The sequence below is a fragment of the Pinus tabuliformis genome, chromosome 3_2 (genome assembly GCF_031772625.1).
Source record: "Pinus tabuliformis cultivar Carrire ecotype Pingquan chromosome 3_2, CPIR1, whole genome shotgun sequence".
Taxonomy (NCBI): domain Eukaryota; kingdom Viridiplantae; phylum Streptophyta; class Pinopsida; order Pinales; family Pinaceae; genus Pinus; species Pinus tabuliformis.
This window is the reverse complement of record NC_142302.1, coordinates 544,382,324-544,454,412: the sequence shown is the minus strand read 5'-3', so window position 1 is coordinate 544,454,412 and position 72,089 is coordinate 544,382,324.

The window sequence follows — 72,089 nt, the reverse complement described above, 5'->3', positions numbered from 1 at the left end:
GCATCTCAAAGAATCCGGTTATGCATTCAAAAACCAAGCACATACCAATCAAGTACCATTTTCTCCGGGAACAAGTACTTGAACAGAAGGTCAAGTTGGAGTATGTTCCTTCTAAGGAACAAGTTGCTGATATTTTCACCAAACCATTGCCCAGGGACACTTTTGAATACCTCAGGCAAAAGCTGGGGGTTGTTGATGCATCATCTCACTGTTGATCATCTTCCTATTGATGGTATAGGCTCAGGGGGAGCACATAATGCATTGTTGGCATTATGGAGAAGGAGATCTTGGAAATAGCTGCAATATGTCTCTGTCTCCTTCATGATGGATTTCTGGTTACAGATCTGGAGAAGCATGAGCATAGGGGGAGCATACCCTTTGCCCTTGATGTCAAAGGGGGAGAATGATGAAGCTGAAGATTATGTAAGCTGAAGATTATGTGGTTGCCATCAAGTCCAAAGGGGGAGTTTGTTGGCATTATGATTCAGGTGTTGTCCTTGATGGCAAACTCTTCAGGTGGTAAATCAAGAAGGACGCAGGAAATATGTTCAGCAAGTGCGTCCCCGCAGGTATACCATACAGAACCCGCGTCCAGGGACGCAGGCCAGCCGTTCAGGAGGTGCGTCCGCCCAGTGCACACATTTCAAGGCAGAGAAAAGCACGTGGGGGTTTCTTGTGTGGTATCTAGCGACGGTTTTGTGTTTCTATGGTGTCGGCTCGTGGTATTGTTCCACGCTTTGGGGAGAAGCTTTCCTATATAAAGCAAAGGAGTTCATTTGGATTAAGCATCATCTTGGTTGAACATCTCTTGGTGAGATCTAGTCCAAATCTATAAGGGCAAATCTTCTAATGGACTACGATCTATATGGCGCATGATCAGATCTGTGGATCTGAGTGTTTGGGTTGGTTCTGAAGTCCTCTTATCTTCTATATCTGAAGGGACGCAGATTCAGTGAAGGGAAAGTGCGCCGGGACGCAGTACAGTAAAGACTCAGGTGCGTCTCTGAGGCAAAGGACGCGGCGCGACTGTGGTATTGGGTGCGTCTCTGAAGCGAAAGACGCGGCGCGATAGTGTTTCTGGGAGCGTCGGTCGCAGAAAAGCAAAAAGGAACAGTGCGTCTGCACGCAGAACAGCATAAGGTATACTGCGTCCAGTCGCAGGCCACAGAAAGAAAATATGCGTCCCTGTCTTAAGATGATCTGTTGACTGTATATTTCTGTTCATAAGGTGTTCTGGGTTGTTTATGTAATTACTGATCTGATATCTATAGTAGACTGTATCTGTTGTATACTTGTTGATCATTTGATTCTTCATGAAAAGAAGTAGGGGGTTGTAGCTCCCTTCCAGGAGAAACTGGAAAACGAGAAAGAGTTGTATCTCTTTGCAGGTTGCAGCCTGCGTGCTGGTAAAGGACTGCACCAGTACAAAATCATTGTAAAAAGAATTTCTTGAAAGAAGATAGAGACATATTGCAGCAGGTGGTTTTTCTCCCGCATTGGGTTTCCACCTTACATCTTGTGTTCTTTGGTGTGACTGTCTATTTTCTTTATTCATGCTCATTGTTTTATGGTACTGATATGCAAGAATATTTCAAAAGGAAGATTTGGTAAATTGCTAGATAATACTGATTCACCCCCCCTCTCAGTATTATTTCCAACAGAGCAGTGTGGGACTAGTTGGAGGGGTTTCGCGCCAAGATAGCCACACCAACATAGTGACTCAGGATGAGTCACGATGAATGTGTTGGGGCCTTGTTGGGCATGGAATCCCCCCACAACATGTTTTGGGGCTCAAAGTCCAAGTTTTGGTCAAATGTATTGTATGACTCCGCGAATTACAGGCACAAAGCATGAAGCATAGGTTAGGTCATAGGGTTTTCCACCCTAAAGTATTGCAATGAAATGTAAAGTCATGTCAGCGTATCCATGGTCCACGGACCATGGGATTGTATAAATAGAGCGAGTCTCTAAGTTGTAAAAAGAAGGAATAAGAGAGATGAATACGAATGGTTCGAGCATAGAGTAAGAGTCTAAGTGTATTGGGTCATAGTAGTAGGAAGAGGCTTTGCAGCTGAGTGCGCAGAGGCCTAGTAGAGTTCGCAGCTGAGTGTGTGGATCCCTGCAGCTGAGTGCGTAGGGTGGTGTCGAGTCTGTAATCTTGATCGAAGAATAATAAAGAGAAGTTGATTCCTATTTATGTGTATCTACTTGTGCATTGCCTTCTTTACATATATATTGTTTTATTTATCGTGTGCACTGATATGATTGTTGAATATGTTGTAATAATCATTAGTCTTACACAAATAAGTTAAGTAATCAGTAATAATATATTAAATAGCAAGGAACTTGGGTATTATATGAGTTTCCCCTCGAGTAGGGTTGCGCAGAAGTAGCATCACAGTTTGCGAAGGAATAACAAGTGCGTGTCGCAACGTGTGTGCAAGGTCAAACCGCAGACCTCCAAATTCTCATCAAACGTCCCCAAGGTGTGGAAAACTAGTTCTAGCACCCTCCAATACTACTTCGGGTGAGACCTCAGTCCACGCTTCGCAGACTGTTGCCAAAAGGTCTAGTAGTATCAAGATTTGCTTGGATAAATCACCTTTGAACCTGGGTCAGGCCCATACAATCCAACAAAGAGGAACATGACAATTGTCAGCAACATAAAAAGCATAAGCCAATTATATCAGAGTTCATCGAAGAGGGACTACATCTTCGGGCCCTGATGTCAAGATGGTGTAGGCTGTTGCATTAAGTGTTGTCAATAGTGATGATGTACATAGAGGTGATGTCGCTATTATACAAGGAAAATGCCCTCACGCAGGAGTGGCTCTAAGAGATGTTCCACTACAGGAACTCTCAAGAAAAATACTCCTATCAGTATGACACAAAATCATGCATGATGAGCATCCCACCAACATGGCATAAAAGGGATCTCAATGCAAAACATGACAAATCATCTAACAAGTACATCACATAGATGATTCCGCGTCACATCAAATAGGAATCATGAAAACAAGTAATAAACAAGATCCCTCATCAACATCAAAAAGGGATCTGTGTAGGACAATGCATGAACACTGCATATACCTCACAACCAGGGGCCATTTGAAGAAGCAGATGTCAAACTGATGAAGCCTTTTGTGCCACCAATATCATGGCATCAATCGCATGTAAATGGCTACTTGCACATGAATACTGACACCTGCATTCCACTTAAAAAAGTGGTTGAAGAGTAGAATGAGAAAATTAGAAATATAAACGCACCATCAGATTTTTGGTGTTGAATAGTGAAAAATCGACTCTCAAATTTTTGAATTCTGAGAAATTGAGAATCTGGGGTTCAAGGAATCTTTTAGATTCCCCCTAGATTCCTCAAAGATTCTGCTCCATGGGTGGGCTAGAAATCTGCAACTCAAAAGGTGAATCTGCCCTCGCCATTGCGATGCCTATAGAAAACCATGAAAAATGACTATAAACTTGACTATATTCTGACATGGAGAAAAATTACCTCCTCGGGAAAATTTCAAGGATCATGGTTCCTCTCCCTGTTTCTGCGATAATCATGGTTCCACCTCCATACTGAAAAATGGTCAAAAAATGTAGAACTCTGATGGAGAAATGGACAGCGCCATTGAGTTCATGGCATCAATAAGTGATGAAACCATATAAAATTTGTCAAAATCTGACAAAGTGAAAATTCGGTCGTCTTGCAAAATTCTGCCTCGAACAGTGTGTACCGTCTTCCTCTACCTTGAAATTCGTGCCTGCTCTTGGTTCCTCCATCTTCCCTTGACACACTATGCTAGGCAGAAAGTCCAAAGTGAGCTGCTTGGCGTGATGGTTAAGAACCTGTTTAATAGGGAGGAGGTCTGGTGGTCAAACCTTGCCTCCTTTTTTTACACATAATTTTTTTTAGTTCATGGGTTGGGTTCGACCCGCCTTGGGTGGCCTGCCCCCCGTACCTGCTTCCTGATGTCATCATCATGGTGGTTGGGTGAGGTTGGGTCCATGCCCGAAGGGCCAGCCCACCTCCATATGTGTAATGGTGGTCCGTGAAATAGTTGGTGGTTCTGTTGGAGGGGCCGAGGGTTGTGGCCTGCCACTCCACCAATACATTCAATGTTAAGCGGAGATGAGAGGAGGGGGTGGCAGGGTTGGTGGCCCCCACCCCCCTTTTTTTATTTTTTTTTATTGTTAATGAAACAATAGGCTGTTGGTAAAAAATCTGAATTTAAGGTGAAGGAGTCATTTTAACCAAGCCACAAATTTGCCCTAGAATCCAACCTAGGTTGGTCGGAATTGGTGGTCGGGTTCTATCCAAATTATGGCCCCCTTAAGCTTGGCTAGTTAGAAAAACGTCAACCCAACTTTGACTGCTTCTAACTTCCTCATCCGGACTTGGATTGATGAACTGTTCACACCACCGTGATCAGGACGACAAGATCTACGCTCTGGTCCTGGTTCAAGCATAATCCAAGACTTTTGATTTTTGAGCTTTCCTGAGTCCTCTTTGTCCTGTGTGTGTATCTAGAGCCACTTGGATCAAGTAAGGAGCGAGACCTGGGAGAAAATGAATCAAAGTAATCTTCAAAGGATTGAGCAATTAGCATCAAAGTGAGGCTGGTTTCTCTTTCTCTCTGCATTTGTTAAACATAAGCTAGGAAAGTGTATGTTAGTTTGTTTAGTTTGTTGCTAGACCCACTCATTGGGCTAGAGGGATCGTCTATGTCCAAAGAGGGTATTTACCTTCACAACAAAATGACAACTCTGCTTGGGCAACTATAACATCTTCAATCTCTTTTCTCATTTGATATCTTGATCATTTTGACCAACCACTGATTTCTTAGTTAGTTTGAGTTTGTATAGGTCTACACAATCATTGATTGCTACCTTAGAGTGCTAAGTCTGGAGTGTTTGTGGAAATATTTTTTATTTTTTCCTTATTCCTCGCCCAGCATGTATTTTTCTCTGACAGTTGCACTGCTAGTGCATTTTCTCTTGAAACAGTCAGTTGATCCCTTGTTTAGTGCTAGTTTGGCCATAACAGCTGCGGTGATCTTGCCATAACAGTCACGATGATCTCATAGATTAGAAAAAATTTAGGGTTTTTGATCAAAATCCAGTGTGTTTGAGCCCCTGAGGTCTTGTCTTTTCCTGTTTGATTGGATTTGTTTATGTTTTTTTTCTGATTACTTGATTTGATTACCAAATTCTTTTCTTTTTTAGCTTTCAAGTGTTTAAGTGAAATTGGACTGATTTTAGGGTTTATAGGTCATTTAATTTTAGATCTGAGGCTTTTGTGATCCATATTGTAGATGAAAGTCTTTTGGATTAATCACATCATTAGGATTTGGTCAACATTTCGAGCCAAATAATGTGTATCATCCTTAGGAAAAGGTCATTTCATTGTCAGTTTCCACTTGTAAGTGTCACTAAGTTAGTGATTTGCTGATTGGTTAGATCTAGTTATCTATTAAAATCATTCAAAACATTGTTTTGCATTAGTTTTAGTTTGTGTTTTAAAAAGTTTCTTTTCAATTGTATTAGGTCACCTTACATTTGAGATTCATCTTTATTATTCATCAAGCATAGATTACATTGTTTGGTTTACAAACTAAAAAGAGTGCATTTGTTTATCTATTCAACAGAGAAACGTGAAAGAAATTTTCATTGAGTTATTTTGGATTTGATTTGGTGTTGCTTTGAATGGTGCATTGTTTGCATTAGGAAAATTTTAATAAAAAATATCATGTTTTGCTGTAGTTGAAGCTTAATTACATTAGAGCATCTGAAATCAAAGAGAAAATCATTTAGATATAGTGCATCTTAGTGAAGTAAAAGTCATTTTTTCTTTCGATAGATTGCATATCAGATAATGAAAGTGAAGTTTAGTATTTTTATTTTCCATATTTCATTTGGAAAGAAAAGTTAGCGGAGGCATGTTCTTTGATGCATTCTCTTATTTGATGCATTAATTGATTGACTTCTCTTCCCTTGCTAGTATAGCATTCATTGAAGTGAAAGTTTCCTTTTCTCATATAGTTGCATTTTAGGATTTGGGTGACATCGTTTGAGCCCAAAATTGAAACATAATTCAAGAAAAACATTAAAATTTATTAAATTAACCTAAGGAGAACTTGGATCTTAACACAAACATTTAGAGGTCTAGGCTACAGACGTGTTTCAGTATTTATAAACCTAGCAGTTGTCATTAATTGTCTACATTGTATCCCATGGGTGAAATCTTTTTCCGCTACGGAAGTATATCAGAGGTTCTCTAGTAATCTTGGGTATATCGGAGGCACTCCAATATGGTTAGTATATGGGAACGCTCTTATTGAACGGTTATGCATTAGACAATGCTAACATGAACTTGTACTCCTCATACCGTCGCGTATATATTGGGAGACCCCACTAGGTTGCTATCCTTTAGCCACAGGTAACCGAGTACTCCACCTTGTAGACGTGATACACCAAACACAACATTCATGGAGATCGGACGTCGTACATGAAGTCCTTGGTTTCGACTAAGGTGTTTATTATAGTTCACGAATACTTGTTAAACCCTCTTGCCTAGTACACCATTTTTTATTTATTTCTTGTTTTAAGTTCTAAAATTTAACTGCCCACGATAACATGACTTACCTATGTAGTTATTATTGGCCTCATATTGCCTGATTAATAGTAAATTTTAATTGTGAGCTCAAATCAACCACCTCCTTTTTTAGAGAAGGTCATCGTGGTTGAACCACTGAATTCGCCTTGCGTATCCCCTTCATCATCTAACATTGAAGGGTCACCACAAGGAGTCCATCCTGAGATTTCACAGTTACTTGAAGCCCAATGTCTTGAACTTGGAATTATCCTGAGTATTCAACCCCTTGCTTCTTTTCCTCCACCTCGAGACTCACCATCTTAGGAATCTAACCCAGAAACTCCTAAGAATCTGTAGAGGTATTTATTATTCCATCTAAATCCACTTTTTGATCCATTGGTCATATCTCCTCAACAACCGTATAGTTTGTATGATAATTCGGATGTACCTTTGGAGCTTTCTCCACGATCGTGGCAGATTCCCCCTCGCCAATTGTTTCCACCCATGGCATCAGAAGGTGAGTTTCAAATCTCTCCTCGAGATCCTCCTCTGCATGTATCATCCACTCACACTCCTAGTGTTGGCGATGATTCTGAATATAACTTTCCACCTAAAGGCTTTCTGTATGTGGGAAGTTTTCCACCTCCACCACTGCTTGACAACAATGAACCTTTGTTTCCACCAGGTTACACCTATTTGGCTCAATTTGTTTTAGGTACTCTAAGTGCGTCTTCACTTTATCACAATCCCATTTGGTCATCAGGTGCCATGCCTACTTTTCGTCCCTGTTTTTCAAGTGTGGCCTCTCAAATTCTTGTACAAACTACAATTTCCTCAATTCTTGTACAATCGACATTTATGGTTGGGAAATTTAATGTCCTTGTAGGTTCCTCAGGTCCTCCATTAAGTGGAAAATATGTTCCACCACTTATCCCACCGCATGGGGGGCAACATCCACCTCCTCCATATGTACCCCCTGTTTTGGGTGGAACTTATGTGAGTGGATCTCAAACTCACGCTATTGGAGTTAATCAAAATGTTGGAAGTGTACCTTATCCTAGTGGATCACCCATTCCATATGGCTCAAGTCAAGTCCCGTATCAATAGCCTCTTTCAGCCCAGATACCCTACCAATAACCATACCCTCTTTATGGCTCACAACAGCCACAAAATTCACCTTTTCATCAACAAGCAGGAACCCAAATGTAGCCTGGTTCAAATCCCTCATTTGGGACATTTGGTCAAGTTCAAACTGGATCCTATCAATACCAACCTAGGACTCAACAAATTCCACAAGGAACTTTCCAACAATAGCAGCCTTATGTATAACAAGGACCTTATGTGCAACAAGGGCCTTATTAATAGTGATTGTAGCAACAAAGTTAGGCCTTGTAGCAACAAAACCAACCCTTGCACGAACAAGTCCAAACCTTATAGCAACAAGGTGAACCCCTGTAGCAATAGGGTTAGCAATTTTACCACCAGGGTTAACAGTTGCAACAACAACCTTATACTCCATACGCTTCCCAAGTTTTTTACCCACCGTATGGTTCTCAATGGCCTATGATGGGTTAGTTTCAACCTTACCCTGGTCAAAACCCACCTTTGTGGGGGAAAGATCCACCTTTGTATCACCCAAATGCCTCTTAGTGGGGGAAATATCAAGCTCCTTATGGTCAAAATCTGCCACTTTTGGGGCATAATCCATACCAACAATGTTGGAATCCACAATTTGGGCCTTATCAAAGGCCTCCATGCCTTTCAATCCAAAATTTACATTTCTAGAAACGTTGGAACTACTAGATGTGTCAAGGCTCACAAATAACCCAATACTCCATTCGCTATTGGCCTCTAGTTCCTACTAAGATTCTTGGCGATTGTACGAAATTCAAAGGAAAGTTTGGAGAAGACCCCTAGGCCCACATTATGACTTACAATTTACGGTGTTCATCTAATTCTTGGATGGATGATTCCATTCATCTACGTCTTTTCCAATGAATTTTGATGGGTGTTGCCACAAAATGGTACATCGATTTACCTCGATGTTCCTACCAAGACTTCAACTCTTTAGCAAAGGCCTACCTTACTCACTTCCAGTTACCAGTTCGATATGAAATTGGTACCCATCTACTTACATCCTTGAAACATAATATTTCTACCGATATATTCGATCATATCCATGAATCAATACGTCGGTGTCGCCTTAAATATTTGGATAAAATTAATTATTAAGCAGTCGACCTTCATTATTCCTTAAAACAAAACAGCTCACCTCATAACTATTTAAATCTCTCAATTGAGCTCTTCTACTATCAACATTCAAAATAGCCCTGATGATGGATCCCTGTTGAGATTTGAAATGTTGACGAAAAATGATTTTTATTATGGGTTCTCTAGTTACTAAGTTACAAGTTCGATATACCTGATGAGCTATTAACTAAATGGTTTACCAAATCATTAATTAATAAAATTTCCAAGGACATAGCTATGGGAGGTTGTGTTACTGAAGCTCAAGCCAATGCTCATGCCTAATATTTAGATTTGGTATATTCCCAATCTGTTATGTTATATCTTTCGTTAGGGGAATTTTGAGGTCTAAAATGCGCCTCCTAAGGAAATTATAAAATAATAGTGGAAATAATAAGATAATATTATATTACATCATCAAATTTTAGTGGGAGAAAAGAAAAAAATATTTTTTCAACTCGTATTTTCAACTTATCTCCCTATGGGTTTACTCAATTTTTGAGCGGAAAGACTCGTTGGATACAAAATTTGATTCATCATCCAAGGAGTACCCATGTTGCATACTTTCAATGGACCCTGCTACAAGAAAAATTAGAAATACATGAAAAATGTGATTGCAATCACGTTCTTTTATGTATTTCACATTTTTCTTACAACAGGGTCCATCGAAATAATGCAACATGGGTACTCCTTGGAGGAGGAAGTAAAGTGTGCATCCAAAGAGTACTCCAGCTAAAAATTTGAGTAAGAACTTAGAGAGATAAGTTGAAAATACGAGTTGAAAAAATAGTTTTATTATTTTATTATCTTTTAATGTTTTTACTTTTTTACTCCAAAAATGGTGAATCATCCCCCATGGTTGACATCATCATCTTGAATCCTATTGGTTCTTATAAAGTTTATTTTGGTTGTACATTTTTCTTAGGAGGCCCATTTTAGACCTCAAAATTCCCCTAATGTCTGATGCTTGAAGACCATGTATGGATCCTGCATCTTCCAAACCTCTAAAGGTACCACCCATCGACGGTATTATTGGGTCAGTGACTCAAACCTCTAGTAAATCTTATTTTGCTTCCTCAAAGAAAAAATTTGTTTCAACTACTACATCCAGTTCTCCCTCGAATCCTTCTCAAAATCCTAGTAAAACTTCCGAGTTTAATGTCATTCAATCTACCACGGCAGAAAAAACCTTAAAAGGTAAAAATAAGGGTAAAGGAAAAGCTAAATCTGATACCCTCAAACGGGATCCTCTGAAATGTTCTGCTGATGATGCATCTAAACACAAGCCCAAATATCCTTGCCTCATTTGTGAGGAAATCACTATACCAAGGATTATCCTCGCCGCATTGAAGTTATTCATTTATTAAAAGGCACCCAAGGGACATCGGTTGTACTAAAAGAGCCTTTTCCATCAGAACAAATGCAATTGGTAGAAAAACCAAAAGGGCCTTTTCCATCAGAACAAATGCAATTGGTAGAAAAACCACAATCTTCTACATCTTCGGGTTCTCAGGTGTATATGAGTGGAATGACACCTATTTCTGTTACCACTCGATCAAAAGACTATCTGACTCCTCCCAAACAGATTGTGGAGAAAGAAGTTACTGATACACCTTCCACTTCTACTCCATCCAGTTCTCATCCTATTCATATTGAGATACGTAGTAATGACTCTGTTATCCGACCACCTCCTAAGGGTTTCCGTTGGAAATCATCATACAATATGAATGCGCAAGCTGCGCAACATTACAATATTTTCGAATATTTAGCTCAAGCACCTTCGACGATGTCTGCCTTGGAAGTTCTCCAAAGTTGTCCATCACAGCGGAAAAAAATTACTAGTTTCTAGGAGGAATTGACCCTACTTATTTGATACCTTTGACCTGGAGAATCATGTTCCACGTCTTCCACATCAAATTTGATTTTTAATCCAAGTCATTATCAAGGGGAAGACGATTCATCGAAGTGGTTGATGAGGGTACTTCTACCTGCATCATATCTGTCTCATGCTAGAAAGATATTAGCTCTCCCCCCCTCAACCAGTTTAACACCTTAGAAGCCTTTGATGGTAGAGGATCTCGTCCATACTATATTCTTAAAAACTTTCCCATAATGTTGGAAGGGAAAACTATTAACTTAGAAGTAGAAGTTGTTGATGCCAATTTAAATTATAACCTTCTACTTGGTCGAAGTTGGACCCATGCTATATTTTTTTGTGGTTTATACATTGTTCCGTGTGCTTTGATTTCCTCGTGAGGGGAAATAGTCATTGTTGACCAATTAGCATTTTTCTCTTCTAGCTCTTCAAATGTCAATGTGCCATATGTGGGAAATATTGACATCTCTTATGAGAGTGTTGGGGGGAGTATTTTTAAAGTCTCTAATCTTATGGGAAATTTTTTCCTCTCACCTCCAAATGTTGCTTCCGTCAACATGATCTCCACTTCATACAATCCTTGGGTCGTTCCTCATCTCAATCATGTTGATTCTTTTGGCAATGTCATGCCACTCAGCCTAGCAGAAAAATCCTATCAAGTTGTTGTTTTAGCTTCAGCAGTCACTTCTTAAGTCATGCTAATATTAGTATGCATCTCTATGTGTACTCACAATCGCCTTTTCTTGGTTCTTTGGATTCTCCAAATCCCTTGAATGAGAGATTTCCCACTAACGAGAGTATCACCAAGGTTATGTCTCTTGAAGAAACTCCATGGAATGATGCGCACCATCATTCCCTGTTTCTCCTGAGCCTTGGAGAGATTTCATCATGTTTAGATACCTTTGTTTCCTATGCACCAACTCATCCACTTCAAATGCCTATTCTGGTACATAAAGCTTTACTGAGGGAAACATGGTAATTATTACTACTACGTTGCCAATCGACATTTATATTAAAATGGGAATTGTCAAAAACTTCCATGTTGGGGTTTCTTTTTCTCCATATGAGATCAAGATTTACATTGCCCTTTGTAATGAATTTCTTGTTGTCTTTGCATGGTCCAATGAAGAAATTCCTAACATATATATGAGTATAGTTGTGCACGAAATACCTACTTATCCAAATTTGAAGCTTCTTCATTAGCGTCTTCACCTAGTGCATCCTAGGAAGGAAGCCACTATAAAGGGAGAAGTTGAAAAACTTTTTAAGGTTGTTTTCATTTACCCCATTCCATTTACAGATTGGGTTTCAAATATTGTCCCTATAACTAAAAAACAAGGGATTATTCATGTTTTTGTTGATTACCATGATATCAATTGGGCGAGTCTGAAAGATAATTATCTAACTCCTTTTATAGACAAGATCATTGATGAGTGTGCCATGATTGATATTTTATCTTTTATGGATGGTTTTTCTAGCTACAGCCTGATTAACATTCTTCCTGTCGATCAACATAAAACTGCTTTTTTCTATCTATGGGGAACCTTTACCTACAAAACATGCCATTTTGGTCTGAAAAATGTTGGCACTACCTTCCAACAAGCGATGTCTTATGCTTTTCATGACATTAAACACATCATTCAACTGTATCTTGACGACTTACCAACATATTCTGCTAAGCGTCATGACCATCGTGACCACCTTTGAGTGATTTTTCTTTGGTGTAGACACTACAATATTCATTTAAATATGCATAAGTGTGTCTTTTGCGTCAAATATGGTCATATCCTAGGGCTTGTTGTATCTAAATAAGGCATTTGGATTTACCCCTCAAAGTTGAGGCCATTGTGAATTTACCCCCTCCACCATCTTTACACCAGTTGCAAATCTTGCAAGGGAAAGCTAATTTCCATCATCATTTTGTGCCCAATTATGCTGAAATTACCAAGGGATTTACTCATCTGCTGAAAAATAGATCCCATTTATTTGGGATGAAATCACTCAAAAGATCTTTCGATGCATTAAAGAACACCCTCATTAGTGCTCCTTTACTGCATCCCCCCAATTATCACCGTGATTACTTCTTGTACTTGGCCCTAGTCAATAGTACTATTGCCATGGTACTGGTAAAAGACGATGATGATGGAAAAAACATGTGATTTACTACCTAGACAAAATATTATTGACACTGAGACTCAATATGCCCATGTCGAGAAACTATCGTTAGCAATTGTTCAACACTTTCGACACTATATTCTCTTGCAGAAAACCATTGTGATTTTTGACAACAACCCCGTGGCCTACATTTTGACTCATCAATTGCTGGGGGGAAATTATTATAAGTGGATTGTTATCCTTCAAGAGTTTTATTTGGAATTTTCTACGGCTTAATCAAAGAAATTACTAGTTTTCGCTAAGTTAATTTGTGACCTTCCCTTTGCAACCACGTCTACGACTTTTAATGAGCTCATTCCTGATGAAACTCTCTTTCTCATTAGCACTATTGATCCATGGTATGGGGATATTATTGTTTATCTCCATCTTAGGACCCTACATTGTCCCTTTTTGATCATATATTTTGCTATTATGTCACCCTTTCCAATCCGTATTTAAAGACCATGTTATTACTTTAATCCATTTTTCTAGAGGTATACAATATTTCTTCTCATTACTATATGTTTAATCTATCTTTCATATAATTACATTACCTTTAAGTTAATCGTTGATTGGATAAGTTGCTGAAATAGTTTATCATTGCAGTCTACGTTGCTGAAACAACCTGAAGACTACAGGGTTATCATTATAGTTTATGTTTCCGAAACAATTATCATAGTGCGCAAATCCTGTTGCTAAAATAGCCTGTGATTTGCATTTTAGATTCGGCAGTAGCAAAGGAAGATCATCGAAGGAGCTGTTATATTGGCTGTATCAACTACATTCCAAAGTCAGCATTGTCACAACCATTGTAACAACATTTTGTTAATGGAAGAACTAATTATCCTATTTTGGCATATCGGGTTAAAGATAGGATCCATATTATAAACAATTGTAATAGATGTCTCCTCTTTAAAAGGAGGAGACATCTACATTAGAGGGGGACGGAGAGACTGTGGGAAGGTCTAGCTGAAAGTGAAGAACTGAAATCTTTTGTAATATGATACATTGACAGATGAATAAAATATTATTCTAAGCATTCCTTTCTAGTTCTTCTTTCTGGGGAATCTTGTGAGAAGGAAAGGGCCCACCTTCATCACAAGATTCACCCATTAAATTCCTGTAGTGTGTTAAGTATATTTTCTATCCATGCCTTGTTAAGTTCTGTTTATTGAATATTGCTGAAACTCTGTTTTTCAATTGATTGTTGCATTACTTTACCGAATTTATTCACAGTTAATGAGTGAGTGCTTTAATTGGTAATTGAGATTACAAAGTGAGTTGTGAAGCATAGGAATCAGAAACAGGTGCTGAAGATTCCTACCTAGGGAATAGGGTCCTGTTCTCTGTTGCAACATAATTAGTCTCTTCCTTTGCAGATTGATTTCTTTTCCTAGATTGTTCTTTTTAATGTAATCAAGGATTCTTTGATAATTGTCTGCAATAGATTGTTTTTGCTATAACTTAGAGTAGAGCTTCAGTTTGCTTAAGGCAAGGTGTGATTACTATATTTATTACTACAACTTTTTATTTCTTTTGAGATTGAGCATATACAATGTGTAGTTGCCTTTGAAATAAACAGACTTCCCTGGGTTGACAATTCATGTAGCACTTAGTTGTTTGAATTAAGAAGCAATTAAAGTGACCAACATTTTGGCGCCATTGCCGGGGAAGGCAATCATAGATTTCAAAAGCATTAATGTTTTTCTTTTAGATGTGTAGAATGTATGAGAGGACGCAAGAAAACTAACCCTACAGGTGGCAAGGGAAAAAGAAGAGGAAGAAAGACCTTTATTGATGAGATTATATCAAAAGCTGAAACTTCTCAGAGACTAAGTTCTCGAAAGTCAAGGAATCAACATTCTCTTCAAACAAACTACGAAACAGAGGAAGTTGTGGGCCCTGAAAAGGTTGAGGAAATAGTAGAAGATATTGAGGAACCAGTAGAAGAAATTTAGGAACCAATTAAAGACATTGAGGAGCCAACAGAAAACATTGAAGACCGGGCAAGTGTAGTAGGAGGACAAGCAATGGAAGGGAACAATGAAGGACTTTTTGGTGGAGGACTGGGAGGATGAGAAGGAAGAGATGAGAATTACCTCTCTACCTTGGGATTTCCTATTGGTGATCTTCTTAGAGGGGAAACTCCCATGAAGAATATCCCACTTTCAGCCTTACCTAACTTCCATGGTTTATCTTCTGAAGATCCTGATGAATTTATTTTTGAGTTTGATATAATATGCAGAAGTTATGATTATGTTACTAATGCTCAGAAATTGAAGCTATTTCTAGCAACACTAAAAGGAAATGCACTAAGATGGTTCATGAGTCTGGGAGGTCATGTAATCACAACATGGGAACAAATGAAGCAGAAGTTTTTGACCAAATATCAAGATTACAACTGAACGAGAGAAAAAAGGGAGGAACTATTTAAGATGGTACAAAAGGAGGATGAAAATCTGGAGGACTTTGTGGACAGGCTACAATATAATTTGCAGAGATCCAATCATCCCAATGTAAGTAAAGATATTCTTAAAACAATATTATTGAAAGGGGTAAGGGATTATTGTTTAGACATGCTAAATATGCTTGGTAAAGGGGACTATCTAAAGAATCATATGATGAAATTGTTAACCTCGGCAAAAGATGTTCAAGAGGAGCTGCAAGGAATAGATCAAACAACAAGGATAATACATATTCGAGAGTTCAAAAATCAGCCAGTGGAGGAGCAACAAGAGCTGAAATAGGTACTTTACTTGAGGAATTCAAAACTGAAATGTTAAGCTCTTTTGCTTCACTGATTGATACCTTGTAGGTTAAGAAGAAAAAAGCAGAAGCAGAAGCTGCTTTGGTTATCTTCTGTCCCAAATGTAGAGATAAACATCCACTAAGAGAATGCCCATTGGACAAAGTGCCAATTTGCACCATTTGTGAGAAGGATCATGAAACGCAACAATGCCCTTCTTTACCAGGAATAAAAGTAGCATTGCAGCCAACTGAAGAAGAAGTTGAAGCAGTCTATTTTCTGACACATAGAAGGCAATGGAAACCACGAGGACAAGGTATGAACACTAATATGCCATTTAAATCTTCTAATTGTTGGAATAATTATTCTTCTTTTAATCAAGAAAATTACCTGCCCTTTAACCAGATGCAATACCTGCCCTTCAATCAAATGATTTACCCACCCATGCAGCAAACAAACCCTCCCTTTGTATACCCAACAATGTGGACTCCTTGGCCTCCACAACAACAATCTAATTTTAATCAATGGAATCCAAACTGGAGAGGTCAAAAAATCTCGTTTCCAAATCAATTTTCTCAGTTTCAACAACCACTCCCTCTACCATTAGGTGCTCCACCAAATAATCAAATGATGAGACCCCATCTGCCTGTACAACCAAAACCTAACCCCAATAATAAAGCTGTGCAAGTCATTGATATTTAGAACCAACCTATATCTCATGTTTTCCCTGTGCAGTGTAATGATATTCATTTACGATCTGGGAAAATAGTTGAGCCTATTATTGATGATATTACCTCTTCTGATTATGATAAAGAAGAAACTGAGAGAAATAATTTACCTAAGGAGGTACAACCACCTACTAATAAGGGTGCTGAAACAGCAGAGCCACCATTCCCTAAACGTTTAGCGTTGACTAAGGCACCTGAACCGCTTGCTTTTAATATTCTAGGGGAATTAAAAAATCTTTATGTTAAAATTCCACTCTTACAAGCACTTGGAGATGTACCAATTTATGCTAGAACTGTGAGAGATATTTGTACTAAGAAACCTGGTAGGAAAGCTAAATATCCCCTTACAGTTCATGTGATGGGTGATCTATCTACTTTGATGTCTAGAAAAATCCCTCCTGTTAAATATGGTTACCCCGGTCATCCTACGGTTATAGTAAAAATTGGAAAAACTATTATTTCACGAGTTCTAGTAGATTTAGGTGCTGCTATAAATATTATGACTCTTGAAACTTCACAACTATTACAGCTGAAGAATGTGATCAGAGAGACACCAACCATTCTAGAATTAGCTGAACATTCTACAATCAAACCAGAAGGAGTCATTGAAGACCTAATCATTTAAGTTGAATCCTATAATTACCCAGCTGACTTTGTGGTATTGCAGACTAAAACAAAGTTGGGGGGATATCCCCTACTTTTGGGAAGGCCCTAGTTGGATACAGCTGATGCCTTTATCAGCTGCAGATCTAGTTCAATGACATTTTCTAATGGATGTGAAACCAAGCAGCTTACTCTCTATCCTCATGCCACACCCATGATTAATAATGATAATTATGTATGGTTGGACTATGATGACAATGCTACTCAACCTATTTTGACTATCAGACAAGCTTTAACTCTTAAAGATACCACAGAGGATGAAGTAATTAGTAATTTTATTTGTGAACCCTCCTCGGTCACTTCTGAAACATATAATCAGTTGACTACAATTTTGGAATCTGAAACCCAGGAAAAGCTTAAATTTGAAGATCTACCCCAAACATCAACTACCATCTTCTCTAAAAGTATAATAGTAGAAATCGAACCTAGTAAAAAATTGAATATAAACCCTAATTTAACAGAAGCTAAAACACAACAACTAATGAAGTTACTTCATGAAAATAAGGAAGCATTCGCATGGGACTATACAGATATGAAGGGAATCTCTCCCGAATTATGTACTCACTACATTTATATCAAGGAAGGTTGCTGACCAATCTGTCAACCCCAGCGACGAATGAACCCCAATTTGAGAGAAATTGTTAAAGAAGAACTTCAAAAATTGCTTAATGCAGGGTTTATATACCCCATATCTGATAGTGAATGGGTTTCCCCATTGGTGATAGTACCTAAGAAAAATGGGAAATGGAGAGTGTTTGTAGATTATAGAGCCTTAAATAAAGCCACTCAAAAGGATCACTTTCCCTTGTCATTCATTGATCAGGTGTTAGATAGTTTGTCAGGGAAGAGATTCTTCTCCTTTTTAGATGGTTTTAGTGGATATAATCAGATCAAAATTGCACCCTAAGACCAAGATAAGACCACTTTTACTAGTCCCTGGGGAAATTTTGCCTATAGAGTTCTCCCATTTGGATTATGTAATGCTCCAACAACCTTTCAAAGGGCAGTAATAGGAATCTTCTCTGATATGCTTAATGACTGTATGGAGATATTTATGGATGATTTTACCCCTTATGGTGTGCTTTTGAGGATGCATTACAGAACCTTGAAAAAGTACTTAAACGTTGTGTACAAGCTCACCTTTCCCTAAGTACTGAAAAATGTCATATGATAATGAATGAAGGAATCATACTTGGAAACTTTATTCATTCCAAAGAATTCAGGTAGATCCATCCAAAATACAGGTAATTGAGAACCTTCCTATTCCTAGAACACAAACTGATGTGAGAAGTTTTCTAGGACATGATGGATACTTTAGAAGATTTATCAAATTTTTTTCTAAAATAGCTTCTCCTTTGTTTGTGTTACTTATGAAAAATGATGAATTCAAGTGGAGTGATCTTTGCCAGAAAGCATCTGATGAACTCAAGCATCAGTTATCTACAACTCCAATTCTAAGGGGACCTGATTGGGCACTTCCCTTCCATATATCCTCTAATGCTTCAGATACTACAATTGGAGCTATCTTGGGACAAGAGGAAACTCATCTTCCTTATGCTATCTATTTCATTAGTAAGAATACGACTCCTGCTGAGCTTAATTACACAGTTATTGAGAAGGAATTTTTAGCAGTCATTTATGCTATTAATAAATTTCGACATTACATTATTGGTTACCCTACTTTTGTCCATACTGACCACTCGATTATTAAGTATTTAATGAACAAATCTGTCACAAATGCTTGAGTCACTAGGTGGTTATTGTTATTACAAGAGTTTGATATTACAATTGTAGATCGACCAAGTAAAGAAAATGTAGTTGTTGATTTCCTTTCTCAGTTAAAAGCTGATGATAATACTCTAGTAGATTATTCCTTTCCTGATGAATATTTATTTGCAGTATCTACTCACTCACCTTGGTATGCAGACATTGCCAATTATCTAGTTGCAGGGAAGTTACCATCACACCTATCACATCAAGAGAAAAGAAAAATCATTCAACAAATTGCTCAATATAGCTGGATAATTGGGTGTCTTTTCCATACAAGACTTGATCATGAAATCCGAAGATGCATTAGAGAAGATGAGGTTTATGATATACTGAAGGCTTGTCATGATGGCCCTTGTGGAGGGAATTTTGCTGATAAAATAACAACACATAAAATTCTCAAGATGGGTTATTATTTTCCCTCACTCTTCAAGGATGCAAAGAAATATGTTCAGGCCTATGATAGCTTTTAGAGAATGGGTCAACCTAATCATAGAGATGAAATGCCATTGAATCCCTAGGGAATACTTGAACCCTTTGAAAGATGGGCTCCAGACTTTGTGGGGCCCATTAACCCTCCATCCAATCAAAGAGTTTATATATTGGTTTGTATAGATTATATGAATAAATGAGTGGAGGCTAAGGCACTCATTAGAGGTAATGAAGAATCTGTTTTAGCCTTTTTATTTGAAGAAATCTTTGTTAGATTTGGAGTGCCTAGAGAGCTAGTTACAGATGGGGGACCTCCTTTCAATTCTCATGGTTTTAAAACCACCCTTCAAAAATACCATATTCATCATAGAATGACTACACCATACCACCCCCAAGACAATGGATAGGTGGAGAGCACAAACAAAGTTATAGAAGCCATTCTAACAAAAACAGTGAAGGAAAATAGGAAGGATTGGTCTCAAAGGCTCCCCGAAGCACTATGGGCTTACAGAACTACCTGGAGCAACACTACAAGATTTTCTCCCTATGAATTGGTTTATGGTAAAAGTGTTGATTTTCCAATTTGAAATTAAAACTTTAAGAACTACTTTAGCTTTTAACCTTGATTTGACTGATGCAGAGACAACCAGGTTGCAGCAGATTTAGGAATTGGATGAAAGGAGAATAGATGCCATACATCAAACAACTATGGTCCAACAACAAAGAACCAGGTGGCATGATAAAACCATCAAGCATAAGCAGTTACAAAAAGGTAATTGGGCTTTATTGTAGGATTCTCGATTTGAAAATTTTCAAGGGAAATTGCGAACAAGATGGCTGGAACCTTACGAAATAGATATTGTTTTTCCCAATGGAACAGTAAGGCTCCGAACAATTGATGATTCTAGAACACCATTATTAGTAAATGGGTATCGTCTCCGTCTGTACCAACAACCCATTTCCAAGGAGGATTTTAAGGCCACCTGCATGGCAGATTCACATTATATCTTTTGGGGGAGCTTGTTGCCCCTAACTGCATTTAATTTCTGCATTGTATTTCTAGCATTAGATTAAATTTCTTAACTAATAATCCCTATCAAGGGTTGGCATGTTATAATTGATTATTTTGCAGATTCCAGATGTAAGAAGGGCTGACTGGAAAGGAAAATTTCATTACAGGCAGATCTAAGCTTCATCTTGTGAAGCACTGTCATCTCATTTCAATCCATAGTTCATCCCTCCATTTTCCATAACATTCCCATCATTTTCCCCTTCTTTCTCCTACTCATGTTCCTCATTATTTTCAGCAACATTTTTCTTGTTTTTATCATTAATGAAATAGTATTCTTCAGCAACATTTCCCCTATTTTTTCCAATAACAATACTTTTCAGCAACATTTTTTCTTATCTTCCCCGTTGCTGAAACACCATTCTCCACCCATTTTCCTGTTGCTGAAACACCATCCTTTATCTATTTTCCCATTTCTTAAACACCATTTCTTTTCAAAGAAAAACGTTACCATACACTACTTTCCATTGTAAAAATTACTTCTTCCATCATTTTTATAACTGTCCTTTCACTGCCTTCTCCTACGATTATACAAGCCTTTCATACAACCACCCTCATGTTTCAAAACTCTCTTCCATAACTATTGATGATCTATGATCAACATGCACTATATTTTTGGAATATCTATCAAAGGTAAACACGAGGTATATAATTATTATGTGTAAATACTATTAAACTATAGTTAAATGAGAAAATTATGTCATTATTACCATGATCCCTGTACATTCAAAGTCATTATTTCCGCCATATTTGGGGGGGAATACCAAGATTATATGCCATCATTTCACATCAAGCTAATCACCATCGTTTTTTACCCACAACCATGTCTTATCACCCCACCTCTGTGTTGTTACTCCATGCTCTCATTTGCAAAATTTACTCTGTCTAAAGTGTAGTGACTCGTTTTTTGACTGTGCATTTTACTGAAGCTGATTAACTATGGGAGGACCTGCTATTCGACATGAGCCCGACTCGATAGCTCTACTAGAATTACACCCAGAGGTATATCAAATTTTTCAGTGGGCAGGCTGGGTAGACTATTTTCAGAGGCTTCAGGGATTTGATCCACAACAAGTCCTTGAATTTGCACGTAATTTACGAGATGGCTACTCTACTATCCAGGGAGTTCGAATTCCAGTCTCAGAGTATGACATAGCACAGGTTTCAGGCCTACCGGCCACTGGAACTCAATGGTTTAGTCGTAAGCATATCATTCTGAATGCACAGCAGGACTTTCTTCTGCCAGGAGAGCAGGTTGAGCCCAAAGGCCGGGGTGTCGGACTTCATTCATTACCACCTCCATGGCCGACGGTTGCTGAATTCGTCAAGCATTATCTCACCTGTGAAGGTCACTACCAGGTAGTCTATCAGCATGATTTTGTCTTGTTAAATCATTTGAGACATGGTTGACTATTGAATATGCCGTATTATTTACTTGGGTGTCTAAAGAATATGTCACATTATTGTAGACAGGAAAAATTCCCACTCCTTTCCCTCACCCACCACTGTCTTTTCCAACTACTAATTCAGAGAGGTTTTGCTCGACAGAACCCCCCTCATAATAACCCACCCCTAGACCTAGAGAAAGTAGTTGAAATTCCTGAAATTCCTCAACAAGTCCCTGAAATTCCTCAACAAGCTCCTGAAATTCCTCAACAAGCTCCTAAAATCTCTCAACAAGCTGCTGAGAATCCTCAAGAAATTCTTGAAAATCCTTCCGAACAACAATCAGGGAGCATTCCTGACCCCCCAAAAATTCCACTAGCAGACCCTCCCACCACATCAACTCTATCCCATAATTTAGCAGAATCATTTAATCCTACTGTCCACATTCCTAGGGATGATTCTGAAGATAACCTTCCCCTCACTATGCTAAAAAGAAAAAGGCAAAATAAGACTGTTTTCCTACCAAAAAGAAAAACGAGGGCCTCAACCAAAGAAGCCATTATCTCTTATAGCCCTCCCCCTTAGAAAAAACCCACTCATAAAAGGAAAACTACTGCTCTCCCTGCCTTTTTACCTCGAAGACGAATGAGGATGTCTACTGAAGCAGCAACTGTTGCTACCATCCCAAATTCCCCACCTATTAGCCTAAAACCCCATACCCCACCGCAGTCCCAAGTCCCAAAATCTTTACCTCTCTCACTCTCGAGCATTGAAACACAAGAACCAGATGCCCAAGGTTTTGTGACACCATTTCTTTCAGAACAACTAGCTGCCACACAAGAACCAGCTACTCATTCAGCAGCTGCCACATAAGAACCAACCGCTGATCCGCAAAATTTAGAGACCCAAGATGTTACTCATTTAGCAGCTGCCACACAAGAACCAACAACTAATCCACAAAATTCAGACGGCTAGGATGTTACTCATTCAGCAGCTGCCACACAAGAACCAGATGCTGATCCACAAAATTCAGATGACCAGGATGCTACTCATTCAACAACTGCCACACAAGAACTAGCTACTGATCCACAAAATTTAGATACCCAGGATGTTGCAGAACAAGTAGCTGCCACACAAGAACCACCTGTTGATATACAGAACACAGATGACCAAGATGTTGCACAAAATGTAGCTGCTACACAAGAACCAACTACTGATTCAACAACTGTCACATAAGAACCACCTGCTGATATGCAAAATCTGGATGCTCAGGATGCTGCAAACTATGTAGCTGCTACAAAACAAGAAGCTACTCATCCAGTAGCTGCCACATGAGAACTAGCTACTGAGACTGTGACTGCTACACAGACTTCAGTCACCCTGGCTTCCCTTCTACAGGAAAACGAGTTTCTAACATTAGAACTTGAAGCTTATAAGCAGGCATTAATAACAGCAAGGGAAGCCTATGATAGAGAACTTAATTTGTATACTTTAGCCCATGCAACATCCACAGCTGAGAAAAGTGTAGAAAAAGACCGGTATAAGGAATATATGTGTAGCCAATGCGGTATCATTTATCAGCAAGCCGGGTATAAAGTAGTTGAAGTCCCATTGCCTGGAGCCTCCTCTACATCCACTTCTCTTGAAATAAAAAAGGAACACCCTACTGTCACACAAGAACCAGCAGGGGCTGCAAATTTTTTTGAAAAAGAGGTTAAACCACAAATACCTCGGCTTCCTTTGATTGTTAAAATTGAAGTCCTATACCTCGGCTTTCTGTGACTATTAAGACTGAAAATCTTGAACCACGACCTACAAAGACTGTTTTTACTCAAACTAGCAGCACTCAAGCACAAATTGATGAATGGAAGAAAGGGTATGTTATGTCACAAAATAGGATCTTTCAGGAGCATAAATCACTGTGGCAAAATCATATATATTCAAACTGGGAAGCTTTGGAGCAGCTACTCCAACATTCTCGTGCCAAGAAGAAGGAGAATAAATAGCTAAAGACTGGACTGCTCCTCATCTTTGATTTGGTTCAGAGATTATTAGCTACTAGGAAACCATCCTCTAATTACTCTCTTTTTCTTGCAGAATTCTTAGTGTTCTTTCAAATAAAGGCAATTAGAGATGGTAGACCTCATGAGGTATCTAGACCTGAACAATTTGTGAAAACTTTCATAGAAGCATCTTTTAATGAACAAAATTTACTCTGTGAATTGTATCTCCATAATGAAGCTATCCCTGAGCATAGGAAGCTAAATCTGAAACCTTTGGTTGGTGATGTTCAAATTAGGGCCTTTGTCTCTTTTCTTGCTAACCAGCTCACATGGAAGAATGCCTTTCTTTCATCAAGGCATAATGAAGACAATCATCTTCTGTGGATTCGATCCGAGCCACAAAATTCTTCCATTTTTGTTTATGAATATCGTCAATTTTTAAAGGAACCAGGAATGGGTGAACACATCAGGCAGCTACAAGAAGCAGTGTTAGAAGACTACCAGCATTTTGTTTAAGCTAAGGGAGCTCTTGCCTTAAAAGCAAATAATTTATTCTGGCAACACTCTTCTAAGGAAAGGCAGGAGTATCATCCCTTCAGTCCTCTCAATGCTGAAGCAACAATTTCAAGGGTACCTGACTATGTCAAATGTGTTTAGCAATGTGCTGAAAAATGGGTAGGATATCATTTTCATTTCCCTCTTCTATGGATGCCAGCACAAGAGTATAGGGCTCATTACAGGTTGTCCAAAAAGGAAGAATTAGCAGCATGGCAGAAGTTACAAAATGTTCATGGCTTCAGAGATCTAGTTGACAGTACCTTTTATAGTTACTGCATAAGTAACTTTCACTCCAAGGCCCAGTACTCAGACTCAGATTCAGAGTAAAGTTGCATGAGGACATGCAATCCTTTCAGTTGGGGGGATGTTAGGACCCTACATTGTCCTTTTTTGATAATATATTTTGCTATTATGTCACCCTTTCCAATCCGTATTTAAAGCCCATGTTATTACTTTAATCCATTTTTCCGAAGGTATACAATATTTCTTCTCATTACTATACGTTCAATCTATTTTGCATATAATTACATTACCTTTAAGTTAATCGTTGATTGGATAAGTTGCTGAAACAGTTTATCATTGCAGTCTACGTTGCTGAAACAACCTAAAGGCTGTAGGTTTATTATTATAGTTTATGTTGTTGAAACAATTATCACAGTATGCAAATCTCATTGCTGAAACAGCGTGTGATTTGCATTTTAGATTTGGTAGCAACAAAGGAAGATCATCGAAGGAGCTGTTACATTGGCCATATCAACTACATTCCAAAGTCGGCATTGTCACAGCCATTGTAACAACATTTTGTTAATGGAAGAACTAATTATCCTATTTTGGCATATCGGGTTAAAGATAGGACCCACAATGTAAACAATTGTAATAGATTTCTCCTCTTTAAAAAGAGGAGACATCTACATTAGAGGGGGACAGACAGACTGCGGGAAGGTCTAGCTGAAAGTGAAGAATTGAAATCTTTTGTAATATGATACATTGATAGATGAATAAAATATTATTCTGAGCATTCCTTTCTAGTTCTTCTTTTTGGGGAATCTTGTGAGAAGGAAAGGGCCCACCTTCATCACAAGATTCACCCATTAAATTCCTGTAGTGTGTTAAGTATATTTTCTATCCATGCCTTGTTTTTCAATTGATTGTTGCATTACTTTCCCGAATTTATTCACAGTTAATGAGTGAGTGCTTTAATTGGTAATTGAGATTACAGAGTGAGTTGTGAAGCATAGGAATCAAAAACAGGTGCTAAAGATTCCTTCCTGGGGAATAGGGTCTTGTTCTCTGTTGCAGCATAATTAGTCTCTTCCTTTGCAGATTGATTTCTTTTCCTAGATTGTTCTTTTTAATGTAATCAAGGATTCTTTGATCGTTGTCTGCAATAGATTGTTTTTGCTGTAACTCAAAGTAGAGCTTCAATTTTCTTAAGGCAAGGTGTGATTAGTATATTTATTACTACAACTTTTTATTGCTTTTGAGATTGAGCATATACAATGTGTAGGTGCCTTTGAAATAAATAGACTTCCCTGGGTTGACAATTCATGTAGCACTTAGTTGTTTGAATTAAGAAGCAATTAAAGTGACCAACACTCCAAACCCAAACTTTTTGATCAGATTTGACCAATTTTGAACGTCTTCGCATTCGACATCAGTCACAACCCTATCGAATCATTGGTGATACTTTATACCATGTTGGTGTCAATTTTATCCTTTGTATATGTTTGACACTTAAAGAAGATGAGAGAGTCCTAAATGTTTGTCACTATGGCGCCTGTGGTGGTCATATGTCAGGATATGCTACTTCTCATAAAATCCTTTACACCGGTTATTTCTAGCCTTCTATCTTCAAAGATTACATTTTAGCAATCCAAAAATGTCGCACCTGCCAGATTTACAACCATAAACAGCACACCCCACCTGCACTCTTACACCCCGTTGTTATCATTGTCCCCTTTGCTAAATGGGGTATTGATTTCATGACATGTAACCCTCACTCAGATGGGGGGGGGGCATGGTTATATCATCATCGTCATTGATTATTTCACTAAATGGGCCAAGGTGATGCCCACATGTGCTACTTACAGTAAAATTGTTGCTCAATTTGCTCAATTTCTTTTCAACCATGTCATAGCTCGATTTGGTGTCTCTCAAGACATCGTTACTGATCATGTATTTCATTTTTGACATTACATGATGGAAGAGCTCACTACATGATTGGTTTTTGCATCACGACAACTCAACTCCTTATTATGCATAGGCCAATGGCCAAGTTGAGGTAGTCAACAAAGTCTTGGTTACCATGCTTCAATGCAGCATTGGGATGCATAAATCAAATTGGAATCTCATGTTATTTTCAGCTCTTTGGGCTTACTGAATCACACCCAATACTGCCATTGGATTCATACCCTTTCAGTTCGTGTATGGTCTAGAGGCAACTCTTTTGATTGAGTGTGAAATTCCTTCACTGAAACTAGTTGTCGAATTACTCCCTGATACTTCACCTAAGGAGGAATGTTTACTTTACCTCGAAAGGCTTGATGAAACTCATTGTATTGCATCATTAGTAATTGAAGCCAAGAAGAAACAAGTTAAGGCTAAATATGATAGAATTTTTTCTCCCCACGTTTTTGTTGAGGGTGACTTGGTCTTTCTATATGATCAAACCAATGACAAATTGGGAGCTTGGAATTTCGAACCAATGTGGCATGGGCCTTACATTATTAAACGATTTTTACAAAAGGGTGCCTATGGATTAGTATATTATGGAGGAAATTACTTGGTTGAGCCCCAAAATGGGCTTTCCCTTAAGAAGTATTACGCGTTAATTTTCGTTTAAATACTTGTGTACATTAGTGTGTTTTCATTAGTGTGTAGTGTGGTTTTAGTGTGTTAGTTTTCTTTTGAAAAAAAAATTCTCTTGTTACCTGGTGCTATACTTGGTTTACAGATGTCATCCAACTATTACATCACCTTTATTGATGGTGCTTGTCCTAGTACACAAAATCTATCTTCCGTTGCATGGGCAATCTATGATCCTAATATCGAATTACTGAATGTACGACTATTAACATTGCCAAATATAGTGCAGTTGTTGAGATTTTTTCAGAAGCTATCTCTCTTGGCATTAAAGAATTAATCATGAAACTTGATTCATATTTCATTGCACTACAGCTTAATGGACAATATTTAGTTAGAAACACTCAAATTTTGACAATGTGTTTGTTATTTCGTCTCTTCAAACAAGACTTTGGTTTTATTACTTATCATCACATTCGAAGATGAATGAATACATTAACAGATGCATTGGCTAACTATGTGTTAGATAGACATTTGTGAAACATGTCTATCATAAAACACCACATAAAATACATGGTGAATAGAAAAACATGTATATATAGAGAGAGAGTGTTTGCAAAAGACTTTTCTACATCAAAATGGAAAAATCTATGTTCTGAGACACATGGCTTCATAAGCTTACATCAATGTAGAAAGTAAACTAGAGTTGGCTATTTACCCACATGGTGCTAATGATAGCACGGAATAGCCCTAATGAATCAGTCCAATAGCCAATGTGGTTTGGCAGAAACTACTATAGTGTGTCTCTGGTACTGCAATGGCACCTCATATATCGAGGCATACTTTGGAATACCCTTGGTTAAAGCCTTTAGGTTACGCTCTACGTTGACAATAGGATATGCTCATTCCTCATAAGGGGCCTCCTCAATCTGACATGCCACTCGTTTGGCTATCGGAGAAATCCCTGGAGGTCTCTCTAGTCCCACATTTGAAAATCATCATAAGTTAAATCTCAGTACACATACAAAAAATAATAAAAACTTCAAAAACTTTAAAAATAGTTCTTACCTTCATCGGTCCACAAAAATCCTGAAGAACATGAACAACCTGCATTCTCATAAGGCATCAATACAATCTTGGTCTTGAGCTACTTGATAGGCTTTGGCTTCATGTCCCCTTTCTTTCCATTGAACCACCATTTTGGACTGATTATCCTGTGGAAAATTAATTAAACAACATTTCATGAGCTTAGATGGAGAAAAAAATCAAGAAAAACCATTCAACATGGAGGATTTCACACAAAAATTTTACTCGGTGCCAACAAGACTGTGTGTGAATTTTCACACGTTGCCAGCATGATGGCCTAGTTGAGCATAGTGTGAGAAGCGTAGGTCCAATGGGTAAGACCTGTGTTGATCACCCTCGACAGAAAATTTGTGAAAATCCTCTTTGCAACCTAATCTATGGATGAAAATTCATGAAATGAGTACCAAAATGAAGGGAAGGGACAGATCTCTTACTTGTAGAAAACGGATCAACGAATGGTGTCCAGGATTGGTTGTAATCCTTGCATAAAAATAAAGGTAAAATGAGGTAAAATACTCTCAGATTTGCAATTTTTTTTGAAATGGTAAAAATGATTTACTTTTTGGGGTTTTTATAAGTTTTAAATAATAATTTTTACTAAATTAGGGCATATGTACTCATTATTTTATTAATATTTTTTCCTTGAAATTGATAGTGTGTGTTTCCTTGTGCAGCGCAAGGTCATGCATTCTTGCTGACAATGATTTATTTTGATTGATTCAACGAGTTTTATTTTATCACTTTTTCAGACTTGTAAAAAATAAATGAAAAAGTGACCCCCTAAAGTCATCTTTAAAGCTCCTTTCTGACTCTCGAAAAATGAAACAATTGTCGATCACTTGTCATTTTGAACTCATTAAAGTAAATGAAATGATGTCTAGTCAATATAAGTTTAACCCTTTTTCAGAATGAGATAGATTATTGTATGAAAAAGGAATACCTTAGTCAAACATGGCTAAGAGGTTCTCTTGGATATTTTTTTCTACCTTTTCGGTGTCAAGAGACGATTTACAAAAAGGTACTTTTGGAGTTTTCTTTTCCATTTCTTTTTCAAACTCTCTAAACATGAAAAAGGTGTCGAGTGTCCCCTTCGTTGGACTCGTAAATAAAAAACGGCACATGACTTGTCACCATGACGAGACCGAGTTTCTCCTTCCTAGGTCTCATAAAACTTACTAGGATGGATTTATCTGAGGGACTAACTTATATGGTAAGCATATGTTATCCCCTTCAAGCTTTCATTTTAAAAATAATGGGGTACTCACTAGAAAGGGTGGGGGAAAAAGAGAAAATGATCATCTCTTGTATTTTGTAAGGGAAACATGTCTCTCTTGAACATGACACTCATATTTTGCTTGATTAGGGTTTGGGACATCCACACTTAGTCACTTTCCTTCCTGGGTTTGGGAAATCCATTTTTTCTCTCATCTGATTATACCACTTTGTCATCATGATATTTGATCCTATGTTGAGTCAAATTCTACAAAACTCTAGAGTCATGTCACCAATATGTTCAAGAGAATCCTATCTGCAGTTATTTACTGCTTATACATTGTCTGACTTTCTGCCATAGTCCTAGATCACACATATCTACTCTAATACATCCTTTATGTCATGTATTTTGGGGCCTTTGTTTTGATTTTGAAAAGATTTTTATTATTTTGGCTTGTCATGGAACGAAGAGGAAAAGGGTGGCAACAACAATGGTCAGGTTGCGGGGAGGATAGCTGGAGAGGAAAGAAAGAACAAGAAGCTGCAAGGTGGTTGCTTCAAAGTCTTAGTAGAAGACAGAGGCAGCCAAGTGGACAACAAGGAGTGGAAGCCAAGGGAAATAACAACTAAGTGAGAACTAGTAGTCCAGGCAGCAAGGGAAATACAAAAGGAGAGATCCGTAAGGGAGATGGGTTGGTTGTTGTTGGTGTTGTGGATGGGATAGTTGGTTGCGGCTGGATGGAACCAGAATGCAAGGATATGGCCAATTAAGACCCCAGAGTTAAAGAAAGAGCCTGTGAATCTGTAATTGGGTATTCCTTGTAATCATATGTGGCGAATGCTGATATGTTACATAATAGTCTTCTGTTGAACTAATATGAAGTAAAGTCAGGACTGGTTTCTTAGCATGATGCATATGGTTTTTTATGATGTGTTGACCCATTTAAAATTTTAAATATCCTATAAGATTCCTGTAGGTAGTAGTTTCTTAGTATTGGATGGTATGTTGGTATCTTGATTATGTATGTGATGTTGTTTATATATTATTGGTTGATGGATCCTTGATTCCATGATGAATCCTTCTTAGTTTTGGTCGCGACATGCCTCGGGTGAGACTCCTTACCCCTTGGGTAAGGTGAAAATGTCGGTGTTGTCCTAGACTACAACGATCCATTGTTGGCTCTTTGTGCTTGAACCCATTGTCTTCTTCCCTGATGACTCTTTTGTGCCAACAAATGGTTCTGTTGTTGGGACCTGAAGCTACAAGAACTAGTTTGGAACATGGTGTTGAGGATATTCAAGATAGAGATTAGGGATTGGTGGGATCACATAATAGATCAATTTATATAAGAGTAAGCTATCGAAAGGAATTAACCGACTGGCAAAGTTAGTGAAGAAATTTTATACACCAAGTGCGCTAATGACTAGTATGAGATCTTCTGGTGCAAGTTCCCAGAAGACTTATATAATTGGTTAAAAAGACTGAACGTGCAGAATTGGTCAGGGGGGTCAACATCAGCTTGCTGCAACTAGAATTCCTCAGGTCCCATATCCCTCCATCAATTAGACAATGATCTAACCAAGCAATCCATTTTTGGGTAAAGACTACATTGGAAGGGTATATAGTTGAGTTTTCTGCCCAAAGCTATCACTCTTTCCCAAAGTCAGAAGTGGTGTTCGTGTTTGGGTTAAGAGGAAGGTTGATGAGCGAAGTATCATTGTGGATTAAAATGTTCATGGTAGAAGAAGACTACTGCCCTCACCCACCACAAGGATGGTTGCTTAAAACCCTAGTACCGAGGGAAGGACCTAAGGGGAGAATGCTACCGGTTGGGGAATAGGGATGTTGCTGAAGGAATGGATGTAGAAGGGTTGCAAAAAGCTAGAGACATTAGGGCATAGAGGAGAGCATTGTTAGCTAACAAGTGGAAAGTGAGAGTGGTTTAGACTCTAAAGAAGAGAAATATGGGACCCCACCAAGTAGGAGCATTGTCAGGGAAACCCCAAGAGGAAGAGGAAAGAAAAGAGGACGCAGGACAATGCAAGATTGGAAATTGGAGAAATAGGAGCCAGGATGATGAAGAAGATCCTTCCTTACAGGTTGCGGGAAGGATAGTGTAGGAAAAAATGTCGAGTAGTTACGAAGAGGAAAGAGAAGAGGACATGGGTAGAATCATGAGAAGATTATTTACTTAAGGAGAAGCATCCACTAGGAGTCAGCAACAATACTCCCAAGGTATAGGTAGTATTCCTCCCAACCTTCCCCTAGTACCTTACCATAATCCAGAGAAATTTGTTATTAAATTATCTAAGGCAATACGGGTACACAGTGTGTCCGAGAAATATAAGGCCAGTTTTAATATAGGAAATAACAAAGGAACTAGTGGTATTAGTAACTTGGTATTTCAAGGATCACAACAACCCGGGAATGAAGGGTTCGTGTTATTAGCACGTACCCAAGTAAGCATGGCAGGATCTTTTATCGATATCCAATGTTTGCGGGGAGGGGAACAAAGACGTGGAACAACACTGGTATCTCTGTGAAGCTTTTTGGAGATCATGACAAACTCTAGACAACGTCAAAATAGTTGGGTTCTATACAATGTTGAGGGAGAGAGATATGTGTTGGTTTATAAAATGGGCGGAACAAAACCAGAATCCCACGATAGATGAAATCAAGAGAGGATTCATACAGGAATTCAAAGTACCTCAGATTGAGCAACAAGGGATCTCGGAGTTATGGGAAATCAAGTAGAGGGAGGTCGAAACTGCTTGGTAACTCATGCAAATGTTTAAGGATGCCATTGCTAAGTTGAGTTACACTCTAGATCCAAATCACCAGTGAGATTGGTTCATCAAGGCACTCCTGTACCTCACCAGAATGCCACTGACGCAACATGAGATCAGGACTCTCCAATATGCTTTGGAGCAAGTTTCACACATAGAGGCCATGGCTGGATATCGTCATGGATATTGGGGAGGGACGAGTTTGCAGGATCCATCAATTGTGGGCCTTAGTGCGGTTAGCAAGACCCAACGTATGGTGAAAGCACTGCATGGTAGAAGGGCATGTTGTGACAGAATGCCCAAGGTTACAGGGAATTAATCACTCATGGGGGGGTGGGGGGGGAGGGGGGGGGAGGGTTTTGGTATCATCCAGGACCCCACTTACCGCAAGATTTGTGGTAGTACGAGTGCAAGGAGTTTTTCTCGGATGAAACAACTAGGAATATTGTGAGGTCTGTAGAATGTATGGACATCTACCACAGATGTTCCCGATACAGCAGAAGTACTCTAATGTTCCTAATAACAACTACTGTGAGTTTTGCACATCCACAACACATCACACTGACCAGTGCTGAGCACTGAATGCTCTAGCAGAATGGTTGGACAGGTCAACGTTCAGGATTAATGAGTCCAACCGGGGAGGAAGAGGAGGAAGAACAGGAGGAAGAGGCCCTGTAAGGTGTTATAATTATGACCAAGAGGGACATGTCACTAGGGAATTCACACTCCCTAGGAGACTATGGAGTTCAAAATGCAGAATTAATACTCATGCCATGGAGGTTTTCCCAGAACTCATTGCAAAGTGGGAAGAAAGGACTAGACAGAGGGGGCCTAACCTAGTTAAAACTGAACCTCATATCGACGATGGTCTTCTGCAACCAATATCAATATAGTTACAAGAGGGGGAAAGAATATGAGGGAGGATCGTAGTATGGTGGATCCACCCTTGATCATTAAGGCAACATCCCCAAAGAAATCATATTAGACTGAGCAACAAAAACAATATTATCATGAAGTAGCTAAGCTATTCGAGGGGATGACCGAGATGAAGGAAGATTAGAGACAGAATGGCCATGCACTCAATAGTAATCATACGATTGAAGAGTGGTTTAAATTATTCCTGTAGAATGTCGAAGATGAATACATGATAAAGGAGTTGCAAAATAGTTTGAAGGTAGCATTAGCAGTGGAGGAAGGGGAAGTGGAATGATCATTTGCCAACCTACCAGAAAAGCATGCCATAAGAGTGAAGCAGAAATGAATTCTGAATTAATGCTCAGGTTGCAGGATTCCAAATTAGGGACACAATGCTGGACCTAGGATCGGATGTAAACATCTTACCCAGGAAAACATGGGAGGCAATGGGGAAGCCACAACTGAAATACTCGTTGATAATGGAAAATTAGTACTATATTTTACCCATTGGAAGGTTAGAAAATGTATATGTAGATGAAGTGGGGGTGAAGACGCACACTGAATTCAAAGTGATCGACATAATGGGAGATAAAGACCCATACCCAACACTCCTTAGGATCGACTGGGCCTATGAAAATTATTCTGTCATCGACCTAAAGAAATAATTGATGATTTTCGAAGTAGAAGGAATGAGAGTGATCCAACCCTTGGACCCTTATCAAGGACCCAGGTTCACATAATCTGTAGATGACAGGGATGAGACAGGAATGCTAGACTAGTTATACACATTAACAATGGGAGAAAGGGAAGATTACATAAATCCTACTGCATGAGGATCTGTCATCTAGAGGAGTATTCAAAGCTCGGAGACTGATTGAGAAGCTACATGGGATGCATGGTAGTAAGGCAGATATGAACTAAACATAGAAGTTATGTAATGATAGGTCAGGTCAGTTGGATAGGAGTAGAGGTAAGAAACTATCCCAAGTTCCATGGCATTAAACTAGTGGACATCTTCTTGAACAAAGTAGACAAAGAAATGAGGGAAGATCAAAAGATTCCATTTCTTGATATCGTGCTCCTTGCCACATTGAAAAGATGGTGGAGAACACACCACAACACACTGCGAGATTGGGAAGCCATAAAGAAATCCATGAGGGAAAGGTTTGGCTAGGAGGAATACCGATCACAAGATAATATGAAATATAGAGGGAATTAAAGTCCTGAGAGGCACGTAGAGGTCTGCATAAAAGGTTGGAGAAGACAGGGGATCTCGAAGGACCTATGGGTACATATATTCATAAAAACCCTAGGTACCGTTCCCCAAGCTTGGGACGTGCAAGAGGAACTCTGTAGGAAAACAGTAGATTGGGATGTTTTGGAGGCACAGTTCGTTAGCAGCTTCTCATTCAGAGGTGATGATGCATGCATGACTGAGACACTCCATATGATTAAAAGGGTTTTTTTCACCCCAGGATAGTTAGTTGAAGGTTGTCCTGATGAAAATTTCCTACTGTGTCTGTACGACATGGATTCTCTAGAATATGCGACTTGCGACAAGGTGGATGCAGAGCTAGACGAAGATGGGATAGACAGATTGAGACACTTTACCTTTGAGGAAATAGAAGGAGAAAGAGACATCTGGGAGAGTCCCTCAAGAGAAGGTGCTCACCTTCTAATGATTAAGCTAAGGAAACAAAATGTTGGGACAGAGGATAAACCCAAAATGGCATCTATGGGAGGTTTTTGGGATGAACAAATGAAAAAAGAAATTTTTGACTTGTTGCAGGAGTATCATGACTTGTTTCTAGCATCAGTAGTAGAGTTGAAAGGGATAAAAGGAGATATAGGGGAGATGAAGATTGTTCTAAGACCAGATGCCCACCTAGTAAAGAACTTTCCATATAGACTAAACCCTAGGGTGAAGGAAAAGGTGAAGAAGGAGATCGACAAAATGTTGGAGGCAGGGATTATATTTTCGATAGATGAAGTAGAGTGGATAAGTCCAATAGTTATACAAAACAAGAAGGATACGATAGAAATCAGGGTCTATGTTGATTACAGAAGTCCCAATAATGCATGTGTGCATGATCCATTCCCGACACCTTTTGGTGATGAAGTCCTCGACAATGTAGCAGGTAATGAAGCATATTCATTTACAGATGGATTCGTGAGCTACCATCTAGTTTAGATAGCCAAGGAAGACAAATGGAAGACAACATTCACTACTTAATGGGGGTCATATGCATACAACATGATGTCGTTTGGATTAAAGAATGCACCAACGGTCGTCTCGAGGATTGTCATAGTTGCATTCTGAGGCTACATTCATAGGTTTCTAGAGGTTTACATGGATGACTGGACAGTATATAGCCTACTGAGGAAACACAAAAGCTTACTAAGGGTCATGTTTGAAAGGTGCCAACAATTGAAAATTTCCTTAAACCTTAAGAAGTGAATTTTCGTGGTCCCATTTGGAACACTTCTAGGCCACATTGTCTATAAAGATCAAGTATGCATAGCCCCAATGAAGGTTGCGGAAATTGTCAACATGTAGCTGCCGCACAACGTGAAGAACTGATGTCCAATCTAGGCCATACAGGGTATTCTTGGTGCTTCATCGGGAATTATGCATCAAACACAACCCTAATGGAGAAATTACTAAAAAGGAGGGAAGTGTTTGTTTGGATTGAGGACTGTCAAGTAGCATTGAATAAATTGAAATAAAAACTGGTAAGTGCTCCAATCTTTGTCTATCCAGATTGGAACAAAACGTTTCATGTGCATATTGATGCATCAGGGATAGCGCTAGGAGTAGTCTTAGTGAATCCAGGGGAAAGAAATATGAATCACCTAGTGTATTACACAAGTAGAAAGTTTTTAACTGTAGAAAGGAATTATACAACAACAGAAAGGGAGACCTTGGCCATGGTTTATTCTCTGCAAAAGTTCATGCATTACTTATTGGGGGCACCATTCAAGTTTTTCACAGACAATTCCACACTGAAGTACTTAGTAAACAAACCAGTATTAGAAGGTAGGATATGCCGATGGTTATTACTATTCTAGGAATTCACGTTCGAGGTGGTTATAAAACCCGACAGATTGAATGTCGGGCTAGATCATTTGTCACGAATGGAGACTAGAGAGAATGAAGGAGCACTGGATGATCATTTACCCGATGCTAACTTGTTCAGGATAGAGGTAGTCCCAGATCACTTAGAAGAGATTGTTGTGCTACTCACAATAGGGCAATGCTGAGAAGGGTATACAGTAACAAAGACGTGACACTTAATAGTAAGGGCTGTAGATTACCAACTAATCATAGGAAACCTCTATAAGATGGGCCTAGACCAAGTACTAAGACACTACATACTTCAGCATGAAAGAGAAGATGTGTTATGGGAATGTCACATAGGGATCGTAGGAGGCCATGTGGGAGGAAAAGCCATCACAAGGAAGATATTTCATGTAGGACTATGGTGGCCAACCATTCACAAAGATTCTAAGGAATATGCTAAGAGTTGTGATGTCTGTTAGAGGGTTGGGAAACCTTCCTGACGGGATGGAATATCTTTAAATCTAGTTCACATAGTGAAAATATTCGAGAAATGGGAAATATATTTCATTGGACCCATTACACCACCAGTAAGGCATTCACGCACGAGATACAAAATAATGCTATGAAGTATCTCACCATATTGGTAGAAGCAGCACCCATCAGAGACTGTACAACTAACACTATTGTAAAGTTTATTTTTGATAACATAATTTTGAGATTTGGATGCCTGAAAAACCTCACAAGTGACCAAGGAACACATTTTATAAATGAAACCATTGAGGTTCTCCTAAATAATTTCATGATTCATCATAATAAAAGTAGTCCATATCATCCACTGGCCAATGGGGCTATTGAAGCATTCAAAAAAATCTTAGAGAAGGGCCTAACAAAGATAATATCAGTAAACAGGGATGACTGGGATGGAAGAGTACCAGCAACTCTATGGGCCTGAACAACGGTGAAAAGATTTCACAAACAAACACAGTTTCAGCTAGTATATGGAAAAGAAGAAGTTGTGCTAGTAGAGTTCATAATAACAAGAATGTTCATCTCGGAAGAAATAAGAATGACAAACAATGTGGCATTAAGATAAATACTAATTCAACTAATGAAACTTGATGAATCTCAGTTCTTGGCGAAGCTTCACCAGTCAGTGGAGTAGAGAAGGAAAAAATATTGGCACAACATGCATATCAGGAAGAAGACATTTGAAGTTGGGGATCATGTATTACTATATGACAGCAAGTTATAGAAATTCCCAGGAAAATTGCAGATGCACTGGTTGGGCCCGTTCATAGTTGCGGAAATCAGAGATTCTGGAGCGATAAGATTGGTGCAATTGGACGGAATCATGCTGCAAGGATGGGTAAATGGAGCACACCTAAAGCCCTTCCACAGGTCATCAAACATAAACTCAAGTTAGAGGAGGGTCTCAGAAATGAGCCCAGAATTAGGTAGGAAGTAATAAACATTGACCAGTCAATTGAAGTTAAGGTTTTTTAATTTTTTAATTTTACATTTTCTTCACATAAATAAGAAAAAGTGTCAATAAGGTTGCGATGAAATGTTCATCATGCCACAACCCATTTGTGGTTGGGGGTGGGGGGAGTGGAGTTAGTAGTCACTCATATGTATATGATTTCATAGCCCCAAGTTAGATGTAGGATGATTTTTCAATCCTTATGGTCACATGTTGTATTTGTCCTTTCCACTGTACCAGTAGTCATTTCCATAATAAGTAACCAATAATGAAACTGTTAAGTAGGAGCTGTAAAATCTTTTCCCATTACGAATGGGTTTAGTTAATAAATCATCCCCATCATGGCAAAATTAATAAGCCATGTGGCCAACATTGTCCTTCCCAAGTCCACGTCATGAATGTCAGGTCCATGTTAGCTGAGAGTTGCAAATTAGGGATATGATACATGGGGAAAGTTGCCAGAGTAAATAGTTGCCAAAGTCTAGTAAGGAAATGTCATGTCAAGCCTGACGACTTAACTTGTAGGATAATGAAGGAAACTACATAGTTTTAATTGCAGATAGTAGAAGAAATCCAAGCCTGCTCTGAAGAACAGTTGTCGAGACGCAGAAGTATGAAGCCTTAGGTGACAATTGTTTACCAGAAATGCAGAGAGATGGTGAAGGGAATTATCTCAATTCCAAAAGATAATTTGGATGAATGAATTGAGCTGGTAGAGAATTTGTATGGGAAATGTGATAAATCTATATTGATCGACAATGAACTTATTTCTTCCAGTTCCCGACTTTGAAGAGAAATGTATACATAGAAGAAATCCAGAAGGAAGATGGCACCATAACCACTAGAGTCAGGGAACAATTCAGGAGATTACGGAGGTCAACATTAATTAACCTGAGAAGTTTACCAATTTTTGGCACTCAGTTCACTACCATGCAAAGTACAAAACTACTGGCCAGAAGAATGCATGGGGGGTCCCTGTGGATTGAAAAAGAATACCTAATTCATGTAGATGATATTCATCGTCTAACAAGGCTGTCAGCCAGTAGGAACACAATAACCACAACATTCTAGGTAGGTGCTAAAAGAGCCAAGAAGTAGGGCAAAGAGAACTAATATGCGAAATATGGAATAGAAAGAGGTGGAAGAGGGGCAAAGATTGACATGATAAACAAAGTTGACATCAGATTTTCCTGCTACATCATAGTAGGAAAAACCATGAGATAATTCTCCATAAATGAATGCACCCTGGACACAATTTTGGTTGTGGAGCACTGCTGTAATGGGGAGGTACTCAACTAGTCTACTTTTGTTCTCAATGAACTATTTGAAGCATGCGAAGATGTTTATAGGCGAAGTACCAATTTTCTGTTTGGGTACATTCTAATGTCTCTAGCAATGTGGAAATGGAGGCTACCAAGAGGGAGAGAATTGATGCCTAAAGTATAAGGACAGTTGTTGGCACTTTGGTATGAACTTTGGAGAGCATCGAAGGATCTGAGCACAAGGAATTAAATGAAGCAGCTTTCAGAGAATGGTATGATATGATACTAATTGTAGTAAGGTCGACGCAGAGGATACTCAAAAATCTGCTAGATGAGTTTTCTGGAGAAGTTTGGTTCAAAGCCTCACATGGGCACACCTACCTTAGATCATGGTGCGTCCATCTGGAAGCATTCAAGATGAGGCCATAAAAATTTGTTCTGACTGAGGCGACACTAAATAGTGAGCTAGGATCATGGTTGGGGGTGGCCTGTGAGATTACTCATGGGAAGTAAAAATATATGTTTGGGGCCTTAAAGCCACAGGGGCAAGAGGGAGATGTAGTGGAAAGCAACAAAAAGAGACCATCCAAGGATGACCTTCAACCGATGGTGCTACAAATGGAGGAGAAAATGTTCATGTTGAGGTAGACAATTGCAAGTTTCAAAGGTCAATCAGGTGAGAGTAACCATCCCTTTCAATTTCAAGGTTCCACTATGTTTTCACCCATGATTACAACTCCATTGGTTGTGAAACTTCCCTATGGATTTTCTCGCACTCCATCCCATCCAACAATCCCCAAGTTGAGGAAGAAAAGAGTTGTTCACAACCCAGCTGTTAAAAATCCGAGAACTACTTCTCCAATTCCGATTGTCCACCTTACTGATGAGGTTGGACACTCAGTTTCTACATCCCCAATAGTCAAAGAAATTCCCCCCACCACCTCCGCTACCCTACATCAGTCACGAGAATCTTCCCCACACATGGACTCCACTTCTGTGACCCTGTCAGAAACCCTCTTGTCTAGCCGACGATGAAAAACTGTAGAAATGGAAGTTGAGTCAGCAGAGCAAGATAAGGGCACCACCTCTACCAGCGGCACCCAACAAACATCACTGGCATCACTAATTTTTGTGTCAGACCCACCACAAGGGAAAAACCCAAGCATAACTATTCCACAGGAGGAAATGGATGAACCATACCAAATACTTTTTCCTATAAATTTCCTGGTGGACTTGAACCCTATCATTATTCCCCCTACTCCCCAGTTCACCCCACAATCACAGCCTATTCATTTTCCCACCTCCCACTCTGAGAAATCCATAGCCAATGGCCTACCCGTACAACAACATTTTCTAGAACCCAGCACAATGCAAGTCAACACACTTCAACACTGGTCATCAGTGTAGCTATTTTCATTCATAAAACAAGACGAACATAGGACCAAGAAGATCCATGATGATCTAGCCAAAGACAAAGAGCACCAAAGGCAATAACTGCAGGAGGTGACGGAAGAGCGGGATCACTTGTGACGAGAAAATATAGATTTACAAGCATAGATTGACTAGGTCATGCAGAGATTTTGATCATTTTGGCCAATTATCATTGAAGCGAGCACGGTAGCCCAAGAGGATATTACAGCCTGCACACTGGTGAGCTGTTGCGACCATATCCAAGTCGCATGCTCGAATCTAGTAGCCACAAATGCTGATATGAGAAAGAAACTGGAGACATAAGATCAGCGCTGCTGGACCCAGTCAATATATACGCGAGGAAAGTCAAGGGAAAGATCAGTGAAGTAGAAGCAAAGAAACAAGCACTCGTGGATGCACTTGCGGATGGCTATGCCCTGATGGACAAAGTCCATGACTGGACAGGAAGCATGGTGTTAAAAAGTCATCTGGTGTATCGCATGGTGCATGGATTTTGTCCACCTTTAGCTGATTTTTGAACTGATCGCTGCATTCCAAGGGTAGGGTGATCAAATCGAGGAAGAGTCAGCAAGAACTAAGAGGGTGATGAGAGACCTGCGCCCACTAATTCGTCTACAAGTTCTAGCACTAAAGGAGGTTTCAAACATAAGCGGAGAACACTAGGACAATCTACAAAGTTAACGTCCAACTGAGTTAACATCTAATACAGCTAAGGAATTCACTCAATGGGCTGACACAATCCTTGCCAGATGGGCAACTTCCCTCCAGAAGTACAGAGAATTCCGGTAGCAAACCACGACAATTGTTCTGACGTTGGAGCCTTCATTTAAAATGAGGGGGCAAAAGAAGGAGGAAAGTGCAAGGGGAGAAGACACCACACCACAAGTATTGGCCGAAACAAAAGAAGCACAAGCCCATCAGTCAATAGAGTCAGCACAACCAATAACACAGCCACCAACAAGAGCACCCACGGGAACACCAACAAGACCGGCTAAGATCGAAATGGATTGACTCGGGGATGAGTCAAAGAATTATGATTGGGGCCTCTTTGGGCCTTCATTTTGATTTTGAAAAGATTTTGATTATTCTTGCTTGCCATGGAACAAGGAGGAAAATGGTGGTGGCAACAATGGTCAGGCTGTGGGGAGGACAATTGGAGAAAAGCAAGAACAAGTAGATGTGGGGTGCTTGTGGCAAACTGTCGGTAGAAGACATAGGCAACTGAGCGGACAAGAAGGAGGAGTGGCAACCAAAGGAAAGAACAACCAAGCGGGAACTAGCAGTCCTGGCGGTAAGGGAAATACGAAAGGAGAGACCCATAAGGGAGATGGGTTGGTTTTTGTTGGTGTTGCAGAAGAGATAGTTGGTTGTGCCAGGACAGAACCACAATGCAAGGATATGGACAAGAAGGACCCCAGAGTTAAAGAAGAGCCTGTGAATCTATAAATGGGTATTCCTTGTAATCATCTATGGCAAATTCTGATATGTTATGTAATAGTATTTTGTTGAACTAATATGAAGTAAATTTAGGACTGGTTTCTTAGCATGATGTGTATGGTTGTTTATGATGTGTTGACCCATTTAAAATTTTAAATATCCTATAAGATTCTTGCAGGTAGTATTTTCTTAGTATCGGATGGTATGTTGTTATCTCGATTATGTATGTGATGTTGTTTATATATTATCAGTTGATGCATCCATGATTCCATGATGAACCCTTCTTAGATATGGTCACGACATGCCTCAGGTGAGACTCCTTACCCCTTGGGTAAGGTGAAAATGCTGATGTTGGCCTAGACTACAACGATCCATTGTTGGCTCTCCACGCTTGAGCCCAGGGTCTTCTCCCCTGATGACTCTTTTGTGCCAACAATGTCGATGATGTGGGATTCATTATGTCCCTCCTTTGATGAATTTCTTCATGTAGACTTCATCTCATTATCTAGGAAGATGATCTAGAAACTCCCTTCTAGTACCTTAGAGCTTGCATGCCTCAATGGCAAGTTCTTCGCATTTGATGACATGTTTACATCATTTACCCTCGATCAGATGATTCCACGGGTGTTTGACTTCAACTTCAATATTCACATTTATGAATTGTGTTGATTGTACCTTGAGAGCCATTGTCATTATTGGTGGTTTCTCTTGCGCCTATTAACGGTTTACATTGTTGACCAGTAATTAGGTGGTTTTCTATTATGTTTGACTTTGACACATCTATTCACATATTAGAATTCATACATTAATGGGGTCAAGATGGAGCTCAACACCTTGGATTCTTTCTGATAAAATTGAGGTTGTGCAAAGTTATGAATTATTCATGATTGTACACATGTTTCATCTAGACGAATGGTTGCAACCATACAGTGGGTCCATATTCATGATCCTTTCTATTCGGATGGCTATGTCCATACTGTGGATTCATGTATTGTTAGATGAATGTTCATGTATCATTAGGCATGATCATCAAAAATTTCATATATGTATATGTATTTGCTTGATTTGTAGTTATCCTGATGGTGTTGTTATAGTCCTTGAACTGACTTGTAAAGCATCTCAGCCATCACTCCCTGTTCCACCTTCATGATTTAGAGGGCATCTGTTACATAGTATTTTTTTCACACCTCCTATTTACTTCCTGTTCCATATCATGAAGTGCCAAAACATTGACAACTACGCAGCATATCCATCATGATATACCGACCAAAACCTCCCTGAAGAATGAAAGGAAACTTCCCTGAGTCAATTCTAAAGAAGGTTCACTAAAAACCTAACATTTAGGGCCAACATATTTTGCTACACTGCCTTCCCATGCTGATGGCAGGTTGCACTGTTCTTCCCCAGTGCTACCAGCACATGTTTTGATATGAAAACCCATGTTGAACCTCTTCTCATAGTTTTTCCCAAACTGGAGGAGAAGCTTCATGCACTATAACCTTCGAGAACAGTAAGTTGGATATTGGTTGTTGTTGATATGGTTAAGCTCTTCCATTTGGATCTCTTGATCTTATCATCATGGGATTTTCCCTTAAGATATGGACCTCCCTCCCTCTTTTGTGGATCCCTAACTCCCTCTCCCTTCCTATTAATCAACTACTTTCCATCCCCAAATGGTTGGTCATTATTGTTGCATTCCTATACTAATATTATGATTACATGCTACCCATTATAACTTGGAGAAGTAATGCTTGAATATTCTTTTCTTGGACTTGGACATCCACCAAAAGGAGGTCTCCAACATCAAGGCATAGGTTGTATGATTCCATTTTTACTTATTAATATATACGTCTGATGTTTAGTTTCCATAATTGTGTAAATGTTTATGGTTTTCATTTAATACTCCTTGATCTATTAAGTATTTTATGTTTGATGTATGCCATATATGCTCTTGTATCTTGCATAGCTCTTTGATCTTCCTCGCGGGTACTCGGACGTGAAGAACAAGTAAGGGGCGAGGCCTACGAGAAAATGAATCAAAGTCATCTTCAAAGGATTGAGAGATTAGCATCAGAGTGAGGTAGGTTACTCCTTCTCTCTACATTTGTTAAACATAAGCTCAAAAAGTGTATGTTAGTTTGTTTAGTTTGTTGCTAGATCCACTCATTGGGCTAAAGGGATTGTCTCTGTCCGTACTGGGGATTCACCTTCACAACAATTGTGTTGTACTCTATGTACATATATGTATTGTGTTGTAATCAGTGTACGTTTATGTATTGTGTTGTACGTCAGGTCTAGGTGTATGCATTGTGTTGTGGTGTACACTAGATGTAGGTGTATGTATTGTGTTGTGTTGTACACTGGGTGTAGGTGTATGCATTGTATGTCAGGTATAGGTGCATATATTGCATGGTTTTGTATGTCGTGTGTGGTATTATGTGTGTGATGCACACTATGTATATGTGCACATGATTGAGGAAAAGGCATTGGGTGTTTGTTGGGTGTGGATACCGATGCGATGTGCGTACGGAATAAAGAAAAAGGTAGAAGCTAAGGATTGATTAAAGGATAAGTATCAATATTTTATTTTAGTTTTATTATGCATGTGATTTATGATTCTAGCCTATGATGATTACATTTTATCTATGATTCTGGTTTATGATGGTTACATGTGGTTTATGATTTTAATCTATGAGGGTTGTGTTTTGAGCGAACTTGATGTGATACATGACGATTTGGTCAAATATGCTAGTTTCACTTGTTGTGAGAGGAAGTAAATAGGATTGCAAGTGTACCTTATTGATGAGATACAATTGAGGTATGATGTGAACTTATTTTAATTTATTTTGAATCTAATGGTAGTTATGTGCTTGGTATAGGAAAGCATGGGAAATTCCCAGTTGGGTGGTTGAAACCGAATGCAAGAATTAGCAGCAACAATAAAAGGAATTGGAACATGTAGTATGTTAGTAAAGCACTTCAGGGGTAGGGCCATTGTGGTACATTGGTACCCAATAGTGTCCTTTGATTTCCATGAGCATGTTATGACCGGTATGATGGTTTTGAGGTAGGTAAATGCCTTGTTTGTTTGACCTTCCGATGCAAGGAAACCTTTCCAAGGGATGGATTTCCCAGGATAAGGTATGTTAGGGAACTTGGAAGGTAAGTGACAACACAGAAAAGGTGACTAGATTGCCCGAGGTTCTATGTAGAAACGAAGGGAAGGCCGGGGACCTATTTGTTTTGGTCATTAGCATTTCTATATGGAATCAGATGCACATTGGGAGTGTGCCTTGGAACAATGAGTTGGTAATTGTTCACTGAGAGGACAAGTGGCATAGGATTGTAGTGCTAGAAATTGGATCCAGTTTGACTTTGATAGTGGATTCTAGACTTCCTCGGAAGGAAGTGAATCCTTACACTACTTTTGAGGGTGGAGGTGTGAGCCTCTAGATTCCCTTGTTGATTGATACATGCATTTTATCCTTTTATTTGTTGGTTGAACACATGTGCTTATGTGTATATGTGTGTATTATTGTAAATATTGTATCGAGTTGGATTTATACAACTCTATACACAGTATGGTTATTTGTTTGGAGAAGAAAATGTGTATGTGTGGGTATTTTTGTAAATACCGTAATGAGTTGCGTTATAAAGCTCCAACAAATGGTATGATTGTCATGTTTCAACAGTGGTCATTGTAAATACTGCAATGCGCTGTGTTATAAAGCTCCATGGGTAGTATCTTTTGTTTTCAGTAGTCTTCTTGGTTATAGGTGTCAATGAACATCAAGGACAGTGTTTTCCCAAGGGGGAGGGTTCTGTAACAACCTTGGTTAAAAATTCATGTAAAAATATAAGACCATGGATGATGGGACAAGTATTCCAATATGAATGGTGGGGAAAAATCCTAGTGGGTGTTCATTTTCTTTATTATGGCTAAGGAAATTGGAAAAGGCAAAGGCAAAATGGAATTTTTGGCACATTTATTTATGAAAATAATGGAAATTAGGAGAAAAGGAAGGTGAAAGGTCATAGGTTCCATGTGAGGAGGAAAATGAAGGAAAATAATGGAAAATAAATAAATAGGGGCCTAATTGATAAAAAGGCTTCTGAGGATCAGTTTGTAACCTTTTGCCAGTTCAATTTTGGAGTAGAAGAAGAAAGGGAATTGACAAAGGAACAGAGATTGGAATTACCCAAATAAAGTGCAGTAGCAGCTACCGACCGAGCCCTGGTAAGAGGTGGTGAGGGAGGCCAGATTTGAGAGGTGCCACGCTTCTTCTCTTGCGCCTTTGCAGGAGACAAGGGAACAAAGCCCATAGGAGAGTGATTGACTTATGCACCCAAGCATTCTCCTATTCTTCAATCTGATACATAGATGCAGATGAATTATTAACCAAGGGGCATTCCCTAAAACAATGCCCAACTTTGTGGCAGCGTCGACACCGAAAGGGTACCCCTTTGTAATCTAGAATCTGAATGTGAGTGAAGTGTTTCTAGTAGAGGGTAATAGGCTCCTCCAACCCTTCCCACGTGTCTAGGTGAACCAAGATATGAGACAAAGACATATTTCCAGAAGAAATATAAGATTTATCATGGTCTAAATAGGTGCCCAGCGCATTATCAATATGCTTGAAAATGTCATCAGACCATAAATGCAAAGGTAGGCCAGGAAGTCTCACCCAAAGGGGTCCATCTCCCAATTTCTCCCACTCTAGATCAAACATAGGGCTCCATCTCTTTAACAAGACCAGAGTGAGTTCAATATGCTAGTACTTGGAGAGCACACACGATGTGTAATCTTCTCGTTGAAAGTGTAGATAAAACCAACCTCGCGCAAGGGTAGTAATAGTCTGTAACTTTGATAGTATGTGCCCCCAAATCTCAGAGATCCATTGTTGAAGTTTGGAAGATGAATAGGTATGCCCCTAAACATGCCCAACCAGAACCTAGTCCGCAGTATCCACGACTTCCCCCATCTATATTCCTTCCCCGAAACAGAGAGATACATCTTGATTCTTAGCCTTTACACACTTTGATTTCTTCCCTTGCTTCACTTGATTTTCGACTCGAGCACCCAAGGAGGGATCGGGAGGAAGTTCCTGCTCTTCCACCCACTGTTGGAATTCTTGTTCCACTGAGAATCTCAAAGTCCCTTCAAAATACCCCAAAGAGGGAGGGCCAGATACAAGGTTAATCAGATGATCAGACGATGGCCTAGAGGGTATAACTGGAGGGTTGGATACTAGCACGGAGGATGAGGGGAGGGATGAAACTCCGATGGGGGGAGAAATGGGATAAACCGATGGGTAAAATAGGGAAGCTAGGTCTATGCAAGATGCCAGGAAGTGCATGGAGGATGGGTAATAGAATCCAGCCAGGGGAGGGAGACATCGGGTAGTGGATCCACCAGACACAAGGGGCCAGGGTCTGAAAGATATGGCATAAAAACCACCTAGGGTTAACCATCAAAGGGTGTATGAGGCAAGGGAAAAGACACATATGATATTGGGGGGTGTGGTCATCTAGATGAGGACTGATGCGAAGGGATCTTCCAAGTAATCCACTCAATTTGTCTCCATACTTTTGATAGTTGAAAAACTGTGAGGAAATCGTGCCAGTTGTCAGGTCAGTAAACAGTGTAGAATGAACTCCTCGAAGAGACTATGGAAACAGTACCAGTGTCATCAGAATGCAAGAAATAAAGTGTGACTAGAGTTGTCATTATCTAGTAAACCTAAGAGAAAACCCTAACTTGCCTCGATGTAGGTTTGAGTCTTACGCAGCCACTCCATCTTATCTCTAATGGCACATCTGCCTATCATATCATCTCCCTCAGTTTGCTGTCAATTTTTCTTCATAAATGAAACTTTCCGCTTCTTTTAACGTTAATTTTCCCTTTTAACAATCATATTTTTTTGGCAAACTTCAACGCATCCTATAGTGTAGCAAACAACTCCTCTTACATCACAGATCCTATGAATTTTGACATAATCCCAACTATAGCAAAGTAACCTCCTACGTCAAAGCTATTTGTAGCATAGTTTATAGTCTAATGCCCACTTTCAACCGCAGGTGGCACTAAGAATTTTCTCCTTTATTCTTTAGAGTGAAGTTGTATGGGTAGGGTTGTTCTTGTATAGCTTAAACCTGCTGCCATTTACTCTTCCATCAATCATTTCACCATTTAACTTCACTAATTGAACTGCACCTCCATTAGTAATATGCTTGATAATATATGGGTCCAACCAATGCATCTTGAATTTTCCTGGAACTTTCACAAAATTACTATCATAGATGAGAAAAAGGTCTCCTACTTGGAACTTCTTCTTCTTAATATATTTTTCATGCCAAGATTCTTCTCTTACTTTATGTACCTTCTGATGGAATCCTTCTATAAATTTTTCTTCCTCCATAGAAAGAAACTATATCATTATTTCCTCCATTATATTAGGGTCTTCCATACCTATAAAAGTTGTAATCCTCAATCTAGGAATGATGTACTCCATGGGAATCACATCTTCTTGCCCATAAACTAACCTGAAGGGTGTCTGACCTGTGAAATTTTTACATGTGGTCCTGGAAGCCCATAAAACTACTGGAATTCTAAGGTCCCAGTCATCTCTAATCACATTGCATATATTAGTAAGTGCATTCTCAAAAATATTATTAAATTCTCCTATTGTTCCATTGCCCTAGGGGTGATAAGGGGTACTCTTCTAATGATAAACTTGGAACTCCTCAGTCAATGCTTTAATAGTCTTATTCAGGAAGTGTGAACCTTGGTCACTCATCAAAATCTTTGGACATCCAAATCTAGAGAATATGTACTCAAAATTAAACTTCGCAACAGTCTTTGCATTATCATCCCTTACTGGTTGTGCTTTGGCCCATCTTGTCAGATAAGTAGTTGATGTAATTATGTACCTCACATCATTCCTCCTTCTAGGTGGGCTGATGGGTTCAACAAAATCAATAGCCTATTTTTCACAGGCATGTTGTGTAACTCGTGGTACCAATGGAATTTCATCTATTCTTGAAGGCTTTCTTGTTCTTTGACACAAATCACATGATCATAAGTATTCCTTTGCATCTTTTGTAGTGTAGGTCACCACAATCTTTCTCTCAAAATATTCTATGCAATAGCTTTTCCTGCATAGTGTCCACTAGCTGTGCCTCCATGAGCCTCTTCTAGAATAATTTGTCTTTCATTTTCGAGAACATATCTGCACAGTATCTCATCTGGTCCCATCTTATATAAATTTCCTACTATTAATGAAAAGTCAGCTTTCTTAACCACTAGATTTTTCTTTTGCTGCATAGTATATTCTGAAGAAGCCATTCCTGTGGTCAAAAACTGAATGATATATGTAGAAATTCCCACTCTAGATCAACAGATTATGCAATATACTAAAGAAAAATACAGGATCTACTTCTACAACAAACTTTGTGGAAGCTTAATCAAAATGAGCAAGATCAATGAGAACACATATAACTGAGAATGAGAAATCAATCACACATAACACAAAAGAAATAACCCGGGGAAAGCCTAAGCCTAAAACCCCAATCTCTGAATTATCATACAAGTGGAAATATGTTCGAGTTACAAAAAGAATTAGCTCACAAGCTATCCTTCTTTCTCTGCAATCAAATAATATTGCTCATAGATAGTCAAAGGCTCTCACAACCTTCTCTTATGCCCTCCAAGCCTCTTATTTCCTTGTGCAGTTTTTCTTGGGGTCCAGTGCTTCCACTTGTGTGAATTCCCACCTCACACTGCTCACTTGGCTAAGAAATAACTGCACAAACCTGAAGGAGATGATTCCTTCTACATGGATGAGTTTCCTTTATAGCAAAAATCCTCCAACTGATAGTACATTGTCCCATCCTCTGATCTCAACTGGGTCTCTGACTGAACTGACATGCATGAGTTATTTATGAGAAAATATTCAGTTATCTGAAGTGCAACAGTTACATGCATGCAAGCATTAACTAAGTGAACTCACAATTAATTCAACAAACTGTTTGAATTAATCTAACTGGACTTGACTCAGTTAACTGAGCCATCTAATTACAACTCATCCTTATCTCTTTAACTAAGGGATAAATTCCTCAATCAATGGGATAACTGTTGCATGTCCCCACATAGACTTCAGGTTTGATTTTCTACAACTAATTAACTCAAGATGAATTAATTAATTATTTTACAAACAACTACTAAGATCAAATTCGAATTTTTACTTCTCAATTTTAGTTCAGGGACTAACTAAAATTGGAATCTATCATGAAATACTATTTATAGCAATGTTGTTTTTATCACTTCCATTTTTCATCCTTTGTTGCTATGTCTAGCATTGGTACTCGAACTGTTATTTATAGTAGTGCTATTTTTAGCATTTCTTGTTGCTACTTTCAATACTCCCTCTCAAAAGGAAAGGCATTCAATTTGAACCCGATCCTGAACCTTCGGAATGTTTTGCATGCAACACTTCTACCAAGTGTTATTGCTCCAGCAACTCTAGAAACAAAAAACTCCCAACTGACCTTCCTGTTGGGCTAGAAACATCCTCTGATGCTGAAGCTCCATCTGCCACTGACAAGTGCTCCCTCTCTGACCTCTAAGCTTCTGCAACACTCCATGCATCTCGCATAGTTGCACACCTCTCTGTGCCATCTTGCACTGGTGCAACACTCCTGTGCCTCTCGCATTATTGCAGCCTACTAGCTCTGTAGTCTTGGGATTCTTGCATTGTAGCTCTCTCTGCCGCTCCATCCGAATCTGCCTCTACCCACTCAGCCAATCCTACTACTCCTCGTCGGGGCTCCCGTAGCAAGGTCTAATCAAAGAGGTTGGGTACCTCAATGATCCTGCCCCTATTCTAGCCTCCTTGGGACTGTCACTCCACATCGCCCCACCTCCTACTTGGAGGTATGGATGCATGTGATCCCTCTACCCACTTGGCTCGAAATTTACCTCTACTAAAGGTCTCTGCATGAGTAGATGTCTCTACTCGATATCCTCTTAGCTTCTCTAGTGTTGGCTGCTCCACAACCTCTTGAAGTTACTTCACCAATTGTGGCTCCTCCACAATCATCTGAGACTTCTCCTGTGGCTACCTGCTGAGAAGTAATGTATTCTCCCTCTCAACCACCAAGTCTCCAACAGTTTCCTTTCTCCTCAAGGCTTTGCATGCATCTTGAATCTCAAGAGCATACAAGTTCTTAACTCATGAAGCAATCTTCTTCACCTGTCTCGTGGTGATGTGTCGAAGGAAAACCTTTCCCTTACTGAAGACTACATCATAGCCCTTGTCTTCTAGAATGGTGATCGACACCAAATTTTTCCTCGGTCCTGGTACATACTTGACATCGGTCAAGGTAATGCGAGCTCCATTCTCCCTTTGAAAAACAACTGTGCCTACACCTGAGACACCATATTTTTCATCATTACCGATCACTATGAGTATCTGGAGACCTTTCTCCTCCAAGTTACTGAACAAACTCTTGTCGCCGGTCATGTGGAAAGAAGCTCCACTGTCAAGAAACCAACCACTTCCCACCATGGATGAAACCACACATGCGAAAAGTGTGAAATCCAACTTGAACTGTGAGGCTAGTGCCTCACCTTCTGATCCTTCCACGAATCTCTTCTTGGATTTCCTCAGTGGACAATTTGTAACAAAATGGCCCACTTCATTACAACGAAAGCATCGCACTTTCAATTTGTCAAACTTCTTCCCACCATGGGAAGAACTCGATTTGGGATGAGAATCCTTCTCCTTCCCTTTCTTTTCCTTACTCACTAAGGCACAATTTTCTTCATCCTCCTTGGATGAAGAACCATCTCTGGTGCTTCTTCTTATCTCCTCCTGCATCAGATCCAACCAAAGTCTTTCCTAATCTGGTAGTTTTTCTCTTCCATTTACCGAGTCTTGGTAGCTATGCTAGCTCTTAGGAAGACCAAGGAGTGCAAGACTCACCATGTCATCATCAACGGTCGTAATCCCTACACTTCCAAGCTCATCCCTGCAGGTGGTCAGCTTGTTCAGATATGTAGAGATCATGTCGCCCTTTTCACACTTGATCTTCTGAAGCATGTCTTTCAGTGCCAGCTTCCTCTAATCATTTCTATTCTGATATAGATCTTTCAATGTTTTCCACATCGAAAATGGTGTCTCCTTCCCATGGAGACTCAAGACAATGTGGTCTCGAACTCCCTCCAGGAGGATTCTCCTTGCTCTAGCCACACATTTCTTCCATTCCGCCAATTCAGTAGCATCAGTCGGCTTGGGGACTTCTTGATCAATGAAGTTCTTTAGACCATTATCCTCTAATACTACTTCCATGCGATCCTTCCATGCTATATAATTCGAACTGCCATCAAGAGCATATTCGAGTCTTAAACCATTGAACGCCATTGGTGAAACTGATATGTGATAAGAAATCGATTTCTATATTCAAGAACCTCAAACTTCAAACTTATTCCTTCTTGTATACTTTTCTTCGCGTCGATCACCTTTGCTCTGATACCATGTAGAAATTCCCAATGTAGATCAATAGATTATGCAATATACTAAAGAAAAATAAAAGATCTACTTCTACAACAAACTTTGCGGAAGCTTAATCGAATTGAGCAAGATCAATGAGAAAACATATAACTAAGAATGAGAAATCAATCACACATAACACAGAAGAAATAACATGGGGAAAGCCTCAACCTAAAACCCCAATCTCTGTACTATCATACAAGTGGAAATATGTTCAGATTACAAAAAGAATCAGCTCACAAGCTATCCTGCTCTCTCTGCAATCAAACAATACTGCTCATAGATAGTCAAAGGCTCTCACAACCTCCTCCTCTGCCGTCCAAGCCTCCTATTTCCTTGTGCATATTTTCCTGGGGTTAAGTGCTTCCATTTGTGCAAATTCCCACCTCACACTGCTCACTTGGCTCAAAAATAATTGCACAAACCTAAAGGAGATGATTCCTTCTGCATGGATGAGTTTCCTTTATAGGAAAAATCCTCCAACTAATAGTACATTGTCCCATCCTCTAATCTCAACTGGGTCTCTGACTGAACTGACATGCATGAGTTATTTATGAGAGAATATTCAGTTATCTGAAGTGCAACAGTTACATGCATGCAAGAATTAACTAACTGAACTCACAATTAATTCAACAAACTGTTTGAATTAATCTAACTGGACTTGACTCAGTTAACTGAGCCAACTAATTACAACTCATCCTTATCTCTTTAACTAAGGAACGAATTCCGCAATCAATGGGATAACTGTTGCATGTCCCCACATAGACTTCATGTTTGATTTTCTACAACTAATTAACTCAATATGAATTAATTAATTATTTTACAAACAACTGCTAAGACCAAATTCAAATTTTTTACTTCTCAATTTTAGTTCAGGGACTAACTAAAATTGGAATCTATCCCGAAAAACTATTTATAGCAATGTTGTTTTTAGCACTTCCATTTTTCATTCCTTGTTGCTATGTCCAACACTAGTCCCCGAACTTCTATTTATAGCAATGCTATTTTTAGCACTTCTATTTTTATCATTTCTTGTTGCTATTTTCAATAATATCTGTGAAATGGTCATCTTCAACTTTGATTGAAAATAACTATGCATCAGGGAGATTATCCTCTATGTTGGTTGGTTCTTCCCTTGTTTCTAGTCTTGAAAAATGGTCAAGTCCTACATTTAGTCTCAATGGTTTAACAATGATCTCAAATTCATATTCCTAAAATAACAATAACCATCTACAAATCTTCCCTCCTAAGATAGGCTTATTGACCAAATACTTCAGTGTAGAATGATATGTAAACATTTAAAGTGTGATCCCAGAAAATAGTGTCTAAACTTCTGCAAATCATATACCATATCCATTCCTTCCATTACTGTGGTGGTGTAATTATTTTATGCTTTAGATAAATTTCTCCTTGCAAAATCTATAAGATGATCAATCTCTCCTACATCAGGTTGTGCTAGTACTACTCCAAAAGCAATACAACAGGCATCCACATGGACATGGAATTCCTTATTCCAATTAGGGAACACTAGTATAGGTGCAGTTATCATTTTTTCTTTCAATATGTCGAGGCTCTTTTGACATTATTCATCCCAATGAAAATTTATATCCTTTTTTCAACCATTTCTCCATATGCACAGTAATTTGAGCATACCCCTTAATGAACTTCCTATAATACCCATTATGTCCCAACATAGTGCAAAGTTGTCTTACTGTCTTAGGTGGAGGCAAGTACACAATGATAGTAATCTTAGTAGGGTCCACAATTACCCCTATCTTATAGATAATATGTCCAAACAATATGCCAAAAGGTACACAAAATATACACTTCTTTAGGTTCAAAGACATCTAATATTGTCTACATGTGTCAAGCATAAGTCTTAAACTTCCAACACGTTTTATCAACAATCCAAATATCGTCCAACCATCAAAATATACCTATAAAAACTTGTGAATGTATTTCTTAAAAGCTACAACCACCACCCTAGAAAATATAGCAGGGGAATTTTTCAATCCAAAAGGAATTATTGTGTATTGATATGAGCCCCATTCTGTAGCAATTGTGGTCTTATGCTCATCTTCAGGTGCAATCCTAATTTGATGATAAAATGAGAATCCATCTATAAATGAGTAAGCTACTTGGCCTCCTTCATTGTCTAGCACTTCATCTGTGAAAGTGGTAGGGAAGGGATCATGTAAACATGTATCATTCAACTTTATCAGGTAAACACCGATCGTAATTTCTCCTTGAGTCTTCTTCTCTTGCACCACCGTAGGACTCACCCATTTTGATTCTTCTACTCTATCTCTAATTGCTCCTTATACTTCGGGTTCAGCCTATAAGGTCTTTGTTTAATTGGCTTCACATCAATCTTAAGGGGAATCTTCATGACCCCTAGATCTCTTATTATACCCTTCATTTCTGAAAACTTTGTGGGAGATAATTCCTGATATTCATGAAGTAACTTTGTAACTTTACTTACTGTCTCTTCATCCTAGTAGCCTCCTATTGTTGCAAATTTTGGTTTTGTTGTAGCTGCTACAACAATACCCAAAATCTTAGGCATTTTCAAAATTTTGGGTCCCCCTCCACTCACCTCAATCCATTAGGGTTTTGATCATGATCCGGACTAGTTACTCTTCCCATGAACCTTCCTAAAAAACCCTTGCTAAAGTGCTCACTCACGTGTTTTACATTGCATCTACACATCATGCTTCATCCAATATATAGACCTTAGGACCGCATTATGATTTTGAAGGTTAATGGCTTCATTGATGCATTAAGAGTCTCCCATGATTGCAAAGTTCATCTTTGCATGATATGCATCACGATCTGTAGATTCACTATATTCGTACAAGCATGCTTTCAATATGGCTTTCCTTACGATTGAAAATATTAGATTTTGGGAGAAACCCTTGATTGTCAAAAGAGTGATCCCCTCCCTGTTGTTACCTAATTTGCATGCCTCAATGGGCACACTCTCATCAACATCACATGGGATCATCATGAGAGTCATTGCAAAATATTTTCCCCAGGCTCTTGGCAGATCCTTCACATCAACATGTGCATTAGGGTTTGTGAGAATTATATATTTCCCTTGCATCCTTATAACCTTGGAATATGTGATTGAAGGTCCAACCTTATTTTGAATTACTCCTCATTCTCTAAGATGCATGTTAACAAATAATTCCATGCATTTATCCTATAAGTATGACATCACCTTCGGCCTCATATAATAGCATGATCACTTGCAATTAGTAGGCATGTTAAGGTGCTTGAATGCTAAGTCGATTTCCAAATTTAGGCATGATTCACTCAACCATATAATGTATAACACCTTAATTTTGAATACTTGAGATTCATGTTCCTTTAATGATTTATTTCCATTATTTGTTTAAGTTCCATTATTTCACGTACAAAATATATACATGTGTATGTCATTTAGGTAAACTAATTGGTTTTGTTTCACCTTCTCTGCAAGGGATCAAGGGAAGGTGGATATGACACATATCAAACAAGGCAACTTTATCAAAAACTAATGTCAAATGTGAACTTGAAGGGTTTGACAATGAGCATACATAAGAATGGAAGATATATATATATATATATATATATACACACACACACACAACAACCAATGTTATTCCCTATATATATATATATATATATATATATATATATATATATATATATTGTAGAAATTCTCACTGTAGATCAACAGATTATGCAATATACTAAAGCAAAATACAAGATCTACTTCTACAACAAACTTTGTGGAAGCTTAATCGAATATGAGCAAGATCAAATAGAACACATATAACTGAGAATGAGAAATCAATCACACATGAACATAGAAGAATAACCCAGGGAAAGCCTCAGCCTAAAACCCCAATCTCTGTATTATCATACAAGTGGAAATATGTTCAGATTACAAAAAGAATCAGCTCACAAGCTATCCTGCTCTCTCTGCAATCCCTCTGCTGCTCATAGATAGTCAAAGGCTTCTCACAAACCTTATCCTCTACCCTCCAAGCCTCCTATTTCCTTGCGCAGTTTTTCTTGGGGTCCAGTGCTTCCACTTGTGTGAATTCCCACCTCACACTGCTCACTTGGCTTAGTAGTAACTGCGCAATCCTGAAGGAGATAATTCCTTCTGCATGGATGAGTTTCCTATATAGGAAAAATCCTCCAATTGATAGTACATTGTCCCTTCCTCTGATCTCAACTAGGTCTCTGACTGAACTGACATGCATGAGTTATTTATGAGAGAATATTCAGTTATCTGAAGAGCAGCAGTTACATGCATGCAAGCATTAACTAATTGAACTCACAATTAATTCTACAAACTGTTAGAACTAATCTAACTGGACTTAACTCAGTTAATTGAGCTAAATAATTACAACTCATCTTGATCTCCTTTAATCAAGGGATAAATTCCTCAATCAATGGAGAAATTGTTGCATGTCTTCACATAGACTTCATGTTTGATTTTCTACAACTAATTAACTCAAGATGAATTAATTAATTATTTTCAAACAGTTGCTAAGATCAAATTCGAATTTTACTTCTCAATTTTAGTTCAGGGACTAACTAAAATTGGAATCTATCCCAAAATGCTATTTATAGCAAAGCTGTTTTTAGCACTTCCATTTTTTCATTCCGTGTTGCGATATCCAACATTGGTACCTGAGATTCTATTTATAGCATTTCTTGTTGCCATTTTCAACACTCCCTCTCAACAAGAAAGGCATTCAACTCGAACCTGATCCTAAAACTTTTGGAATGTTCTGCTTGCAACGCTTCTCCCAAGTGTTATTGCTCCAACAATTCTAGAAACAAAGAAAACTCCTAGCTGACCTCCTTGTTGGGCTAGAAACACTCTCTGATGTTGAAACTCCCTCTGCCGCTAACAAGTGCTCCCTCTCTAACCTCTACACTACTACAACAACTCCCTACATCTCGCACCATTGCACACCTTTCTATGCCATCCTGCACTGGTGCAACACTCTTGTGCCTCTCGCATTGCTGTAGCCTGCTAGCTTTGCACTGTTTTGGGACTCCTACACTATAGCTCTCTTTGCCGTTCCATCCGCATCTGTCTCTATCCACTCAGCTAGTCCTGCTACTCCTCGTTGGGGCTCCCGTAGTAAGGTCTAATCAAAGAGGTTGGGTACATCAAGGATCATGCCCCTATTTCAGCCTTCTTGAGACTATCACTCCACATCGCCCCACCTCCTACCTAGAGGTATGGATGCATGTGATCCCTCTGCCCACTTGAATCCAAATTTCCCCCTACTAGAGGTCTCTGCATGAGTATATGTCTCTACTCGATCTCCTATCGGCTTCTCTAGTTGTGGATGCTCCACAACCTCCCGAAGCTACTTCACCAATTGTGGCTCCTCCACAATCGTCTGAGACTTCTTCTGGCACTGCATGTTGAGAGATAATGTACTCTCCCTCTCAATCACCAAGTCTCCATCAGTTTCCTTGCTCCTAAATGCTTTTCATGCATCTTTAATTTCAAGAGCATACAGGTTCTTGACTCATCAACCGATCTACTTCACCTGTCTAGTGGTGATGTGTCAAAGGAAAACCTTTCCTTTACTGAAGACTACATCATAGCCTTTGTCTTCCAGCATTACGATCAACACCAAATTTCTCCTCAGTCTTGCGAGATCCATGATCCCTCTGAAAACAACCGTGCCTACACCTGAGACACTATACTTTTCATCATTACCCATCACTATTAGTATCTGGAGATCTTTCTCCTCCAAGGTACTGAACAAACTCTTGTCACCGGTCATGTGGAATGAAGCTCCAATGTCAAGAAACCAACCACATCCCACCATGGATCAAACCATGCATGCGAAGAGGGTGAAATCCAACTCGAACTGTGAGGCTAATGCCTCACCTTTAGATCCTTCCTTGGATCCCATATTGGATTTCTTCAGTGGACAATTTGTAGCAAAATCGCCCACCTCATGACAACGAAAGCATCGCACTTTTGATTTGTCAAACTTCTTCCCACCATAGGAAGAACTCAATTTGGAATGAGAATCCTTATCCTTCCCTTTCTTGCCTTATTCGCTAAGGCATAGTTTTCTTCATCCTCCTTGGATGAAGAACCATCTCTGGTGCTTCTTCTTATCTCCTCCTGCATCAGATCCAACCAAAGTCATTCCTAATATCGTAGTTTCTCTCTTCCATTAACCGAGTCTTGGTAGTTATGCCAGCTCGTAGGAAGATCAAGGAGTGCAAGACTCACCATGTCATCATCGGCTATCGTGATCCCTACACTTCCAAGCTCATCCCTGCAGGTGGTGAGCTTGTTCAGATATGTAGAGATCGTGTCGCCCTTTTCACACTTGATTTTCCGAAGCTTGTCTTTCAGTGCCAGCTTCCTCTGATTGCTGCTATTCTGATAGAAATATTTCAATGTTTTCCACATCGAAAATGGTGTCTCCTTCCCAAGGAGGCTTGAGACAATGTGGTCTCGAACTCCCTCCAGGAGGATTCTACTTGATCTAGCCACACATTTCTTCCATTCTACTAATTATGTAGCATTAGCTGCTGCGGGCTTGGGGACTTCTTGATCAATGAAGTCCTTTAGACCATTATCCTCTAATACTGCTTCCATTTTATCCTTCCAGGCTATATAATTCAAGATGCCACCAAGGGCATAGTCGAGTCTTAAATGATTGAACACCATTGGTGAAATTGAGATGTGATAAGAACTCGATTTCTATATTCAGGAACCTCAAACTTCGAACTTCTCCCTTATTGTATAATGTTCTCTCCTTTGATCACCTTTGCTCCGATACCATGTAGAAATTCTCATTGTAGATCAACAGATTATGCAATATACTAAAGCAAAATACAAGATCTACTTCTACAAAAAACTTTGCGGAAGCTTAATCGAATATGAGCAAGATCAAATAGAACACATATAACTGAGAACGAGAAATCAATCACACATGAGCACAAAAGAATAACCCGGGGAAAGCCTCAACCTAAAACCCCAATCTCTGTATTATCATACAAGTGGAAATATGTTCAGATTACAAAAAGAATCAGCTCACAAGCTATCCTGCTCTCTCTGCAATCCCTCTGCTACTCATAGACAATCAAAGTGTTGGCATTATGATTCTGGTATGGCTCTATGTTACAGATGTTGTACTTGATGGCAACACCCTCAAGTGGCAATGCTCTGATCAGGCCCTCAAAATGTTGAAAATTAAGAAGTACGCAGGAGAACAGTTCAGAAGATGCGTACACGCAGGTACACCGTGAAGGAACTACGGCCACCCACGCAGGTCACCCGTTTAGAGGGTGCGTACCCCCAGTTTCACTTACTTCAAGGCAGAGAAGCGCGTTCACGTGGGGTTTCCTATGTTTGGCCCGTGGTATTTAGCCCGCCGCTCTTGATTCTATGGTTTTGGCCTGTGGTATTGTTTTATATTATTATTATTATTGAGCCCCATGTTTTTGGGCCCTTGGTATTGGTTATCTATGGTATTGATCCATGATTTTAGGAGGAGCTTGCCTATATAAAGCAAAGGAGATCACTTGGCTAAGTATCTTTTGAAAATTGAATATCTTAAGATCTGAAATATTGGGTTATTGTTTTTAAAAGCTTGATCTATTTGAAAGTGAAGTTAAAAGCGAATCTGTGAAGGGTGATCTCTCGAGCGCATGATCAGATCTGGGCATCCGACTAACTGTAGCACACTGGTGAACTGCCAATTTGGCCCTAATCAGAAGTACGCAGGTGATTAACGGTGCAAGTGTGTGGGTACGCAGAGCAGAAACAGGAGATCCGCATGTGTACGCAGAGCAGAAGAAGGGGAACTACGTGGGTACGCAGATCAGAAGAAGGAGAACTGCGTGGGTACGCAGCGCGTCAGAGGCTCAGGTGCGTACGCACAACAAAAGTACGCGGCGCGATAGTATCTATGAGTGCGTGGTTTCAGTAGCAGTACGCGGTGCGATAGTGTCTCTAGGTGCGTACCTGCAGTAATAGTACGCAGCGCGATTGAATAAGCGGTGCGTGGGTACGCGGTGCAACAGAAAGCTCTCTACAGGTATACGCAGGGAAGTAGAAGGTTAAGTGCGTAGCGACGCAGGCCAAAGAAAGAAAAACTGCGTATCTGTCTTAAGATCTTCTGTTGACTGAATTTTTCTGTTGATAAGGTGTTCTGGGTTTAGTTCTGTTATTGTTGATCTGGTTACTGCAGTTGACTGTGTAAATTACATGTACTTGATGATCATTTGATGTTCATGGATCCAGTTTGAAAATTTATGAAAAGTGATCCTTGTAAGAAAAGAAGTAGGGGGTTGTAGCTCCCCTCCAAAAGAGACTGGAAAACGAGAGAGAGTTGTAGCTCTCTGCAGGTTGCAGCCTGTGTACTGGTAAAGGACTGCACCAATACAAAATCATTTTCTAATTTGAAAGAAGATAGAGACATATTGCAGCAGGTGGTTTTCACCCACATTGGGTTTCCACCTTATATCCGGTGTTCTTTGGTGTGACTATCTGTTTTTTCTTGTTCATGCTCATTATTTTATGGTACTGATATGCAAAAATAATTCAAAGTATAAATAAGGAAGATTTGTTAAAAGAACTTGATAATACTGATTCACCCCCCCCCTCTCAGTATTATTTCCAACAATTGGTATCAGAGCCGGTCCTTTGAAGAAGCTTGATCGCTTGAAGGAAGATCATTCATCATGAGCAACTACGAGAGGGAAGCATCAATCAGGCCACCAATTTTTGATGGGACAAACTTCAATTATTGGAAGGTAAGAGTTACTGCCTATCTTCAATCTCTTGGTACAGAAGTTTGGGATATCATAGATACAGGCTACACTTTTCCTTCAACTACTCCTACAGATACGGCCGAAAAGAAGAAATATGAAACAAATGCTAAAGCAGTCAATACTTTGTTGGGATGCTTATCTCAAACAGAATTCGTAAAGGTTATGCAATATAAATCCACAAAAGAAATACGGGACAAGATTGTCTTGAGCTACGAAGTAGATGAACAGGTAAAGCGTGCTAAACTTCAAACTCTCAGGATTCAGTATGAGAATCTCAGGATGTATAATGATGAAAGTGTGGCTAACTATTTTCTTCGGGTAGATGAGATTGTTAATTGCATGAAAAACTTGGGTGAAGAAATAAAAGAGGCTATTGTGGTTGAAAAAGTTCTAAGATCATTGTCCCCCAAGTTTGAATCTAAAGTGTCTGCAATAGAAGAAAAGGAAAATCTACGAATTCTTACTATGTCTCAGCTACACAGAATTCTAATTGCTTATGAAATGAGAAAGGGAGGTCCATCAGACAGAAGAGAAGCTGCTTTCAAGGCTTCAGGCAAAGGAGATTATCATGAAGCAAGTCATGTGCCAGAAGAAGAAGAAGAAGAATCAAATTTTGTCAGAAATCTTCAAAGGGGTTCTGGAAGGTTCAGAGGTAAGTTACCTTTTAAATGCTTTGCTTGTGGAAGAGTAGGTCATTATGCTGCAAAATGTCCTTATAAGGATAAAGGAAAGGAACTTGATAGATGGAACAAGAAACAGAGTGCAAATAAGAAAAGCTACTACACTCATGAAGATAGTGATGGTCTATCAAATAGTGATGAAGATGAACGAGGTAATGACTATAAACTGTTAATGGCATTTGAAGATGATGATTATATGGATGCTATAGATGTGGACAGCCTTTATGAAGAAATTACTAAACTCAAGAGATGTATAGAAGAAAAGAATATGATCATTGATACTCTACAATTTCAAATTGATGAAAAGGAAAAACATCTTGAAAAATTAGAAGGTGAAATTGTTGGTCTTAGAAAAGAGATTGAGAAAACAAAAGCTATTAATCTTAAGTTTGTCAAAGGATCTGAAACTTTGGATGAGATTATCAATGTACAACGTTCTCCTCTAAACAAGACAGGTCTGGGCTATAATGGAGAAACTTCTCAAGCATCCACCTCAAAAAGCTATCTTGATGCAGCAAGAAGGAATGATCAAAAGCACAATGGAGACCATCATGTAAAGCAGGGACGAATTGCAAACAAAGACTATCAGGGGAAATCTGTCTTAAGGGTGAACAAAAGCTACAACCAGCCACAGGTAAAATCTTCTCAATTTGGTTCAAGAATGGATGACAATAGAAATTACAATCATTTGGCTGGTAGATTTGATAACCACAGAAGTTTCTTCAATGGACAATGTTTCTCTTGCCATAACTTTGGTCACAAAGCAGCTCAATGTGTTGCATATAAAACAATCATGACTAGAGAAGCTCAAAAACAAAGAAGTATGATCGGGATTACAAAAAGGACCTATAACAACTTTTCGGCTCTTGAAAATGAAGTTGAATGTTCTATTTGTAATAACTTTGGTCATAAAGATTCTGAATGCAGGAGCAGGTTTCAGCAGACAAAGGAACAAGCCTCAAGCACCAAAACATGGAGAATCAAGGAACCACAAACAGAAAGATGTGGGATAGCATTTTATGCAGAAGGATAGGAAAATCTATGGTACATTGACAGTGGATGTTCGAAGCATATGACAGGTGATAACGAAAAACTTGAGTCATATTCTGCTCTAGAAAAAGGAAAGAAAGTTTCTTTTGGAAATGATACTCCTGCAACTATAAAAGGGAAAGGCATTGCTCAGTTGAAAGAAAAGGTCAAGGCTGGAAATGTTTTGTATGTTGATGGATTGAAGCATAATCTTCTAAGTGTCAGCCAAATGTGTGATCAAAGAACCGAGGTGATATTCAGATCAAATGGATGTCTTGTTCGTGATCTTGATACAGGTAAAACAATGATCAAATGTAAAAGAACTCCAAATAATCTATACATATTTGAAGAAGGACAACAACAATGCTATCTGAGCAAGGATGATGAGCACTGGTTATGGCATCGGAGGTTGGGGCATCTAAGCTTTTCACAAATAAGGAAAGAATGCAAATATCAGGCAGTTCGCGATCTTCCAGATATCAAAATTCCAGACAATACCATATGCAAATCATGTCAGTTTGGAAAGCAAACCAGAACTAACTTTCCAGAGAAGGAAGGATCAGCTAGCATGCCTCTTGAGCTAGTACATACAGATACATGTGGTCCATTCAGGAAAAGAACACCTCCAGGAGAAGAATACTTGATATTATTCATTGACGATTTCTCCAGGTTTGTCTGGTTAGGACTTATGAAGCACAAAGATGAAGCATTCGAAAAATTCAAATCCTTCAAAGCCTTGGTTGAAAATGAATCAGGACACAAAATTAAGTGCCTCAGATTCGACAGAGGTGGGGAGTTTACCTCAAATGAATTTTTCAATTTCTGTGAAGAACATGGGATAAGAAGAGAATTCTCTACAGCTAGAACTCCTCAACAAAATGGAGTTGTGGAAAGAATGAACAGAACAATCCAACAAATGGCTCGTGCTATGCTTGATGAGTCGGGAACTCCCGCAACTTTCTGGGGTGAAGCTGCACATGCTGCGGTTGTTATTATCAACAAAACAAATGTCCGGGTGAACAACACTCAAACCCCTCATGAGCTCTGGTGTGGTGAGACTCCTTCGGTAAAGCACTTCAAAATCTTCGGGAGCAAATGTTATATTAAGAATACTGATGAACAACTTGGCAAACTTGAACCTAGAGCAGATGAAGGCATTCTTCTTGGTTATTCTCCACATAGCAAAGCATACAAGTGCTACAATAAAAGACTTGGCAGAATTGTTGACAACATTGATGTAGTGGTTGATGAGAAGGGATACATTCCTAAGCAAGTACATCATGAAGACATCGAAGAAGATGAAGGCTACCCTCAAAGACAGAATGATGAAGAAGAAGAACCTCAAGAAGAACCAGAGGAGTAGACAAGAATAGAAGAGAAGACTCCATCCAGATATGTTCAGAAGAATCATCCAGAATCTCAGATTGTGGGGCAGAAAGAAGCAGGTGTACAAATAAGAAGAACAATTGCAGAAGCTTCAAGCTATTTGGCATTACTCTCTTCCACTGAACCACAAAATGTGAAAGAGGCATGCAAAGATGAATGTTGGGTCAAAGCAATGGATGAAGAACTTGAGCAGATCGAAAAGAATAACACTTGGGAGTTGGTTCCTAGACCAAAAGATAAGAATGTTATAGGGACAAAATGGGTCTTCAAAAATAAATTGAATGAAAATGGAGAAGTAATTAGAAACAAGGCCAGACTTGTTTGTAAAGGGTATGCGTAGCAAGAAGGAATAGACTTTGAAGAAACTTTTGCTCCTGTTGCAAGACTTGAGGCCATCCGAATGTTCCTTGCTCTCTCAAGCTTTCAAAACTTCAAAGTATTTCAAGTGGACATGAAATCAGCCTTTCTGAATGGAGACTTGGAAGAAGAAGTATACATTGAGCAGCCAGATGGGTTCATTCTTGGAAATGATCCAAATCTTGTATGAAGATTGAAAAAGGCTCTCTATGGTCTCAAACAAGCTCCAAGGGCTTGGTACTATCGTTTGGACAAATATCTTCATCAACAAGGTTTTTCAAAAGGATCAGCAGATAGCAATCTTTATATAAAAGTTGAAAATGACAAATTGCTAATACTTGTTGTGTATGTAGATGACATTATCTTTGTCAGCAATGAAGAAGCTATGAGTCAAAGCTTTGCCTTGGTGATGCAGAAAGAATTCGAAATGTCCTTGCTGGGAGAACTGACATATTTTCTTGGTTTGCGAATCCAACAAAAGGAAGGAGGGATCCTTTTGTCTCAAACCAAGTATCTCAAACAGACTTTGAAGAAATATGGCATGGAAGATGCAAAACCAGTATGTACACCCATGGTCACAAGATGTAGCCTCAGTGCAAACGATGAATCTGCAACAGTGCATCAACCAACCTACAAATCTATGATTGGAAGTTTACTTTATCTGACAGGTACCCGACCGGACATCATGCATGCAGTTGGAATAGTTGGAAGATTTCAGGCAAATCCGAAGGAGACTCATCTTCAGGCAGTGAAGAGAATCTTCAAATATCTTCAAGGGACTCAAAATTATGGCTTATGGTATCCTAGAGATACAGATCTCACACTTCATGCTTATACAGATGCAGATTGGACCGGAAGCGTGGATGAAAGGAAAAGCACAAGTGGTGGTGCGTTCTTTATGGGTTCCAAACTAGTATCTTGGTTCAGTAAGAAACAAAGTTCGATTGCCTTGTCTACAGCCGAAGCGGAATATGTTGCTGCTACATCTTGCTACACTCAACTCCTTTGGATGATGCAGACATTGTAGGATTTTCAAATCACTTGTACACCACCTATCTCCATCTTATGTGATAACACAAGTGCAATCAGCATTTCAAAGAACCCAGTCATGCATTCAAAGACCAAGCACATACCAATCAAATATCATTTTCTCCGAGAACAAGTGCTTGAACAGAAGGTCAAGTTGGAGTATGTTCCTTCTAAGGAACAAGTTGCTGATATACTCACCAAACCATTACCGAGGGAGACCTTTGAATACCTCAGGCAAAAGCTGGGGGTTGTTGATGCATCATCTTTTTGAATCTCTTCTGATGGTTACATGTGCTGGGTTGCGGATTGGTTGAAGATTGAATGGCACAGGTTTAGGGGGAGCATATAATGTATTGTTGGCATTATGGAGGATGTACAGAAGGAGATCATGGATGCTGATCTGATTATAGCTGCAATATGTCTCTATCTCTTTCATGGTCATTTATGGTGTTTGGTGGATTACGGTTCTTCTTTGCAGATCTAGTTCATATTCAGGGGGAGCATGTTCTTAGGGGGAGCATAACCCTTTGCCCTTGATGTCAAAGGGGGAGAATGAAGCTGAAGATTTTGAGGTTGCCATCAAGTCCAAAGGGGGAGATTGTTGGCATTATGATTCTGGTATGGCTCTATGTTACAGATGTTGTACTTGATGGCAACACCCTCAAGTGGCAATGCTCTGATTAGGCCCTCAAAATGTTGAAAATTAAGAAGTACGCAGGAGAACAGTTCAGAAGATGCATACATGCAGGTACACCGTGAAGGAACTGCGGCCACCCACGCAGGCCACCCGTTCAGAGGTTGCATACCCCCAGTTTCACTTACTTCAAGGCAGAGAAGCGCGTTCACGCGGGGTTTTCTATGTTTGGCCCGTGGTATTTAGCCCGCCGCTCTTGATTCTATGGTTTTGGCCCGTGGTATTGTTTTATATTATTATTATTATTGAGCCCCATGTTTTTGGGCCCTTGGTATTGGTTATCTATGGTATTGATCCATGATTTTAGGAGGAGCTTGCCTATATAAAGCAAAGGAGATCACTTGGCTAAGTATCTTTTGCAAATTGAATATCTTAAGATCTGAAATATTGGGTTATTGTTTTTAAAAGCGTGATCTATATGAAAGTGAAGTTAAAAGCAAATCTGTGAAGGGTGATCTCTCGAGCGCATGATCAGATCTGGGCATCCGACTAACTGTAGCACACTGGTGAACTACCAATTCGGCCCTAATCAGAAGTACGCAGGTGATTAACGGTGCAAGTGCGTGGGTACGCAGAGCAGAAACATGAGATCTGTGTGTGTACGCAGAGCAGAAGAAGGGGAACTGCGTGGGTACGCAGATCAGAAGAAGGAGAACTGCGTGGGTACGTAGCGCATCAGAGGCTCAGGTGCGTACGCACAGTAAAAGTACGCGGCGCGATAGTATCTATGAGTGCGTGGTTTCAGTAGCAGTACGTGGCGCGATAGTGTCTCTGGGTGCGTACCTACAGTAACAGTACGCAGCGCGATTGAATAAGCGGTGCATGGGTACGTGGTGCAGCAGAAGGTTCTCTACGGGTATACGTAGGGAAGCAGAAGGTGAAGTGCGTAGCGACACAGGCCAAAGAAAGAAAAACTGCGTATCTGTCTTAAGATCTTCTGTTGACTGAATTTTTCTGTTGATAAGGTGTTCTGGGTTTAGTTCTGTTATTGTTGATCTGGTTACTGAAGTTGACTGTGTAAATTACATGTACTTGATGATCATTTGATGTTCATGGATCCAGTTTGAAAATTTATGAAAAGTGATCCTTGTAAGAAAAGAAGTAGGGGGTTGTAGCTCCCCTCCAGGAGAGACTGGAAAACGAGAGAGAGTTGTAGCTCTCTGCAGGTTGCAGCCTGTGTACTGGTAAAGGACTGCACCAGTATAAAATCATTTTATAAATTGAAAGAAGATAGAGACATATTGCAGCAGGTGGTTTTCACCCACATTGGGTTTCCACCTTATATCCGGTGTTCTTTGGTGTGACTATCTGTTTTTTCTTGTTCATGCTCATTATTTTATGGTACTGATATGCAAAAATAATTCAAAGTATAAATAAGGAAGATTTGTTAAAAGAACTTGATAATACTGATTCACCCCCCCCCCCTCTCAGTATTATTTCCAACACAGAGGCTTCTCACAAAACTTCTCCTCTACCCTCCAAGCCTCTTATTTCCTTGCGCAGTTTTTCTTGGGGTCCAGTGCTTCCACTTGTGTGAATTCCCACCTCACACTGCTCACTTGGCTCAGTAGTAACTGCACAATCCTGAAGGAGATAATTCCTTCTGCATGGATGATTTTCCTATATAGGAAAAATCCTCAAACTGATAGTACACTGTCCTTTCCTTTGATCTTAATTAGGTCTCTGACTAAACTGACATACATGAGTTACTTATGAGAGAATATTCAGTTATCTGAAGAGCAACAGTTACATGCATGCAAGCATTAACTAACTGAACCCATAATTAATTCTACAAACTGTTAGAACTAATCTAACTGGACTTAACTCAGTTAACTAAGGTAACTAATTACAACTCAAAGTACAACTCATCCTGATCTCCTATAATGAAGGGATAACTTCCTCAATCAATGGAGAAACTGTTGCATGTCTTCACATAGACTTCATGTTTGATTTTCTACAACTAATTAACTCAAAATGAATTAATTAATTATTTTACAAATAGTTGCTAAGATCAAATTCGAATTTTACTTCTCAATTTTAGTTCAGGGACTAACTAAAATTGGAATCTATCCTAAAATGCTATTTATAGCAAAGCTATTTTTAGCACTTCCATTTTTTCATTCCTTGTTGCTATATCCAACACTAGTACCTGAGATGCTATTTATAGCAATGTTATTTATAGCATTTATATTTTTAGCATTTCTTGTTTCCATTTTCAACACACACACACACACACACACACACACACACACACACACACACATATATATAAACAACTCCACCATAGTGTTTCTCTCAACCTAAATGATATTACAAGGAATAAGGAAGGCACTCATTATGGGGTAGTTACTAAAATGCCTCTCGTTAAAGTGTTACAATGATGTACATCAAATTCAATGGTGGCGAGAAGTTTTATGATGGAATCAACATTGAGTTGCCCAAATGACGCACTTGGAAGTGATATGAAACCATACCTTTAAAAGGAAAATGTTTCAAGAATTGCGTTGAATAGGTTTTCTTTGACCACCAAATTTTACTCTTCAAAATGGAATATCAAGACACTTGGCATGAGTGTACCATTGCACACAGTCTTCGAATAGGCACAATGTAATCGAATATTAGTAGAGCATGGAAAATCGATTCAACAATTATAGTTGAACTATAGCATAACATGGAATGCATTCAAACATTTCAGGACCTTGTTTCTCTATATACTGGTAGCCTTACTTTCTGGGTGGGATATCCTAGTATATATCTGGGGCTAATAGCCTTATCTTTGCTATTGGGGATACTCATATATAAAGAAGTGGATATTTATTTCTTGATCAGTTACTTACATTTCCTTGGTGAACCCATTGGGGTATGAGCGTGTGGAAACACTTAGCAATGATCAATCCTACTTGATAGGGCCCAAATTATCAGGTCTAGGCTAGCATGACACCTACCAATCAAACTTGTTGCTGAAGAATGGGAAAGGAAAGTAGGTATACTTCATCTCTTATTTTGATGAAGGAGATATTTTATTAAGTAAGTTGTGTTAGCCTAGAGAATGGAACTAGGCCCATTTCACATATTTACTACTCTCGATAATTACCAATTATTATTGTTTGGAGGCACGGATAGTGAATTCATGATTCGTAGAGATCATAGCTTGTCGTCAATGGACTATCATGAAAATGAAGTTCTAATAAAAATAAAAATGCATCATCGTTTTGGTTCAAAGGCTTCCCATGCTCTCGAATTGTCTATCTATTTTGGCTAAAGCACGACCCCAGTTAGTTTTTCTTGATGGACATATGATAACCATATGTAACATTGTGACTACATCACCCCGTCAACTCTACAATAGGGTCTCATGACTAAGGCACAATGATGCAATCTTGGAATGCGACTAGCCCCATCATGTGACTTTATGACCTCCAAGAAGTCGCACTCACACTCACAGTCGTTGGGTCACATTTTAACACCTCTGGAAAGCCTCCAAGGAGCGTGACCTGTCTAATATGTGACTTTGAGACCTCCCAAAACTCAAACTCTCACTCATAGTCGTTAATCGCATTTTAAAGTACCAGTGATGTAGCCACAAGTTTGATCTTCATTATAATGCAACCATGCAACCTCATAAGTCGCAACCCTTGAATGCAATTGGTCATAGGATATGTTGGGACTTATGAGCATACAATAAATTATTCAGGTTTAGTTTTCAGAGGGTACCAAGGGGCTCGTAGTAGGAAGGGAGGGATAGAGACAGATGGGATATTGAACTGGAGAATCAACCCTTTGATTTGGATTTCCATCCATCTACTCCTATTGTTGCAGTGGCACTTATTATAGTTTGTCTCCAGTTTTTTCGTTATGTAGACATTTCATCAGAGCCCAAAGGATTATGGATTGTGACTGATCACACCGAGTCCTGTCAAGATGCTTGATTTATTAATGTGGGCAGTTCTATGTTAACGATGTATCTAGGTTGCTCAATTCTTGCCACAAATGTTGAAACTGGACAGCCAGTGGCCAGACTTGACAATTCTCATGAGGTTGTGATAAATCGCTAAATCAATTTGACAGAGAAAACTATTACATCTATAGATGAGGACATAACCATTTAGGTATGGGATACATGACATAAACCTTGTTGCAACAAGTCTAATGCTCATAAATACTTTATTTCAAATGTGGAGTTTGTTCCTGAAACCATGCAGCTACTTGGAAGAATTGGTGATGGAACCCTTCGGTTTCACGTGGTGGTTATTACATGGTTGTATTCTGAGTGCATTATTATGGTGGAATGGAGACCACTCAAAAAGTGACACCTACTGGCCCCAAGAAATTCATCGAGGGGTGCCGCTAGCCATTACATGCGACCATGTGACCCCTTGTCATGGAGTTGCATTCCAACATGCAGCCAAAAGGTGTGAATGGTCCTCAATGTGATTATGTGACCTACCCCAAGTCATTGGGTCATAAAATCATGCATGAGGAAACTAATAACTGGTGTGACTCATTCCCTCTGGCAATTGTGCGATTAATCACAATATGGATGTGAAAATTCATTTTGGAAATGGGCTACATAAAGTCGATATGAAGGGGATACGTTTTGTATTCTAGCTTTATGTAAATTGGTATGATCTCAGGCATGTTACAGTCATCGCTCATGGTATTAAGTCACGGGAATTGGTGAGTTGGTGTTTTCCCAAGGGAGTGGACATTGGAGCGCATAAGGGGTTTGTTAATTATGAAAAGAAAAATTGTTTTTTTTTAAGACCACACCATCCTCTATTCTTCACTAGATCAAATCCCCAATATGACACTATAGCCATAATGGTGATCGTTGCTTGCATGGGGTATTAACAGAGTTTCCATCACACTAACATTTTAAATGTCAATTGATCATCATCAACATTTTGGGGTGTTGGGAATTGAAGCATACCTTCTAAGTTACATTAAGCAATATCATGAAGATGCAAATGTTATTAAGAACCATGATCTCCAATATAGTCAAAAGACTTACCCTCTGATGTTAATAACACAAATGAAGCTTGCAGGCTAAAAGAAGAGTGAAGGGAAACTAGGGAAAATGACAATCAACAATAGAGAAACATTTAACACTCATTCCATAATAGGCCCACAGACAAATCATTAATTGAATAAGCGCAAGGAGATCTATAAAATCTACTCTCTATAAAAACACAATGGCACAACAATTGACCACACAGGGGTCTAAATTGATTGCTCTTTTATTATGTCATTCTTTCAATTGTTTGATTGTATTCCCTGTGTCATCATTTTTTTAAATTATGTCTGACCGATGTTATTTTCCTGCAGGTAGAAGGAAGAAGGCGAGATGTTGGTCTATGTAGAAGAATCAGGGTTTCTCATGGAGCTTGTGCAACAAGGGCAAGCAAGATGGTCCCTTACAAGCTTCAAGAACCTTTCAATTGAATCAAAGGCATGTCACCAAATATGGATGAATTCAAGTAAGGCATAGCGGCTGAAAAAAAGTCTTGCCTCAAGACCTAGCAACCGCATCATTGTAGTATATAGGCATCAAGCATTCTAGGGTTTCCCAAAACCCTCTACATACACCTCTTCTTCCTCATCGTAATGTGAATATTTCTCACCATAATGTCAAAAATTATGCTAAGACTTATTTGAGCATGTAATAGTCATTAGGCCTAAGAGAGAAGTGAGTAAGGTCAAGATTCATGAGGGTAGTTGAAACGTCACACAAGGAGGTCAAGGGTCACAATAGGTGAACAGTCACCTCATCTCTATAAATGTTCCCTCAAGCCTTATTGTCAGGGTACTTTAGCACTTGGGTTGAGGCTAGGATTAGATATTTGGTTT